Source organism: Hyperolius riggenbachi, chromosome 8 (genome assembly GCF_040937935.1).
Source record: "Hyperolius riggenbachi isolate aHypRig1 chromosome 8, aHypRig1.pri, whole genome shotgun sequence".
NCBI lineage: Eukaryota > Metazoa > Chordata > Amphibia > Anura > Hyperoliidae > Hyperolius > Hyperolius riggenbachi.
The window spans coordinates 31,677,942-31,750,030 of NC_090653.1; the positions used below are offsets into that span (position 1 = coordinate 31,677,942).

The following is a 72,089-nucleotide window of genomic DNA, read 5'->3' on the forward strand; positions in this document are numbered from 1 at the left end:
TAAGACCTGCATGATGCACACATTTCAGTTAGTTTCACAAACTTCTAAACACAACTGTGATATATAAATAAATATGTAGGTTACATAACATGATTCTAGCTTTTATGAGTCCGTCAGTTTGGAAAAGCGAGTCAACAGCGCCCCCTATTGATCTGTTCTGTTATTATGTGGGATAACAGGCAAGCTTAGAATTTTTAGCAGGCCATCATTTGGTTCTCTTGTTTTATTGGCTTTTGCGTGGCTTTATTAAAAGACCTGATGTAATACTGACTTTATGGCATGTCTGTGAGGCCTCATTCACACCTAAAGACGAAAACGCAAGTGTTTTTGTGCGCTGTTTTTCCCCCCTCCCGGCGTTCCACTGCACGCTGTGTTTTTTGAAAAGGCGCTTTTCTAAGCGCTTTGCCAGAGCGGTTTTGAGATTCACTCCCTGACGCAAGTCAGGAAGTGAACTCTTTGACCCGGAAAAGAATAAATACAATGTATTGTATCGCCGCATAAAGCGGTTTTGTGAGCGTTTAGCGCTCTTCCTATACCTTCCATTGTAGCAAAATCGCCTCAAAAATGGTCCAGGCACTGCTTTGCTGAACGCACAGTGCACAAATCGCGCTGATATGGACCTTCTCATAGAGATTCATTGCACAAGCGTTTGGGGGCAATTTTAAAAATCGCCTGTGCTTGAAAAAATGCCGAAAACGCCCCTAGTGGGAACGAGCCCCAATTGTGTTCATACTGGTACATAGAACCAAACCCACAGGCCCGATCATCCAGACTGATGAAGGAAATCTGATACGGGAAGGACTTTACTTTTATAAACACTAATTCCTAGCTGTTATGCAGATCCTCTGCTTTTTAAAGTAACAGGGACAGCCATACTATCCCAGGAGCCTTATCAATCCCTGCCATGTACTGATGAGGACCAAAAGTCCGAAACAGGCTGTGTACATGTGGGTTTGATATGACTGTGTAAAACATAAAGCTATAGGCTTTGCTATACACCAGCGGTTCTGGATGCTTGCTTGGCTTAACAAGGGCGAAAAGGGATAATTTGCATATTCAGAAGTGGTGTATTGTGGGTAACCACAAATGTTTACTTATAGCTGAATTATTGCAGATCTCCTTCTGTTTTAAGAATTATATAGGAGAGAACCGAGGCGCCAAAAGGATAAAAGGGGTTTTAAAGGAGCTTAGAAAGCCAAAAATTTGGTAATTAGAGGAGGCAGTGGTGGACTTACCTCCTCCAAGCAGACACAACACGACTGTACATTCAGTCTATTTATTAACGAACTCCAAATAAAACAAAGCAACGCGTTTCACGGGTCAGCGCCCGCTTCCTCAGGCAATAGAAAAAGGAGTTACAGCATCTAGCCGAGTGTTGTTTGTTTTGCTAGATGCTGTAACTCCTTTTTCTATTGCCTGAGGAAGCGGGCACTGACCCGTGAAACGCGTTGCTTTGTTTTATCTGGAGTTCGTTAATAAATAGACTGAATGTACAGTCATGTTGTGTCTGCTTGGAGGAGGTAAGTCCACCACTGCCTCCACTAATTACCAAATTTTTGGCTTTTAAGCTCCTTTAAAACCCCTTTTATCCTTTTGGCGCCTCTGTCCTCTCCTATATAATATTGTATCCACCCTGGGGGGAGGGTTGCGACCCTTTTCTACTATCTACAGAGAGCGACTTCTTATTCCTGAGTGGGGTCAGGATAATCTCGCCCACCTGCCTTTACAGTGGTTGCCTATTGGTGACCCATGTTTGTGAGTATAAAAACTATTACTCTTTGTCATTACCCCCTTTGTCAATACATACTACACTATTGGGGCTTTTGGTGTTCCTCTGTTTATCTCGTTTTCTGTTTTAAGAAGGAAAATTACACCAAGCTTTGCTTTTTTTAGTAGGAGGGCTTTTTGGTCCCTTTTATCCTCCTATAAATTCCTAGTAGTTTGGGTCACCCTGAGCTGCTTGGTTACTCTGATATATAAGTAGATAAATACTTGTTATACTTACATAACATATGTATTGCACTGTCCACGTTTTGATTTCAGTGAATGCTAAATAGTAATTAAAGAGCAAGTTCCTGGCATTTTCCATTTTTTCTTCTTCTGACTGAAGCCAATCCTGATATAATTTCCTCCCTTAGGGCTCGTTCACACTATGAAACCTTTTTATCCTATGTGAGTGTTCACACTGGAGCGATGTGATTTTGTAAACATGCCCCATAGCATTGCATTAGCAAAAGCTTTTAAAATATCTAGTGTTTAAAAAGCTATTGTAGTGTGAACAGGCACTTACTCTTTTTTTTTTCTCCTAGAAACTGCACTGTCATAGATTGTATTTCAGCAGCTTCACATTGAACTGACCTCAGCCAATCAGTGAGGAGCAGGAATGTGGGACAGATGTACCAAATACAATGTACCCAATACAGCCAGGCTGACAGAGATAAGATTTATCACAGAAGAAACATTTATGATTATATTGGAATGCTTGCAATGCAGGGTCAGGTTGCAGGCTGCATAATAAACAAAGAGCAGTGGGTAGATGGAATTTGATTTTATGGCTAACAATCTCACTTTAACATTAGCGGATTAGGGATGAACAATGCCTAAACTTATCATCAAACTGATGCAAATGTTGTTCAATTTAACACAGCTTATAAATGGACCAATCAAATGCAGAAGCTGGAGTCGATTTTCAAGCTGCGTACATTTTTATCAGTTAACCCTCCTGGCAGTCTATTAAAAACCGCCAGGGGGCAGCGCAGCCGTTTTTTTTTTTTAAATCATGTAGCAAGCCTAGGGCTCGCTACATGATAGACGCTGTGCAGCGGCATCCCCCTACCCTCTTTGATTGCCTCTGGCGATCAGGAAATCCCGTTCAAAGAACGGGATTTCCTGGAGGGCTTCCCCCGTCGACATGGCGACGGGGCGGGATGACGTCACCGACGTCATGGACGTCAGAGGGAATCCCGATCCACCCCTCAGCGCTGCCTGGCGCTGATAGGCCAGGCAGCGCACGGGGTCTAGGGGAGGGGGCTATGCGGCGTGGCAGATAGCGGCGAATCGGCGCAGGGAGGCGGCGATCGGTGTGCTCACGCAGCTAGCAAAGTGCTAGCTGCGTGCAGCAAAAAAAAAAATTACGCAAATCGGCCCAGCAGGGCCTGAGAAAACCTCCTGCGTGGCTTACCCCGAACGTTACCGCCAGGAAGGTTAAACAGCTACATGCTTATTCTAGGTGTGACTCTCTGACAAAGTATACACATGCGGTGTAGCTGCAGAATACCTACACACAGCATTCATATGAAATACACATTTAATATTCATTTCTCAGGTATATATCCAATAAGCTTTACCTCATTACCATATCTATACAAATGAGGCAGGATCTGCAGCCACGGCTCTCCTGAAGAGTAAATAAAAGCCAAAACACTTGTATCTGACTGAAAAAACACTCTTGAAAAGATAATTGTTTTTGTTGGATGCTGAATGAACCAGACTTTAGGTCACACCGATATGTCTGTTGTGCACAATTCAGTGTCAGAATTTGATCCGTAAAGATAAACTCTGCTCTGTTCAAACGTTTCCCGATGAATGAACAGCATTTGCCAACGATGTGACACATAACGCAATTCCATACTTAACACAACATAATCGCTTATGTATACACTTCATGTTCAGAAGAAATAATTAAAACTGTTAATGACATTTGAGGACTTTTTTTGTGAAATCCCTTATGCGGCCCAGCCTCATCCTGACTTTGCCTCCTGCGGCCCCCAGGTAAATTGAGTTTGAGACCCCTGCTATAGAGCCTTCCTGTTCTCCTCACAGTGTCCTCGTTCCCCCAGAGGCTCTTCCGTTCGAATCTCCCACCGTGGAAGACTTCGTCAGTCTTCGGAAGCTCTCGGGCTTCAGTAGATCCGCAGCTCTGAACTGCGCATCCGCAAGTGTGCGAGAGAGAGAGGGCGCTCACGCATGCGCAGTTCGGATCGGCCTGTCTGCGGAAGCTCAAGTGCTTCTGAAGACTGACGAAGCCCAGGGGAAGCAGAAGAGAGCAATCCACGACTGCAAGGGGAGCCTGTGGGGGAAAGTGGACACCGTGAGGAGAACAAGAAGGCTCTATAGGAGCCTTAGATAGGTGAGTATCTGTTTTTATTTTCACTTCAGACTGCCTTTAAGTAGGGAGGAAGGTTAAGGTAAAGAGTTAAGGTTAGAGGTTAAGGAGAGGGAGGTGAAGGGTTAAGGTTAGGGGTTAAGGAGGGGTGGGGGAAGGTTAATGGTTAACAATTTTACTAAATTTATAATGTAAGTAAATGTGTTCATATGTATGTTCAGTGTATTAAATAAATAAAAAAATGGACTTTCTATTTCTTCCACTAAGGCAGTGCTGTCCAACCGCCAGGCCTCCTGCTGCAGCCTGCCAGCCGCTGGCTCATTACTGTCCCTGTGCTCTGCCTCCATGGCCCCCTTTATGCAATACTCCATGGCCCCGATCTAGCGCCGAACCTCTCCGCTCTCCTGTTTAACGCCCCGTCACCATGGTTACTACCGGCCTGCACCGTCATGACGTCAGGCATTAGCCTGCAGTAAGTGGTGATCAGAGCTGAGCGGTGTGCAGGAGAGCAGAGAGGAAAGGCGCTAGATCGGGGCCACGTGAGTATTGCATAAAAGGGGGCACAGGGAGAGGTGGCATGAGGGGATAGAGGAGACATGGAGGCTTAGAGAGGGCACAGAGGGAAACATATAGGGCACAAGAGGTGACACAGGGAAGCACAGGGGCTCAAGAGGTGGCACAGGGGGAAACATAGGAGAACAAGAGGTGGCACAGGGGGAAACATAGGAGAACAAGAGGTGGCACAGGGGGAAACATAGGAGAACAAGAGGTGGCACAGGGGGAAACATAGGAGAACAAGAGGTGGCACAGGGGGAAACATAGGAGAACAAGAGGTGGCACAGGGGGGAACATAGGAGAACAAGAGGTGGCACAGGGGGGAACATAGGAGAACAAGAGGTGGCACAGGGGGAAACATAGGAGAACAAGAGGTGGCACAGGGGGAAACATAGGAGAACAAGAGGTGGCACAGGGGGAAACATAGGAGAACAAGAGGTGGCACAGGGGGAAACATAGGAGAACAAGAGGTGGCACAGGGGGGAACATATGAGAACAAGAGGTGGCACAGGGGGGAACATAGGAGAACAAGAGGTGGCACAGGGGGGAACATAGGAGAACAAGAGGTGGCACAGGGGGAAACATAGGAGAACAAGAGGTGGCACAGGGGGAAACATAGGAGAACAAGAGGTGGCACAGGGGGAACATAGGAGAACAAGAGGTGGCACAGGGGGGAACATAGGAGAACAAGAGGTGGCACAGGGGGAAACATAGGAGAACAAGAGGTGGCACAGGGGGAAACATAGGAGAACAAGAGGTGGCACAGGGGGGAACATAGGAGAACAAGAGGTGGCACAGGGGGAAACATAGGAGAACAAGAGGTGGCACAGGGGGAAACATAGGAGGACAAGAGGTGGCACAGGGGGAAACATAGGAGAACAAGAGGTGGCACAGGGGGAAACATAGGAGAACAAGAGGTGGCACAGGGGGAACATAGGAGAACAAGAGGTGGCACAGGGGGACACATAGGAGAACAAGAGGTGGCACAGGGGGAAACATAGGAGAACAAGAGGTGGCACAGGGGGGGAACATAGGAGAACAAGAGGTGGCACAGGGGGGAACATAGGAGAACAAGAGGTGGCACAGGGGGAAACATAGGAGAACAAGAGGTGGCACAGGGGGGAACATAGGAGAACAAGAGGTGGCACAGGGGGAAACATAGGAGAACAAGAGGTGGCACAGGGGGAACATAGGAGAACAAGAGGTGGCACAGGGGGAAACATAGGAGAACAAGAGGTGGCACAGGGGGAAACATAGGAGAACAAGAGGTGGCACAGGGGGAAACATAGGAGAACAAGAGGTGGCACAGGGGGGAACATAGGAGAACAAGAGGTGGCACAGGGGGGAACATAGGAGAACAAGAGGTGGCACAGGGGGGAACATAGGAGAACAAGAGGTGGCACAGGGGGAAACATAGGAGAACAAGAGGTGGCACAGGGGGAAACATAGGAGAACAAGAGGTGGCACAGGGGGAAACATAGGAGAACAAGAGGTGGCACAGGGGGGAACATAGGAGAACAAGAGGTGGCACAGGGGGAAACATAGGAGAACAAGAGGTGGCACAGGGGGAAACATAGGAGAACAAGAGGTGGCACAGGGGGAAACATAGGAGAACAAGAGGTGGCACAGGGGGGAACATAGGAGAACAAGAGGTGGCACAGGGGGGAACATAGGAGAACAAGAGGTGGCACAGGGGGGAACATAGGAGAACAAGAGGTGGCACAGGGGGGAACATAGGAGAACAAGAGGTGGCACAGGGGGAACATAGGAGAACAAGAGGTGGCACAGGGGGAAACATAGGAGAACAAGAGGTGGCACAGGGGGAACATAGGAGAACAAGAGGTGGCACAGGGGGAACATAGGAGAACAAGAGGTGGCACAGGGGGGAACATAGGAGAACAAGAGGTGGCACAGGGGGAAACATAGGAGAACAAGAGGTGGCACAGGGGGGAACATAGGAGAACAAGAGGTGGCACAGGGGGAAACATAGGAGAACAAGAGGTGGCACAGGGGGAAACATAGGAGAACAAGAGGTGGCACAGGGGGAAACATAGGAGAACAAGAGGTGGCACAGGGGGAAACATAGGAGAACAAGAGGTGGCACAGGGGGGAACATAGGAGAACAAGAGGTGGCACAGGGGGGAACATAGGAGAACAAGAGGTGGCACAGGGGGAACATAGGAGAACAAGAGGTGGCACAGGGGGAACATAGGAGAACAAGAGGTGGCACAGGGGGAACATAGGAGAACAAGAGGTGGCACAGGGGGAAACATAGGAGAACAAGAGGTGGCACAGGGGGAAACATAGGAGAACAAGAGGTGGCACAGGGGGAAACATAGGAGAACAAGAGGTGGCACAGGGGGAAACATAGGAGAACAAGAGGTGGCACAGGGGGAAACATAGGAGAACAAGAGGTGGCACAGGGGGAAACATAGGAGAACAAGAGGTGGCACAGGGGGAAACATAGGAGAACAAGAGGTGGCACAGGGGGAAACATAGGAGAACAAGAGGTGGCACAGGGGGAAACATAGGAGAACAAGAGGTGGCACAGGGGGAAACATAGGAGAACAAGAGGTGGCACAGGGGGAAACATAGGAGAACAAGAGGTGGCACAGGGGGAACATAGGAGAACAAGAGGTGGCACAGGGGAAACATAGGAGAACAAGAGGTGGCACAGGGGGGGAACATAGGAGAACAAGAGGTGGCACAGGGGGAACATAGGAGAACAAGAGGTGGCACAGGGGGAACATAGGAGAACAAGAGGTGGCACAGGGGGAAACATAGGAGAACAAGAGGTGGCACAGGGTGAAACATAGGAGAACAAGAGGTGGCACAGGGGGAAACATAGGAGAACAAGAGGTGGCACAGGGGGAAACATAGGAGAACAAGAGGTGGCACAGGGTGAAACATAGGAGAACAAGAGGTGGCACAGGGGGAAACATAGGAGAACAAGAGGTGGCACAGGGGGAACATAGGAGAACAAGAGGTGGCACAGGGGGAAACATAGGAGAACAAGAGGTGGCACAGGGGGAAACATAGGAGAACAAGAGGTGGCACAGGGGGAAATATAGTGGACACAGGAGGACATGAGGTGGCACAGGGAACAGAAGGGCACAAGATGTGGCACATGGGGAGCAGAGGGGCACAGGGGGAACACGGGCACAAGAGGATGCACAGAGGGGCACAAAACAAGAGGTGGCACAGAGGGAAACATAGGGGCACAAGAGGTGGCACAGGGGGAGCAGAGGGACACAAAAGGTGGCACAGGGAGCAGAGGGGCACAATAGGTGGCACAGGGGGAGAAGAGGGTCACAAGAGGTGGCATAGGGGAAACAGATGGGCACAAGAGGTGGCTCAGGGGGAGCAGAGAGGCACAAGAGGAGGCACAGGGGGAGTAGAGTGGCACAAGAGGAGTAAAGGAGCACAAGAGGTGGCACAGAGGGAACGGAGGAGCACAAGAGGTGGCACAGGGAAGCAGAGGGACACAAGAAGAGGCACAGGGGGAGTAAAGTGGCACAAGAGGTGGCACAAGAGATGAGGACAAGATGTGGCAATCTAAATGCATTCTGTGGGAAACTCTTGCTAATCTAATTGGGTTTTTTTGCGAGCAAACGGCTGCCAATGTAATTGCATTTTGTGGGAACTGCTTCCAGATTATATATAGTTTGTGAGAAACTGCTGCCAGGTTTTGTGTTTTTTTTTCTGTGGGGGGGGGGGGGGGGGTGTCAAGAGTGGATAGCAAGAACCTTATTCATTGAAGTCGGCCCTCCACCATGTAGTCTGAAAAAATAATTGGCCCTCCATACCCGTGAAGTTGGACAGCGCTGCACTAAGGGGTGCCACAGCACCTCTATTGAATGAGATTACTGGTTGTAAAGGAAGAGGAAACAGAGCAGCTGATTCGAGATGAATCAGCTGGTGAAGAAACATTGGATACCCTTTTCCTCCATGTGTATTGCTGGGAATACACCATAAGTTTTTTTGGCAGATAGATGGCTCAAAAGATAATTTCCAACAGATCTGATCCTTTTGCTGATTGATTTTCTCATAGAAGTGAATGGAAATCGATCAAAAAATGATCGGAAGATCGATCAGACAGTAAATCTGCTGAAAAAAAATCATTGTGTATTCCCAGCATAACACGCAAGCCGTCGCAGGTTCCGCTATGCGATCTTCCTAGTCTTGGCTTGCGGATGGTACGTCAATCATAGAAAGCTCATAATGTAGTTGACGCCTATAAAGCTGGAGCATTTTACTGAATATAAGATATATCCATAATCCTATAGGAGGTTACCACATGTTACCGCTTATTACGCTAGCTTCTTCCACTTTGCTTGCAGCTTCTTCACAATATGGGCAGCACGGTGGTGTGGCAGTTAGTGCTCTTGCCTTGCAGCGCTGGGTCTCTGGTTTAAATCCCAGTCAGGGCACAATCTGCACTGAGTTTGTATATTCTCCCCGTGTCTGCATGGGTTTCCTCTGGGCACTCCGGTTTCCTCCCACATCCCAAAAACATACGGATAGGTTAATTGGCTCCCCCCTAAATTGGCCCTAGACTGCAACACATACACTAAACAATACATACATAGACATAGGACTATGGTAGGGAATGAGATTGTGAGCTCCTGTAAGGGACAGTTAGGGCTCGATTCACAAAGCGGTGATAATCCACTTAAAGACTTTAAGGGCCTGATTCACAAAGCGGTGCAAAGTGTTTGCACGCCAGTGAAAAGCCTTTTATCACGCCTAAACTTAGTTTAGGCGTGATCTGAAGGAATTCGCGCAAACTTGCGCGCGTAGCGCGGTGCGAAGTGCTCATTAAGCCCTATGGGACTTTGCGCGCGGGAGCTTCACGCGAGTTAGAGCCCAAAGCGGTGATAACTTTGCTAGTGCAAAGGTTATCACGCCTAAAGTCTTTTAGGCGTGATAACTGAGTTATCACCGCTTTGTGAATCAGGCCCTAGGCGTGATAACCATTTTATCATGCCTAAACTCAGTTTAGGCGTGATAAGTTTAGATCGCAAAGACCCGCGGGCAAAGCAGCGCCATTAAACTTTATGCGACATTTCGCGCACCAGACTTTGCTAGCGCAAAACTTTTGATCAGCTGTGCACTGCGGAGCTAACCCAATTGGTGCTATAGTTATCATGCCTAAATTTATCGCACCTAAACTTATCATGCCTAAACTTATCGCACCTAAACTTATCACGCCTAAACTTATCACGCCTAAACTGACTTTAGGCATGATAAGGGGCATTTCACCAGTGTGCTAACAGTTTGCACCACTTTGTGAATCAGGCCCTTAGCAACAAGACAATATACTCTGTACAGCGCTGCGGAAGATGTAGGCGCTATATAAATACTAAAATAATAATAATATGCTATGATAGTCCCGATTTCCTATAACCAAGATTGCTGCTGAATGAACACTTTGTATTGCTGATGTTGCAAATAAACCTGCTAAATGCTCCGAGCGTCTGCCGGTCTGTATCTGCTGAGCGGCTGTGGGCATTCCCAACCAATAGAGATGAGGTATGATCATCGGTGCCGAAAGATATTTACAAGAAGCTTTGATCAATATTTACAGAAAACACTTGCCAGGGCTTTCATCTCCATGTCGGAAAATGTAGTAGCACTTGAAAATCACCATGAAACCTGATTTGCAAATTACGCCAAGACAGCGCACTGCCATTCCAATTTTCAGTGTGGAAGGGCCCTTGACGTTTTAACCTCCCTGGTTATTTTCAGATTTGGGGTCTTAAAGCCATACAATTTTTTCATAATCTTTTAGACCATAAAGCCTCTACACGTGTAGATGAGGCGGCGATCCGGCGGCTCGATTAGCCGCCGGATCGTCTCTTCCGCATCCCCGCCGCGTCCCCGCTCGCCGCGCGTGCGCCGGAATCAATACCCGCTCGATTCCCTGCCATTGTCCCCTTGTGGGGAGCGAGCAGGGAATCGGCGGTGGGGAGATCCGTCCTGTCGGATCTTTAGCGGCTCGATTGATAAGGAACATCGCGGCCGCATCTACACGTGTAGATGCGGCTTAAAAACAAGAAGAAAAACATACCTCAGAGAGGTCTGCAGACGCTCCTGGATGAAACTCACTCAGGCACGGGATTACCACCCTGTTCTGCGGCTTTCCGTCCCGAGCCTGACTCGGGATTACCGCTAAGGAGGACAAGTAAAAATAAAGTAATAAAATAAACGAATGTATCTATCTTCCTTCTCCTAAAAATGACTTTTTTAAGATATCTCACAGTTTTATTGTATGTTTAAATCTACTTTTTAAGTTTTAACTGTTTTATTGTTTTTTACTCAATGACACATTCATTGACGTATGCCAGAGCTAAAATCTATGAACTATTGACCTTTTTATCTCTTTCCTGCTCTCAGAAGCCATTTTCTGCTAGGAAAGTGTTTTATAGTTGGAATTTCTTATTAGTGAGGGTCACACTGTAGTCACTTCCTGTCTGAGTCAGGACTGAGTCAGCCACTTGCATACCTGATTTTTAACTCTTTCAAGCAGAGAAAGAAAAAAAGGAACACAGGATAGTTATTTGTGTACTCGGCCCTGTACATACACGTCTATCTCGTCACACGTCACTTCGGGTCTCCTTTAAAGAGAATCTGTAAAAAGGAGAAAATAAAACAGCCTCTGGGGGTACTTAGCTCATGAGGGGAATTTCTCTGAATCCTAATGAGGCTTCCCCTATTCTCTTCACCCTCCGGGATCCAAGCACTGGCCGCCTCCGAACAGCAGCGATGTAAAAATGAACCTTCCCGGCTCCAGTGTAGAAGCAGTTTCCGATGGGCTTTGGTGGAAATAGCCGAGCCTGATCGGGTCCACTCCACTGCGCTGGCAGACCATACAGGGCTTGGCTACCTACGCCGCAGCCCATTGGAAAGACGCTACTGTGCCTGCACTGGAGCGGTAAATATTGCTTGTTGGCTTTATTTTCGGGGGCTGCCAGAGGGTGAAGAGGATTAAGGTAGCCATACACTGGTCGATTTGCCATCAGATTCGACCAACAGATAGATCCCTCTCTGATCGAATCTGATCAGAGAGGGATCGTATGGCTGCCTTTACTGCAAACAGATTGTGAATCGATTTCAGCCTGAAACCGTTCACAATCTGTGGTGGTGCTGCCACCGCCCCCCCCTTTCCCCCCGCATACATTACCTGCTCCGCCGGCGCGACTCCACAGGTCTCCGCTGTCTTCTTCTCCGCTCTGGTCTGGTTTCCGGGTCCGGCAGGCTTCACTTCTTCCTGTCTGGGGGAAGTTTAAACAGTAGAGCGCCCTCTACTGTTTAAACTTCCTGCCGGGACAGGAAGAAGTGAAGCCTGCCGGACCCGGAGACCAGCGTGGAGAAGAAGACAGAGGAGACCTGTGGAGTCGCGCCGGCGGAGCAGGTAATGTATTGCAGCTGTATTGCGTCGGTCGTCGGGCACTCGAACGCCGCTAGCGTCGCGCTCCCTACCCACGGGCGATCGATGGTAATTTCCTGCACGGAGCGATTAACAGGATCGATCTATTTCCGGACGAAATAGATCGAAATTCAGCGTTAACGTTAACGATTTGACAGCAGATTCGATCCCAGTGATCGAATCTGCTGTCGATCGGCGGGGAATCGGCCTAGTGTATGGCCAGCTTTAGGATTATCCTCATTAGGATCCAGAGGCTTCCCCTTCCAAAGGATAGTTACCCCCCCAGGGGCTGTTTTTTTTGTTATAGGTTTACTGTAACTGAGAGCTGACCTGAACTGACAGAGGAAGGTCAGCATTGTGTCCCATCCCCCTGCTGACCCTTAGCAACTGTTTAATCTAATCTGTGTGGTTATAGATCGCTCTGTTACTAGTCAGGTAATCATTAACTTTCAACAAGAAAATGCTTCTAAAGTCTCAGTAAATTAGGAGGCAGCCTCATTGTCTCACAGGAGGGATGGGGAGAAAAGTTCCTGCAATCTCTCCTTCCACTTTCCAAAGATCAGCGAAGCACAACTTTTTGTAAAGTATTTGTCATCTTCAGCTTACTTTTTCCACTGAATATTGCTGGGTTCAAAGTGGTCAGCTGCATAACATGCATTGTAATGAGTGTGAACTGCAATGGAAACTGGACATACACATTTAATACAAAGCCTGCATGCAGCCAGTTAGAATAATGCAATCTGTTACAAAGCAGAGATGTGAACAGTGGAGCAGAGCTTTGCAACGCAGCCGGCGCCACCATAGACTAGAATAGGAATCACTTGTATAGTGGCTCTCAGTGAGCAACGTCGGCTTCGGAAAGAGCAAATTCCGTTCCGCCAGAAATCGCGGATTCCGTCAGCGTTAAATTCCGTCGCTGTGAAAATTCCGCCGGATTTTTACTAAATTCCGCGGAATTCCGGATTCCGCCGGAAAAATTGAAATAATTGCAAAAGTGACCTTGTTTGTCCTATATGGTAGCCTATAGACCCTATTGAGTGTTCCCTTAGTCCTCCCTTCTCCCTCAGGGAGGAGGGTCTCGTCTTCCAGGGAATTGTAGTATTTCAAAAGCCAGCTTAAATACCTTGGCTGGAAATTGAACCCAGGTCTGAGTGCGTGGTAGCTAGCTCACCAACAGTTGTCCGAAGAGAACCCCAGATAGCCAGGTAGATTCATCTCTCTTCTCTCTTTCTTTCTTTCTCTATCGTAGGGATGGCAACCGCTTTCCGCGGAATTGTATTTTCCGCAATTTTAGGCGGAAATTGGTTATTCCATTCCGTTTGGCCGGAACGGAATTGCTTTTTCAATCTGGCAGAATTCCGAAATTGCCTGTGAAATTCTGCCGGTATCCGTTGATGGTTTTAAGCTGAAAATTGAGAGAGAGAGAGAGATATCATTTTTCTCTTGGGTATCACAATGGTACATGCTAGGCTGGCTTCAGCATGTAGCATTGTAGTGTGTTGTGTTGGTGGTATAATGGTTAGGATAGCAGCCTACAGAGCGGTAGGCATGGGTTCTATTCCCAGCCAATGTGAGTTGGCTTTTGACAAGCTACAAATCCTTAAGCAAGCTAATTTTTCTCATGGATATATCATAATGGTACATGCTAGGCTGGCTTCAGCATGTAGCATTGTAGTGTGGTGTTGGTGGTATAATGGTTAGGATAGCAGCCTACAGAACAGTAGGCCTGGGTTCTATTCTCTGCCAATGTGAGTTGGCTTTTGACATGCTACAAATCCTTAAGCAACCTCATTTTTCTCTTGGATATATCATAATGGTACATTCTAGGCTGGCTTCAGCATGTAGTGTTGGTGGTGGTATAGTGGTGAATAGAGCTCCCTACCATGCACTCAGACCTAAGTTCAATTCCCGGCCAAGGTATGTAAGCTGGCTTTTGAAATACTACAATTCCCTGGAAGATGAGACCCTCCGGGAGGAAGGAAGGGAGGAGGAAAGGTAGGTTATCAGGTAGAAATTAATTAGCTGGGGAAATAAATTTGAATTCCGTAAAATTCCACAGAATTTAAAGATTTTCTGCGGAATTCCGTTTTAGATCTATAGCAATTCTGTTCCGTCATATCGGAACCGGAATCACCAAATTCCGGCCGGAATCCAGCGACCATCCCTAGCCGTGAGAAGACGGAGCCGAAGTTGCATTTAAAACACAATAATTCGGCCTCCAGCAATCGCTGGAAGACGAATTAGATCATTCCCCCACTATCCATGGCGGCCTGGAGGGGGAATAGTAATTAACACGGCCGGGACTTGTGCAGAAGCAGGATCAGCCATATACCAGCTGGCCCTAGACTACTCTCTCCTGCCCCTCCCCTCTCCATGAGACGGTACATATAGCTCAGCCTAGCCCAGTATGCGGAGGTGTCACTGACTAATGGCAGACTGTGTAATCAGTAAAGCTGCGTGCTTGTACATAACTTTAACCACTTCACCACTGAGGGGTTTTACCCCCTGACCACCAGAGCAATTTTCACCTTTCAGCGCTCCGTCCATTCATTCGTCTATAACTTTATTATTACTTATCGCAATGAAATGAACTATATCTTGTTTTTTCCGCCACCAATTAGGCTTTCTTTAGGTGGGACATTATGCCAAGAATTATTTTATTCTAAATGGGTTTTAATGGGGAAAATAGGAAAAAATGTGGGAAAAAATTATTATTTTCAGTTTTCGGCCATTATAGTTTTTAAATAATGCATGCTACTGTAATTAAAACCCATGAAATTTATTTGCCCATTATTCCCGATTATAAAACCGTTTAAATTATGTCCCTATCACAATGTTTGGCCCCAATATTTTATTTGGAAATAAAGGTGCATTTTTTTCAGTTTTGCGTCCATCCCTAATTACAAGCCCGTAGTTTATAAAGTAACAGTGTTATACCCTCTTGACATAAATATTTAAAAAGTTCAGCCCCTAAGGTAACTATTTATGTTTTTTTTTATTGTATACATATATTTTTTTTTTTAAATTACAAAAAAAAATAATAATTGGGGAGTGTGGGAGGTAATGAGTTAATTTATTATGTAAAACAATTTATTTGTATGTGTAAAATGCATTAGGGTGTAGTTTACTATTTGGACACAAGATGGCCACAGTGAGTATGTTTACATGCGACCTGTAAGCGACCGGAAGGACGCTTACAGGAAGCAGTAGGAGGCTGGAAGACTCACAATGATCGCGCTGTTTCTGAAAGAAGCAGCAGATCATTGCGGGGCTTAGAAAAACGAACGGGAATGGATTTTCCCGTACATTGATATCCGGGCAAGCGGGCGGCGGCGTGCACGAGCGGCGGGTGCGTGCGCACGAGTGGCGGTAGCGCGGACAGCGGCGGGAGCGCAGAAGGTACGGATTTCTCCGTCCCTGTTTTTTTAGGAGGGAAAAAAGGGACGGAGAAATTCGTAACGCCGGGGGTAAAGTGGTTAAATATAAATGCACTGCACACTTATCCTTACGTTTGTACTGTAAATACAGCAGGGGCAGCACGGTGGTGTGGCAGTTAGCGCTCTTGCCTTGCAGCGCTGGGTCCTTGGTTTGAATCCCAGCCAGGGCACAATCTGCACTGAGTTTCTATGTTCTCCCCGTGTCTGCACAGGTTTTCTCTGAGCACTCTGGTTTCCTCCCACATCCCAAGAACATACAGATAAGTTAAAGAGACACTGAAGTCTTTTTTTTTTAAGTCCTCTTGAGTATCAAATTCTAAGCGGATGTGCCGCATTCCTGCGGCAGAACGAGTGATTTATAGCAAAGAAATATCCCAGCAAAGTTCCTGGGCTCACAGATCCTCCTTCCGAGTAGAGGCAGAGCTGTGCACAGTAGCTCTGCCTCCTCTTCAGTCAATCTCCGCCTCTCCCCGCCCCTCTGTCTTCTTTCACTGAGAGGGGCGGGGAGAGGCAGAGATTGACTGGCTAGGAGGCAGAGCTACTGCGCACAGCTCTCCCTCCCAGGGCAACAAAATCTACAACCTGCAAAGTTGTGGAACTTTGCAAGTCTATTTCTAGGCAATAATAACTCGTTCTCCCGTGCAGCGAATCCGCTTAGAATTTAATGCTGAAGAGGACTTCAGAAGAAAATAAGGTAAAAAAAAAAAGAAAAGAAGAGGAGACTTCAGTGGTTCCCCATAAATTGGCCCTAGACTATGATAAATACACTACACAGTACATACATAGACATATGACTATGGTAGGGATTAGATTGTGAGCCCCTTTGAGGGACAGTTAAGTGACAAGGCAATATATGCGGAAGATGTTGGCCCAATATAAATACTAAATATAATAATAAATAATAATAATAGGATTGTATGAGCAGTGAGCTGACAAGCAGAACTATTCTGCGACACGTATGAGCACTGTGAACCAGCTCTCAGCAAATCCATTTCCTTTTTCTTCATGCGGACATTTTTACGAAGTTATTGTACAATACCAACGTTTCCACTGTGCAATAGCGTAGGGTGACTCATTTCTGCTTCGGGTGTCCGGACAGATCTGGCGATGAATTGCGCACAGAACAGCGGTTTCCCTTTCTTTCTACTATTTTATTATTACTCACTAGCTGATGACCCGGCGTTCCTGTATTGGGCTGGTGTCGGCTCTGCCCACTTTTTCCAACCCTAAAGGTCCCAATACACGGTACAATAAAAACGTTCAATTTTCCCGTTTATTCGACCAAAACGATCGAATGAAAAAGCTTAAAAGAATCTTTTTCGATCAAGAAAAAAGAATCGATTATCCAGTTTTTTCAATAAAAATCCAATCGGACGTGTTGGAAAAATCTTTATATTCGATCTAACGGAATAATGGAACAAAATTATCTAATTGAAAAAAATTGTACCATGTATGGGCACCCTAACACACAACCACTCAATGACCAAGTTTGTGAGCTTTGGCATCAATAATTTGTATATGCCCATAGAAATTAAACAAATCAGATTGGCGGTTTGTGACTCCGCCCCTCTCCAGCATGTGAACCCAAGTCACCCAGTGACCAACTGTAGCAGGTTTGAAGTCTCTGCCATTAACAGTGTAAGGATGGCAGCAGTTTCAATATTCACCTTGAAAATCAATAGGTGAATTTTGACTGGCTATTATAGGCTCCACCCACTTCCCTAAGGACCAGGGGTGTTTTGCCTGATCTGTGCTGTGTGGACTCTCCAGCCCGCAGCACAGATCAGGATTATGCCAGGGCGATCAGACTTACCCCCTTTTTTCCCCACTAGGGGGATGTCCTGCTGGGGGGGGGGGGTCTGATCGCCACCGGCTTGCTGCGCTTTGCGGGGGGGGGGGGCTCTTCAGAGCTCCCCTCCGTGTTTTCGGCGCTCCCTTCCTCTCCGTCCCTCCCTCTCCCTCCATGGGCTGCTTATCCGTCCTGCGCATTTTAGGATAGGCTTAAGCCCGTCATCTGCCTTACGGCGCCGTATGATGTAAACAGCGGGGATTTCTTCCCCGTGTTTACATTTTGCCGGCGAGCCGCGATCGGCGGCTCTCCGGCTGTTCACGGAGACACCCTCCGTCGACGGACATGGAAAGGCCGATCGAGCGGCCGTTTCTATGGAAAACCACTTAAGACCTGCCGACGCCTATCGGCGTTAGGCGGTCGTTAAGTGGTTAATCTCAGTTACCCAGTGACCATCTGGGCAAAGTTTGAGAACCGTGCCATTAACAGTGTAAGAATGGCTGCAGTTTATATTTTCCCAGGGAAATTTGTTTTTGACTTTGCTCACTTTTTGTAACCTGGACACACAATCACTCAATGACCAAGTTTGTGAGTTTTCGGGTCCTTGGCATGAATAAAAACAAATCTGATTGGCTGTTTGTGGTTCCGCCTCTTTTTAGAATTTGAACCCTAATGACCAACTCTAGCAGGTTTGAGGCTTGTGCCATTAACATTGTAAGAATGGCAGCAATTTTAATATTCCCCTTGAAAATCAATAGGTGAATATTGATTGTCTTTTTAGGCTCCACCCACATTTCTAAATATTAATCCCAGTAACCAATTGCGCAAAGTTTGAGAACCCTGCCATTAACAGTGAAGAAAGGCTGCAGTTTACATTTTCCCAGCAAATCTTTTTTTTTACTCCACCCAGTTTTTGTAACCTTGACATACAGTCAAGGTCATGACCAAGTTTGTGAGCTTTCGGGTTCCTGGCATCAAAATTGTGTGACTGGAAGAAGTTTATCCAGCAAATAAATCTGATTGGCTGTTTGTGTCTCCACCCCATTAGTGAATTTGAACCTGTCACTTAATGACCGACTGTAGCAGGTTTGAGGCCTCTGCCATTAACAGTGTAACAATGGCAGCAGTTTCAATATTATCCTTGATAATCAATAGGTGAATTTTGATTGGCTGTTGTAGGCTCCACCTACTTTTCTGAATATTAATCCCAGTCACCAACTGTGTCAAGTTTGAGAACCCTGCCATTAACAGTGTAAGAATGACTGCTGTAGTTTATATTTTCCCATGTAAAAAGTTAGATTTGGCTCCGCCCACTGTTTCTAACCATGACATACAGTCACTCAGTGACCAAGTTCATGAGCTTTGGGGTCCTTGGCATAAATAAATTGCATTTTTCCATTGAAATTAAACAAATCTGATTGGCTGTTTGTAGCCCGCTCCCTTTTCAGAATTTAAACCCCAGTCTCCCAGTCACTGACAGTACCAGATTTGAGGCCTCTGCCATTAAAGTGGACCCAAACTAAAAATACAAGATTTCAGAAATAAAATCTATTTTCTAAATTATAATAATAAATAGCAGCCTTTTTTCAGCTGCATGATGACAAATATAAAATATTTTACATTTATTGGAGAAACCCCTCCCTTCCTTTCATATTGCCGGCAAATAATCCGGCAAACTGGTGGAGTAGATGGTGTCCGGCAAAGGAGGAATGCTAATAGCTGCCACCTGTATAACTCTAGTTATGCAAAGAGAAGGGTGAAAAGCATGCACTGAAATGCTCGTAGGCTTGAAGGAGTGTTTATTTATCTTTGTATGTGTCAGTGTGCTGCAACTAAATATTTTGAATTAAAAAAATGTTTGGTTTGGGTCCGCTTTAAGAGTGTAAGAATGGTGGCAATGTAAATATTCTCCTATATAGGTCAATAGGTGAATTTTGATTGGCTGTTGTAGGCTCCACCCACGTTCCTGAATATTAATCCCAGTCATCCAGTGACCAACTGTGTCAAGTTTGAGAACCGTGCCAATAACAGAATGACTGAAATCAAACTAACAAATCTGATTGGCTCTTTGTGGCCCCACCCCCTTTAGTGAATTTGGACCCCAGTTAATGACCGACTTATCAGGTTTGAGGCCTCTGCCATTAACAGTGTAAGAATGGTAGCAATGTAAATGTTCCCCTTGAAAAATCAATAGGTGAATTTTGATTGGCTGTTGTAGGGTCCACCCACTTTATAAATTAATCCCAGTCACCCACTGTGTCAAGTTTGGGAACCCTGCCATTAACAGTGTAAGAATGGTTGCACTTTATATTTTCCCATGTACAAAATGTAGTTGTGAGCGCCGCCCACTTTTTCTAACCTTGACATACAGTCACTTACTTACCACGTTTATGAGCTTTGGGATATATTAATAATTTGTATATTCCCATTGAAATTAAACAAATTTGATTGGCGGTTTGTGGCTCCGCCCCCTTTCTGAATACGAACCTCCAGTCACCCAGTGACCAACTGTGTCAAGTTTGAGAACCCTGCCAATAACAGAATGGCTGAAATCAATCTAACAAATCTGATTGGCTGTTTGTAGCTCCACCCGCTTTAGTGAATTTGGACCCGTCAATGACTGACTATCAGGTTTGAGGCCTCTGCCATTAACAGTGTAAGAATGGTAGCACTGTAGATATTCACCTTGAAAATCAACAGGTGAATTTTGATTGGCTGTTGTAGGCTCCACCCATTTTCTAAATCCCAGTCATCCAGTGGCCCACTGTGTCAAGTTTGAGAACCCAGCCTTTAACAGTGTAAGAATGGCTGCAGTTTATATTTGACCTGTGAAATTTGTTTTTGGCTCTGCCCACTTTTTTGTAACCTTGACGCACAGTCACTCATGGGCAAGTTTGTGAGCTTTCAGGTTCCTGGCATCAAAAATGTGTGAATAGAAGCAGTTTATCCACCAAGGAAATCTGATTGGCTGTTTGTGGCCCCTCCCCTTTAGTGAATTTAGACCCCAGTCACCCAATGACCAACTGTAGCAAGTTTGAAGCCTCTGCCATTAACAGTGTAAGAATGGCAGCAGTTTAAATATTCCCCTTGAAAATCAATAGGTGAATTTTGATTGGCTGTTGTAGGCTCCACCCACTTTCTTGAATCTTAATCACATTTACCCAGTGACCAACTGTGCCAAGTTTGAGAACCCTGCGATTAACAGTGTCAGAATGGCGTCAGTTTACAATTTCCCAATAAAAATTAATCGCTTACATTTGATTGGCCCCGCCCACTTTTTCTGGATTTGTAACCTCAGTCACCAAGTGACCAACTGTGCCAAGTGTGGGGACTTTGGCTTGATTACTGTAAGAATGGCAGCCTTTTAGATTTTTTCCATTGACATGAATGGATAAAATCTGATTGGTTGTTTGTAGCTCCGCCCAGGTGTGCAAAGGGGGGGGGGGGCACGAGACCCCCAGAACATATCCCAGGTAGTAAGGGATCTGTATACCAAGTTTCGTTCAAAATGGTCAAGTCATTTGAGTGATCGCGGCACACGCGCACGCACACACTCACACGATTTTATATATATAGATTTTCAGGTTTATTTCTGAGCATGTGAATGGCTAACAATCTTTCATACCATAGTGTTCAATGCAAAGTATGACATCACTTTCCATACAAAAATGACAACATATCTCAGTGCTGTACAAACAATTTTGTAATTTAAACTCTTATTAAAAATGATCTTTCCATTGCAACCCGCAGCCAGCTATGACTTACTAAAAATGACCAGAAGTTCAAATGTCACCTTATCGCAACCATGGCAACAGTATAGTGTTTGCAGTACTGATCCCTCCCCTTTGGTGCACAGAGCATCCCCAAATACCAATCTTCCTGCATGGGTGATTTGCTGCACAGGTGAGAGATGGCCAATGAGATGTTATAATCAGCTTTCATACAAATATAGTGCAAATTGTGTGCAGCGTGGGACACGGCCAATCAAATGCATTCCTGCTTTTCACTGGCCTAATTCCTATCTGCATACAATTTGCATGCAAAATGGAACCCACTGACAATTTCCACTTAGGATTATAGAGATGACCTCAGAGATCTGACAGATTAAGGTAGATAAAGAGATGGCTATTTTCTCTGTGTGCAATCATGGAGTGCTCGAATCATTGAAGCAAACTGACACCCTCATGTAGCATCTCTTGTTGGGAAGACACTGCAGTTGCTTCTGCCAGTTTATGTAAATAAAATCTATATACAAATCTGGAATACAGTTGGATAGAATCCTTGGGATGCATAGTGCTGACCTGGACAGAATCGGGTCTTTTCTCAGGAAGAACAGAAGAGCTATGCACAATTCAACTGGGATCCTCGTGGGAGTGTCATTTACATTCAACAGGGTTCCTCGGGGGCGTGTCATTTACATTGATTTCAGAATAACAACCTGTCAATAGCCATTTGGATTAGTTTTTCTCGTGGTGACCAAAATGTAATAGGTGTAACATTACAGCTATAGTTAGAATTTCCCAGAGTTCTGCTGTAAAGGAACCAGTCACAATAGCTGTCACATTCCACCCAATTCTTAGACAAAGTGATGGGCATTCCAGGCTTGTGAGCGATGGGCTCTGATAGTTGGGCAGTGGCAGCTCAATATAAACCTTGGCTAGGTCACATGACAGAAGGCAGACAGGTCACCTTCAAAGAGTTAATGTACTTAAAGAGAATCTGTACTCTACCATTCTATTCATTATGTTCTCCTGGGCCCCTCTGTGCTGTTTCTGCCACTCCCTGCTGCAATCCTGGCTTGTAATTGCCAGTTTTAGGCAGTGTTTACAAACAAAACACATAGCATATGATAGGCTGAGATAAGTTCAGTCTGTGACTCACATAGAGCCTGCAGGGGGCGTGGAGAGGGTGTGTATAGGTTCTATCCTATCACAAGCAGCGTTGCACATTCCAGCCCGAGTGCCTGAGCCCTACAAAGCCATCAGAGGAAAGAAGATTATATAACAGAGATAATACAGCCACTCTGCAACTAGGAAAGGCTGCAGTAAGACAGATCACATTAGAACAGATATAGGAACTTATAGGATAGAAGAAATAAGGCTGAATAATAAATAAGGCTGAGTCTCTTTAAAAGGTCTCAAACCATGCCCTGACCGATAATTCAACAAACTTGCCTAATGTTTTGCAGCTCCATTTCAAGTTGCTGACCTGTCACGCAGGTAAGATACCAGCGGTTGCTTTATGCCTGTATTGATAGTAACATAAATACAGTGTGTGCAGATCTCGGTTTAAAAAAAAACAAAAACATGCTCCTAAAATGTTTCCTCTCCCCTCCCTTGTAATAAGTTGTCCCACTGCACTCCTTATCCCTTACGCAGAACATTATCAGTTATGCCGAGTACGGGAGAGATTCCGCTATCAAGAGGCACTTTTGTTTCCACTGTAAAGAATGAAAACAAGAGGTTTGTATCATAAAACAAGGCAGATAATAATTACTGATGTAGGTCTATTCCATTATCGATCAGAGCCTCATTTTAAGACATTTTGTCTACATTTGAAGCCTAACTTACTCTCAGAATTCAGAGAATCGTAGGCAAATTCTCAAAGCAATCTAGCTGGTTTGTGCAATTTATGACTACGGTAATTTTATCAAATCCTTTGTGTAGCTCTTATGACCCTTTCAGCCTTACTGGTTTCTTATTCATAGACTAAGGTCTAACTCTACGCCTACTTTCTGACAATTACAAACCCAGTCTCCTCACAAAGAGCACAAGGTTGCTGCTTATGCTGGGACGCTGGGAAATAAAGCCCAACTTCTACTGTTCTTCCTACTCTTGGGTGTCACATGATCCCGTCTGACTGACCCGCCCACCAGCTGACTGGTGGGGAAAGGATGAGATCTGTACTGCAGTAACAAGTGCATGAAACAAGTATACTGTCCAGCACATCACTTCTATACGGTTTTCATATCACACTTCATCATGATTGCAGTCAGAATTTGCCTTGAGTACATTTCGGTTAGGCTTAAAGTAGAATTACACGGAAAATGTACATACAACTTTTTACAGCTTCAGCATTAACATATTTAACCATTTATAGACGAATGACAATGGTGAGACCACAAACAGTAAAAACATGCTTTAAAAAAAAAGTTTTGAAAGGGGTAGACACAGCGAACGCAGGCAGCACCCCAACATTAACACACACCGATAAATGTGACAAAATAACCGGCAGAAACATTATAGGAGGAGCCTGCCATCTCACGTCAGAATAAGAGATTTTAGCTTGGATTTCCTAAAAGCCGCCCAGAACTGCATCTGAGCAGCGACAGATTTAAAACTTGTGCAGAGACATTAGGTACACGCCCCTTTATGTGGGCGGTCACTGCAGAGCACCAATGGGATCTCTCCTAATGCAGATCTGCAGGACAAAACCACTTATTCAGTGCATTCATGATAAGCAGGGAGGGGCAAAGAGAAGCTAAAATGTTAATGACAATGGCATGCAGCTTACAAATGTACCAATTACATGCAGCTTGGCCCATTTCAAATTTGAATACATTTCCATAAAATTTGCATGAGATCAGAACTATATGCATGTTACTGACCGTGTTTCAGGCAAAGTCACATTATATACCGTATAATACACTGTATATTTATTATTATACTGTATATAGATTAAATGGCGGTGAGGGTGCTGAAATTGCAGGGAACATTAGTTTGAACAATTGTGTGAAAAAAGTATAACTTTTTTTTTTACTTAAGTTGTACTTTACATGTCCTTAAAATAACTTATTTTTTTATTATTATTTTATTAAAGGGAACCTAAAATGAGAAAGATATGGATTTGTCCTTTTAAAATACCAGTTTCCTGACTCTCCTGCTGATCCTGTGTCTCTAATACTTTTAGCCACAGCCCCTGAACAAGTATGCAGATCAGAAGCTCTGACTAAAGACTGAAGAAAACATCTATGTCCCTCTCAGTTTAGGTTCCCTTTAACCTCCTTAGTGGTAACCCCGAGTCAGGCTCGGGGTTGGAAATCCGCATCTCAGAGCAGGTAACCCTGAGCCAGACTCGTGGTAACCGATGCGAGGTCTATGCGGAGCAATGGCGTGCATCTGGCATTTTCACTCACCTCCCCTCAGGATACAGACGCCGGCAGCCATTCTTCTTCCTGTCCTCTGAAGCTCTGTATCCCTCTGGTGAGATCGCCGCCTGTCCTCATGACAACAGCTGGCAATCTCATTATAGGGTTACAGTGCCAGGTAAATCAGATCTTCAGTGATGGTGGCCTTACGGCAAACAGGCCAACTTCAGTGAGTCTGCCAACTTAAAGGAGACGTTTCCATAAAGGACAACTGTAGTGAGAAGTACATGGAGGCTGCCATATTTATGCATGGCTTCCTGCACAGGCAAGGACATACTCACACGGGCGCAGTACAGCCGTGCTCATGCAGGAAGAGGAACATGGCCATGATAAACAGACCCGGCATACTCTTCTCAGATATGTTCTGGGGGTCTGTGTGCAGCACAGTTAGGGCAAGGAGGACATGCGAACGGCTTCGCTATTAAAGTGGATCCGAGGTGAAATTTTACTCATTGCATAATTGTGTTCCTTTCCTATTGTTTATAGAGCATTCCTCAAGCCAAATACTTTTTTTGTTTTTATTTTAAAGAGGAGCTGTTAGGTATAAGGTCTCAGAGAAAAAAACAAACTCATATATCAGTAGCTAAAGATTGGCTGTACTTACATTACATATGCATTTCACTGTCCACGTTTGGATTTCACAGAATTTTTATATAATATTTGCAGAGAATGATGCTCCTGACAGTTCATGGCAGGTTCCATGTTTGTCTGTCTCCTATGAAGCCAAATGTGTCGTCATGTCCTCCCTGCTTCCTGATGATTCCACTCACAAAAAAGATCCTAATGGACAACACTACTGTGCAGTGAATATTAATTAGCCATGTGGCTAGGAACAATAGCGGACTCATGCAGTATACTCTAACGGAACATGTGCCCTGTGATTTTTCAGTGCTGTGAGTTTATGCTGCTGTTACAAGCTGCTGTAACATAAGCCTGTAACTTCCCACTGTGAAAGCAGCCTTAGGACATGATAGGGAAATGAAGGGGAGGACCTAAGGTTGTGCAGTGGGGAGAAGAAGCAGCCGCAGAATGCTTTGCAGTATCTGTTATGCGTCCTGCCGGCCTCCTTAGGAGCTTGGGAATAACAGCCTTGCTGTTCAGCACACATCAAAGTAAGAGAGATTTTTAACTTCAGTATTGCCTTTTTGGCTTCCTTCTAAACTGTTTAACACAGGAGAATAGAGGTTTAAATTAGCTTTTGCAGCCTGACAGTTACTCTTTAATACTCTAATTCCCCATAAACTAAATAAACCACGCCCTCAGGTTTTCAGAGAGCCTTGGCAGTAGCAAGGGCTCATGGGAGCTCAGTCTGGGCAGGAGGAGGAGGTGTTACTAGCCATTGATTTCAGAGGCAGAGGGGAGGAGGGGGGGATTAGGTTTTTTTTTCACAGGCTGAGTGCTCAAGATACAGATAAGCCTGCCTCTGTGTCATGTTTACAAACAACATGGCTGCTGTCATTGTATCACAGGAAGAAATAATCATTTTCTATTAAAGCGGTTTGCAGCTAGATTTGCTGTGTAAATTAGCTAAACTTTAGATAAGATATATAGACAAGTTACTTGTTATAGTTCATTTTTCATCTCGGATCCACTTTAAGTATCTATTTTTTTTTTATTTTCGGGTACACTTTAAAGTTGTGAAATGCAACCCAAATACTGAAATAATAACTCATTCCTGACTGGAAAGGAGGCCCCAAACATAGCTCCGCCCTTCCTTAATACACACCGCCTGTACACCATATATATCAGTGCTGATGCTGCAGCATGCTTCCTCTGCCCCTCCCCTCCACACTGGCTACCAATGAGAGTGTCAGCATTACTTATCAAGGCATTAAGGGGAAGGAAGTGGACTGGAATGGAGCTCTGTTCAGCAGGGCTGTGGAGTTGGAGCAATTTTTGTGTACCTGGAGGCGGAGTCAGAGAAAAAAATAATGCACCGACTGCTAATAAATGTAAACTAATTGAAAGAGAAAATATGATAAAATGTTCTATTTCTCAGATAATAGTCATCATAAATAACATATATACAGTAATAGCAGTGCTTAGTCCACAAAAATGAAATAAATCAATTATAAAACAAGTTATTTGGGTTGCTGCAATAAAGCAGTCACCGTATTTTTAAAGTCAGATATACATTTCTGATTGTGAATATATATCTGATGTGTACACAGGAATCTTTTATATTATAAATACCACGTCTACTGGAAGAATAAAGCCTGATGTATAGTTGTGTCACTAATAGGGAAGGTCAGTGAGATGCAAAAAATTCTGTGTGGATGCAGGTTTATGCAAATTGTGTATGCAAATATATGCACTCCCTTTGTTCATTTAATTTGAGACGTTGTTAAAAATGGGATTGGTGACTACAAATTAAGTTACACAGTAGAACATACACACTCCCGGCAGAGCTGTTGAGAATCCACTGAGAATGTTGTGTATGTTGGAATGCAGAGGTGTTGTCTATCACCTGTAAACCTGGTTCAGATTGTGCATGAAGAATGTGTAATAGAGAAAGAATCGCCTCATTCCCCTGAAGAGTACCTGCACATCACTCTTGCATGCACCCACAGTTACATTGCCTAGGGCCTGATCCATGTTCAGATTGTACATGAAGAATGTGTAATAGAGGAAGAATCTCCTCATTCTCCTGCAGAGTACCTGCACATCACTCTTGCATGCACCCACAGTCACATTGCCTAGGCCCTGATAGATGTTCTTTGTTCCTGTCTGTATCTTCTACAAGTACTCTTACCAAGGACTAGTTTTGATTTCTATTTAGCCGCAATATCCTAAGTTTAGTTAAAATGCATCTCCGGTGCACATAAAAACCACAAAAGGTACGCTAAAGCTTAAAAGTTAGAATGTCCCAACACATTGTCAGCTTAATAAGATTCACTGGAACCCCTTTTTAGCTGGATACTGGTGCATAGAATGTAAGCTCGCAAGGGCAGGGCTCTCTTCCACTTTTGTGTTTCATTATACATTTATCATGTTATTCTTGTCACTGTCATTACCAAATTCTTTATTTTGTATCGATTCTGTATTTTGTCACAGATTCTGTATCTTGTTTATTGGTGTACACCATTTGTCTGTATTTTGTACCCCGTGTTTGTTTCTTATTTTTACAGCGCCACGGAATATGTTGCCGCTTTATAAATTAATAATTATTATTAATAGATCTGCCCCTTTACATAAAAAATGCTATGACCTTTTCTTTATCAGATATAGGAAAGGTAGAGGCCTTTTTCTGCAAGGTGGCAGGGCTACACGCTGGATCCCAGCAGATACGGGGCTCTGAATCTTATTATACAGACAACATACTGGGACATTCACGTTGGTAATGACAGGCGAGGATGGCTGACAGGATAAAGTGTCAGCTTCCTGGCCAGGAGCTTTTCGTTCCCAAAAGCAGTTGCCATCTAAATAAAGCTTTACAATTCCTAAGCTTTGGCAGTGATGGCCTTTTATGTTACATACTGTCAACCAATAGGATTGTTATGCAAATGAGAGCAGTCTGTGGAATCCTAAGATGAGTAGTCAGATTATTTTTGTACCGACTCCTCAGCCCTGCTGCTCAGGCTGATAATGGGCAGATGTAATCACATCAATGGGAACTACGTCTCCCAGCATGCATCACGCATCCCAGGCATGTACTGCGGCCACCAGGGATGTGCTATATCATTTTCAGCCTGCCCTTCTGCAGCACCAGCTCTAAAAATTTGCTTCACCAGAGAATTACTGGCATCTCATTGGGCTTCCCTATAATCAGGTCAATCATTTCTATAGTTACTGTTTCTGTATGCACAGGATTCCTGACGATCACAGATCAACATGTTCCGCCCCTTCCTGCAGCCCAACCAATGACAGGGCCCTTAAATGAACATATCCCGCCCCTTCAAGCAGTCCACCAACCAATGACAGGGCCCTTAGCAGTAGATGTGCTCTTATTGGCTAGTGGCTGGCAGAGTACTCCAAGTCAGAAGTCAAAGCTTTGGCGCGGATCTTGTCACATAACAAACATGGCTGCAGGTATATCTCGTGTGCAGCAGGGTCAGGTCAACAATGAACAAGCCAACAGATTCATGGTAAAATGTAACTGCAATGACAAAGGACATTATGAATTGTTCTGCCCCCGAGGAGCAAAAAACCCTCCCAATAAGCTGTAGCCCCACCCATGAGGAATTAGAAAATCAATGCATTATGTAGTTGACCGACTTAACCCGCAGCGGTGTTACTTATTTAGTGGATTTGCTAGCCCCGACTTCCTTCTCCTGGGTTATGGAAATTAGCTTATTAATAAAATGATTCACTCATCCCTGGAGATGGTCAATAAGATGAGCTTGGGATTGGACCAAACAAATTCAACAACTGCTGCATGCAACTGGTCCATTTCCTCAGTTTTCACCACCACCCCTATTTTGAATATTTTCAGTGCTACTGTGCATATAAGCCACAAATTGTATACATTTTGTGTTCGATACTGTATTAAACTTTTCACCCTGTTTTGCACGCTTTTTTTCACTTTGTACTTTCTAAAGAATAAAACCATTTTAAAAAAGAGGGATGTGGTCTCAAGAATTAGACATCAGGAGGGACTCTTTCAGTTATAAGATCCCCCCAAAAATAAGGAATGCAGGCGCATGCCAGCACACACCCTGTGCTTGTTAATAGCGATGGGCTTCCGAGTAGGAAGCCACTCGAATCGGAATTAAAATGAGGCTTAATTGCCTCAGGTGTGAGCATGGGAGACAGGGGGTTACTTTCCCAGAAGTTCTTCTGCTTCTATGCGTCTGAATACACTCGCACGTGACCTATGGGACACGTTCCAAGACTCGCTACCACACTTCCATAGGCCGCGTGCGAGTGTATTCAGACGCATAGAAGCTGAAGGACTTCTGGGTAAGTAACCCCCTGTCTCCCATGCTCACACCTGAGGCAATTAGGAGTCATTTTAATTCCTAATTCAAGTGGCTTCCTACTCGGAACCCCATCGCTACTCATTAATTGCCGAGGACTTATAACTGTGAATTTGACATTCTTGATGACGTCTTAGGAGATTTGGATATACTTTCTTAAAAACAGTAAAGCAAATATGAGACACTGAAAAAGGTGAGATACTAACACCTATGGAGAGGAAAGGCTTTGAAGGCTCTGGTTCCCATAGAACCATGCTAGGCCTCTCTCCATGCCCTCTTTCCACCACTGTCCCATCCACCCACTCCCCCCATCTTTTGAAATTCCGTGCCTTCAAGACTCCTCAGAAAGACTTTAGAATCTCTTGCGTGCCCAAGGGCTTCCGAAGACGGGTGCATCTGCACTGTGCGTGCGCAGTACGGACCTGCTCATCTTTAGAAATGCTCGGAGGTGCGAGAACTTCCGAAGACTTCACGAGGACTCTCCGAAGCGGAGGAAGAACAGGACAGGCTAAGGACCGAGATGAGGTTCAGAGCCTTCCCTCTAGATCTTTTTTTTCCCCAGAATTGCTTCAGTATTGTGTTAAAGGGAACCAGAGATTAATGGGTGATCTCCCATGTGATCTCCAGTCAATGTTAACCACTTAAAGTTTTAAAGTGTACCTGAGGCATGATTAATGGGTGTATTTATGCTTGTCTGGGGCTTCCTCCAGCCCCATGAGGTGCTTGGGCTCCCTCGTTGTCCTCTCCGTTCTGCACATGCTCGCCCCCCCCCCCACCCGCTTGTGGCTGGGCCGTGCATGCGCAGAAGCACACGACTGGCAGGATTACCGGGGGGGGGGGGGATATCTAGTGAACTGAGTGGCTGGAGAGGATGGTAAGGGAGCCCATGGTGCTGGAGGAAGCCCAGGTAAGTATAACTACACCCATCAATCCAGTCTCCGGTACACTTTTAAGTGGTTAACATCGGCTAGAGATCACATGGGAAGGTGGGATGGCAGGCTGTACTAGGAGAGCACAGAGTAAATGGATACCCAAATACTCAAAGCAGTACCATCAAACACTGCAAGTTAATTTTCTGTACCACCAGCAGGGGCAGCGTGGACCGGCTCATCAGTAGTGACGCAGACAAGCAGCTATTGGAAGCCTTATCAGAGCACCTGAGAAATATCAAAAGCGCTGAAGTGTTACAGCTCATTCCAAAGGCAACATAACTGCATCATGGAGGGGAGGGCTTAGAACACGTTTGCATGAAGCTTATTGGCTGCGAGTATGCCTTGCTAGCTTATCGCGAGTCTTCTATTCAGACATGCGCCACAAGCTATGAAGGACTGTGGTCTGCTAACGTTTTCCCCTCCTGACAACATCACACGGTAACAGACAGCCACCTATCCCTTCCCAACATACAAACAAAGAGGTGACAATTGGCTGCTGGAGACATATTGCTACCCCAGTAACGGCATACAAACATAAAACAAAATCCATCCTTATATACCTATTTACATAGCACTACCGGTTCTCCTGCTAAAGTTCTCCATTCCTTGATGCAAGTAACGTTCTTCCCAACTTACTACCATTTTCTCCAAATCACAATTAAATTAGGCAAGTTTGTGGATCGGCACAAAAAGGGATGGACTGCAAAGTTTTTGTTTTTTTTCTTAACTTACCGAACTAGGCAATTACCATTTTGCCAATAACATAATAAGTATATGCCTCGCTTTCTACTATCAGGCCTAGGAAAATATCATGCCTAACGTAATATTCCAAAATAAAAACAAAACAGTGTGATAAGTGTTGGGCAGTCAATAATAAAAAAAAACCTCATCTCGACCACAATATACCACATTAAAATTATCAGTGTAAACTGATGCATTAAGTTCGGGGATGCGTCTACTGGCGTCCACCTTACTATGAACACCTTTCTTGGGTCTACAAGGCAGCTCTATCTCCAGTATTGAGGCTACAAAAGTACTGCTCTAGGTCTACAATTCCTGCAACGGAGGACACAGTCCTACTAGAAGGCTTGTGAAAATGACGAGCTAGTGTCAAGATATCCATCACAAGGCCCCATTCATTTGAGTTCCATCCACAGGACTCTGAAGTTGAATAGGGTTTACGGTCCAGCAAGCTCCTCCCCACTTCTGTCCTTTACAAACCTCCTTATGCTTTTGGTAGCAGGACTCCACTCGGAATTTGCGACCACAATCCTCGCACGAGTAGAGGTAGCTCGCATGAGTTTTCATGTGTTCTGTAAGGTGGTGCTTGAGTTTGAACTTTTTGTTGCAGACGGAACAGCCGAAAGGGCGCAAGCTGAACGTCAGCATGATGTGCCGATCGCGTTTGGGTTTCACGGCGAACCGCTTGCCACACAAACAGCCAAATTTCTTCCCATCCGGCACAGCAAAGAATTTGATGGGGGCGTGGATCATTTGGGCCTGTAAAGCGTGGGAAACAATCTCATTGCCGTGCAGGTCTAGAGGTTTAGAGATGGAGAAAGTAGGAGATTCTGGTTCTGCATATAATTTGTTTGGATAATTAAGAGAAACGTCAGAAGATGAAGGCGATGAGCCAGGAGGTACAAGAAAGGTCAACTCCGTATGGTACTCCGTCTGTACCTCCTGCTGAACATCGGATACCTCAAGCTGGAGAAGATCATCCTTATCTATTTGCTCCTCCTTAATATAGATGACTTTTGGACTTCCAGAAGAGGATGAGGAAGGGAGATCAAAGGAACAGCTCACACCACTGTTCTTTATCTCTTGGACTTCATCATCATCATCATCATCATCATCATCCTCCTCCTCCTCCTCTTCCTCAGAAACTTGTACCTTGATCACATCCTCGTCATCGAAATTTACTGTGACCTCTGTTGTTAGCTTCTCATCTGGTGGAGACTGAAAACTGCTGCTAGGTGACTGGCTTTCGCTGCCTCGGCTTGAACTGACCTGCAGGGAACATGCCTGCTTCTCTTTTAGAAGTTCAGAACATCGATCCACAACCTGCCACATCTGCAGGCCGCTGGCTACCAACAGATGTGAAGGCAAGGCTTCCATTTCCAAACAAAGCCTACCAGAGTAGATGAGCTTCAGGAGGTTCTCGAAGGCATCAGGAGGGATAAAAGTGGGAAGGACCAGACAGTTGGTGTTGTTCAAGAGCAGCTTGTCATGAAAATATGGGGAGGAGGCAGCTAAAACAGTCTTATGAGCTCGGAATATGCGGTCCTGCACCTGGACGGACAGATCACAGAACTTCCCTTCTAGACGCTGCTTGTTGAGGGTGTCCAGAAGCATGGAGCTGTAATGGGGAAAGTCCAGCTGGATGTTCTCGCTGCTGGTCATGGTGACCTCCTAATAAGAAGAACAGACAATGAGAAAAAAAGCACACAACAGATCGGACTATTAGAAACTCAATGGTCAAGGTCCAACATGCCAGTTATGCTAAAATTGAATGTCTTCAAACTTTAAAATAATTCATGTCAAAGCAGGTATGAAAATAATAGTGATCCCTACTGCAAGAGAAAATACAACTCCCCAACTGGTTCCTCAAAAGTTAGAAGCTGTCAGGTTGAAATCTCCTGTCAAATTTATAACCCTTTAATTTCCAGGGGATAGTTTTTAGACTCGGGCTCCAGAGTGCCGCAGAAAACCAAAGGCTACCTACCTGCCACTAGAATCTACCAAACCCTACCTGTCCACAAATAGAACCTACTGAGCCCTACCTGGCTACCACTAAAACCGACCGAACGCTACCTGGCTACCACTAGAACCTCCTGAACACTACCTGACCACCACTGAAACCTACAGAAAGCTACCTGGCTGCCACTAGAACCAATCGCACCACTACCTGCTCACCACTAGAACTTACTGAATGCCACCTGGTGACCACTAGAATCCATCGAACGCTACCTGGCCACCACTACAACCTTCCAAACACTACCTGACTGCCCCTACAATCTACCAAAATCTGCCTAAATCAGCAATAAGAAGAAAGTTGATCGGCACTAGATAGCAGGCAGGCTAGGAGTAGCAGTTGCAATGGCCATACCTTTGGATAACCAGCTTTAGATTGGAGAAGGAAGAGTAACAGACTGCGAGCACCGCCCACTGAAGCAATTCAAGTCACCTTTAATTTGTTCCCGACATCCCGACAGTACATACAATGTTAAGGCCCGACAGCGGTTCTGCAAGAAATAATAAGTTAATTATTTCTTGCCTCTGACGAAGCAGGCATTTAGCCTGTGAAGTGGCTATCAGGCCTTAACACTGTATGTACTATAGGGATGCTGGGAATGAATTAAAGGTGACTTGAATTGCTTCAGTGGTTGGTGCCCGCAGTCTGTTATTCTTCCTCCTACTATCTGCCTAAAACTAGAGCCTACCAAAGGCTACCTAACTGCAACTAGAATCTACCAAACGCTATCAGCCCACTACTGCAATCTACCAAAAGCGATCTCGCGTCCCCTAGAATCTACCGGTCAGTACCTGCCCACTACTAGAATGCATCAATCACAATCTGGTCTCCACTAGTATCTACCAAACGCTAACTACTTGCCACTGAAATCTATCAATCGTTATCTGACGACCACTAGAATCTATATAACTTTTCCTATCTGCTACTAAAATCTACCAAATGCTACCTGCCGTCCACTAGAATCTACGGCTGTCATGTGGAGTCAGTACAAAAATCATCCAACTCCGATTCCTCAGTTTATGAAACCACCAACTCCAGGTACCCAAAAGTGCTCTGACTCCTTATGCTGGGAATACACCATACGTTTTTTCAGCGGATAGATGGTTCGATAGATAATTTCCGACATGTCCGATCTTATCTTCAATAATTTTTCTGATCGATTTCTCATAGAAGTGAAAGGAAATTGATAAAAAAAAATATAAGAAAATCCATCTGAAAATTGATCAAAAATAAGATCGGACAGTAAATTGACTGAAAAATCTCATTGTGTATTCCCAGCATTAGTCTAATACTTACCAGAGCTGTGGCATTGGTACAAAAATCATCTGACTCAGTTTATGAAACCACCAACTCCGACTCCAGTACCCAGAATTGCTCTGACTCCTCATCTCCACAACCCTGATAGAATCTATAGATTGCTAGCTACATGCCTGCCACTAAAATCTGCCCAACACTAGAATCTACTGAACACTACATTATCTGGCACTAGAACCTACCAAACACTAACTGTCCACCACTAGAACCTACCGAACACTAACTGTCCACCACTAGAACCTACCGAACACTAACTGTCCACCACTAGAACCTACCAAACACTATCTGCCACTAGAACCTACCGAACACTAACTGTCCACCACTAGAACCTACTGAACACTACCTATCCACCACTAGAACCTACTGAACACTAACTGTCCACCACTAGAACCTACCGAACACTAACTGTCCACCACTAGAACCTACCGAACACTAACTGTCCACCACTAGAACCTACTGAACACTACCTGTCCACCACTAGAACCTACCGAACACTAACTGTCCACCACTAGAACCTACTGAACATTACCTATCCACCACTAGAACCTACTGAACACTAACTTTCCACCACTAGAACCTACTGAACACTAACTGTCCACCACTAGAACCTACTGAACACTACCTATCCACCACTAGAACCTACCGAACACTAACTGTCCACCACTAGAACCTACCGAACACTAACTATCTGCCACTAGAACCTACCGAACACTAACTGTCCACCACTAGAACCTACCAAACAGTAACTGTCCACCACTAGAACCTACCAAACACTAACTGTCCACCACTAGAACCTACCAAACACTAATTGGCCACCACTAGAACCTACCAAACACTAACTGTTCACCACTAGAACCTACCAAACACTAACTGTCCACCACTAGAACCTACCAAACACTAACTGTCCACCACTAGAACCTACCAAACACTAACTGTTCACCACTAGAACCTACTGAACACTAACTGTCCACCACTAGAACCTACTGAACACTAACTGTCCACCACTAGAACCTACTGAACACTAACTGTCCACCACTAGAACCTACTGAACACTACCTGTCCACCACTAGAACCTACTGAACACTAACTGTCCACCACTAGAACCTACCGAACACTAACTGTCCACCACTAGAACCTGCCAAACACTAACTGTCCACCACTAGAACCTACTGAACACTAACTGTCCACCACTAGAACCTACTGAACACTACCTGTCCACCACTAGAACCTACCGAACACTAACTGTCCACCACTAGAACCTACTGAACATTACCTATCCACCACTAGAACCTACTGAACACTACCTATCCACCACTAGAACCTACCGAACACTAACTGTCCACCACTAGAACCTACCGAACACTAACTATCTGCCACTAGAACCTACCAAACACTAACTGTCCACCACTAGAACCTACCAAACACTAACTGTCCACCACTAGAACCTACCAAACACTAACTGTCCACCACTAGAACCTACCAAACACTAACTGTCCACCACTAGAACCTACCAAACACTAACTGTCCACCACTAGAACCTACCAAACACTAACTGTCCACCACTAGAACCTACCAAACACTAACTGTCCACCACTAGAACCTACCAAACACTAACTGTCCACCACTAGAACCTACCAAACACTAACTGTCCACCACTAGAACCTACCAAACACTAACTGTCCACCACTAGAACCTACCAAACACTAACTGTCCACCACTAGAACCTACCAAACACTAACTGTCCACCACTAGAACCTACTGAACACTACCTATCCACCACTAGAACCTACTGAACACTAACTGTCCACCACTAGAACCTACTGAACATTACCTATCCACCACTAGAACCTACTGAACACTAACTTTCCACCACTAGAACCTACTGAACACTAATTAACCGCCAGTATAACCTACCAAACACTACTTAACCGCCAAGAGCAATGAACCAAACACTAACTGTCCACCACTAGAACCTAACAAACACTACCCACCCGCCACTACAACCTACCGAACACTACCCATCCGCCACTACAACGTACCAAACACTACCCATCCGCCACTACAACCTACCGAACACTACCCATCCACCACTACAACCTACCGAACACTACCCATCCGCCACTACAACCTACCGAACACTACCCATCCGCCACTACAACCTACCGAACACTACCCATCCGCCACTACAACCTACCGAACACTACCCATCCACCACTACAACCTACCGAACACTACCCATCCGCCACTACAACCTACCGAACACTACCCATCCACCACTACAACCTACCGAACACTACCCATCCACCACTACAACCTACCGAACACTACCCATCCACCACTACAACCTACCGAACACTACCCATCCGCCACTACAACCTACCGAACACTACCCATCCACCACTACAACCTACCGAACACTACCCATCCACCACTACAACCTACCAAACACTACCCATCCGCCACTAAAACCTACCGAACACTACCTATCCACCACTACAACCTACACAACAATGCACAAATAGAATCTACTAAATGCTGGCAGGCCAACCACTTATAACTATGGATAACCATCTTCTCCTGAAGTGAAATAAAAATTGTGCAATGAAGTCCATGGTGGGCTAGATGACCTGTTAGTGGATGTGCTGACGCTGCTTATTGTTTCCCCAACACCCCCCAAACTGGACCTGTTCTTCAAGGAAATTTCTTCCGTTCAGCCCTGCGTGATAAGACAACTGCATAGGCATGGTTGCTGATCACTCCAGCAAAGTGCAGTGTTCTCCCCAGAATTTGTTTCCAGCCGGGTGGCATGAAATAGTAGCCGGGTGGCATGAAAAAGTAGCCGGGTGGGGCGAGATGAAAATGCGGAACAACTCTGTTTACAGCATAGGAGGAGGTGAGGAGCTGAGCCAATGACAGCCGGGTGGTCACCAAATCTAGCCGGGTGGAGCACCCGGCTAAAAGAGCCTGGGGAGAACACTGCAAAGTGTTTGTGTACCAACGTTTATTTTCACAGCACATTCCCAGACTGGCTCATGCACGGTTCCCTCATTGCCCTGCACCGTTTGGAGGAAACCAGGGGCGGGACGAAGCAGGTCTTTTCGGTGCACGCTCTTCTCCCGCTGCGTCTGACCTGGGCGCTGCCATAGACAATGTTATTATGTCTATGGCTGCGCGGCAGTGCTATTCATGTGCCAGCGATCGACCACGAATGACTTCTGTATCAGAGTTGCTACAACTCAGAGGGGGAAAAGTAATTAACGGCACCCGGAAAACCCTGCGCCCAAATGACGGGCAGCGAGTAACCATGTACGCTGGGGGACCCCAAAGAGCAGAAGCACAGTAACAGGTCATCTAGCCCTTTATGGGCTTTACTGCACAGCAGGCAGGCCAGGACTGGAGTATTCCCCAGAGAGATACAATGTATCGCCTCTGCACACTGGCCTGTACTGTACAGTGTACACACTATGCACAGGCAGTAATCAGAGCAGCGGCCGCACAGCACACACACTCCTACACAGCATAACGTGTGACGTACACTCATCTCCACCGCCTCCTCCGTGCTATTCTCTCCCCGCACCGCCTGCCGATCACCCGACCCCGGCCAGCCAGGCAGCCACAGCCTAACCTCGCGAGAGCAGCACGGGGCTGACCATCAGCTGACCCGAGGATACAGGACAAGCATCACCTAACCCGGGGAAACCACCAGAGGGACAAGCAGCACCTATCCCGGGAAAACCACCAGAGGGACATGCAGCAGCTAACCCCGGGAAACCAGCAGAGGGACAAGCATCACCTAACCCGGGGAAACCACCAGAGGGACAAGCAGCAGCTAACCCCGGGAAACCAGCAGAGGGACAAGCATCACCTAACCCGGGGAAACCACCAGAGGGACAACCAGCAGCTAACCCCGGGGAAACCAGAGGGACAAGCAACAGCTAACCCGGGGAAACCACCAGAGGGACAAGCAGCAGCTAACCCGGGGAAACCACCAGGGGGACAAGCAGCAGCTAACCCCGGGAAACCAGCAGAGGGACAAGCATCACCTAACCCGGGGAAACCACCAGAGGGACAAGCAGCAGCTAACCCGGGAAACCAGCAGAGGGACAAGCATCACCTAACCCGGGGAAACCACCAGAGGGACAACCAGCAGCTAACCCCGGGGAAACCAGAGGGACAAGCAACAGCTAACCCGGGGAAACCACCAGAGGGACAAGCAGCAACTGACCCGGGGAAACCACCAGAGGGACAAGCATCAGCTAACCCGGGAAATCCATCAGAGGGACAACCAACAGCTAACCCCGGGGAAACCAGAGGGACAAGCAACAGCTAACCCGGGGAAACCACCGGAGAGACAAGCAGCAACTAATCCAGTGAAACCACCAGAGGGACAAGCATCAGCTAACCTGGGGGAAACCACCAGAGGGACAAGCATCAGCTAACCCGGGGAAACCACCAGAGGGACAAGCATCAGCTAACCTGGGGGAAACCACCAGAGGGACAAGCATCAGCTAACCCGGGGAAACCACCAGAGCGACAAGCATCAGCTAACCCAGGGAAACCACCAAAGGGACAAGCATCAGCTAACCCCAGGGAAACCCTAGGGGGAGAGCAGCCAGAGGGACAAGTATCAGCTAGCCTGAGGAAACCACCAGAGAGTCAACCAGCAACTAACCCAAGGGAAACCCTAAGGGGAGAGCAGCCAGAGGGACAAGCATCAGCTAACCCGGGAGAAACTACCAGAGGGACAAGCATCAGCTAACCCGGGGATACAGGACAAGCAAGAACTAACCCTGGAGAAACCACCAGAGGGACAAGCATCAGCTAACCCTAGGGAAACCCTAGGGGGAGAGCAGCCAGAAGGACAAGCATCAGCTTACCGGGGGAAACCACCAGAGGGACAAGCATCAGCAACCCAGGGAAACCACTAAGGGGAGAACAACCAGAGGGGCAAGCATCAGTAACCCAGGGAAAACAACCAAGAGAACAACCATCAGTAACCCTGGTTGGACCATCACAAGGACAACCATCAACTAACCCTAAGGAACCAGTACAGGGACAACCATCAGCTAGCCCCGCAGAACCAGCACAGGGGCAACTATCAATAATCCTGGGGAACGATAACAGGGACAACTATGAGATAACCTGGGGAACCAGAACAGGGACAAAGCATCAGTTAACCCTGGGAAACTTTCAGCTAAACCTGGGAAACCAGCACAGGGACAATCATCAACTGACCCGGGGCTACATCTAGGGCACAAATATAATCTAACCCCTGGAAATCACCAGAGTGATATTCGTCTGCATATATCAGCACAGGGAGAACCAGTGGTGGCTCCAGCTTCAAATTATTGGGGGGTGGGGGGCACAAAGGGGGCACGCACGATACAGTGGCGTATCTAGGTATTTATTTACAGACAACCCCCCCCCCCCCCCTCCCCAACAACCAATTTTTTTGATAGAAGGGTTGTTGGGTTGGGGTGCCAAGCTGGTTGCTGCAAATTTTGGGGGGTTTGGGGAGTCGTCAGGATGGGGATGGAGCTGTGATGAAACCATGTACTCTATACAGTGCTGCAGAAGATGTCAGTGCTATATGAATACACAATAATAATATGGTAGGAGATTAGACTATGACTGTGGTAGGATTAGATTGTGAGCTTCTCTGAGGGCAGTCCAAAAAGGGAGACATATGAAAGAGGGGGGTGCATAGGAGGAAGGGGGGGGGGGTAAAGAAGTAGAGACGCAAGACAGAGAGCCTGGTGGGATAGGAGAAATGGCAGGAAGTACTCTTATCAGGACTGCAGACATCACCAGTGCTGTTTGGCAGGGACATGCTATTGAAAGAAGCCACTGAAATCAGAAAAGAGGAAAGGGTCATAGGGGAAGACAACGGGGTGGGAGGGGAGCTGGGAAAAGAGATAAGATTACCTGCAATTAAGCTAATCTAAATTGCCTGGAGCTTGCTTCTCTGCGCAACACAGAAGTCGCCTGTCAGCACCTGTATCACTGGCTTCTGCAACAGCAGACTGCCCTGCATTATTGACTAATTTCTCTGATCAGGATACATAATCAATAGTCTAGTATACTCTGGTATTACAGCAGCCAGTGCACATGGCTACTAACTGCCTGTGGTTCTTCTGAAGCACTAAACACATCCTGACACCTCTCCCTGCTAATGTCCTAGCTGCAGCACAGCAAGCTGTTCTCTCTACTCACCCTGCTGCTCTGCACATTCACTCACTGCAGGCTGTGTGTAGAGAGCAAGGACACATTGCCCAGGGGACAGAAAGGGGGAGGGGTGCTCCATCTAGTGCAGGAAATAGTACAGTCCCATGCACTCCCTGCTGCTATTTTCCCAAATGTTGCCGAACTATGAAAAAAGTTCCCAGGTGGAAGAACACAGTGGCTGAGCATCACAGCGGCACCCCTAGCCTGGCTACACCCGGGACTGTGTACACCTGCAGCCTTATGGTAGCTACACCCGGGACTGTGAGCACCTGCAGCCTTGTGGTAGGTACGCCACTGGCACAATATCTGGCTGGTGGGGACCATTTGGGTGATCAAATAGTTCAGCAACGATAGGAACCAAATCTAACAAACAGAACTCTGGAGCTTTTGAGCAGAGAGCAGATTGTCCAGATGATGGTGCTATTATTGAAGAAAAACAACCTACATATGTACTTGGCTAGTTTGCTGGCATGCTTTAATCCTTACTTGCTAGCATGCTGCTTGCTGCTCTTGTGTGGACAGATCAAAGACAAATCATTCCAGCCCCAGCCTTTGTCTCACCACTCTACAAGCGAGGGGAGGGAGAAGAGGCAGGAGGGAGAGAAACACTGTGTGTGTAATTCCTTATCTAAGTAGCTGAGCATTAATTAGACTAGAGCGTCTATTTTACAAACAGGAAATTTTGAATAAGGATTATTATCCTGATTCAAAACTTCCAGTCTATAAAATACAAGCTCTAGATTATTAGTTAATTTAAAAAAAAAAAAAAAAACAATCTCTATTCTTCAGACGCATGTTGACTGATAATGGTAGAACTTACAATCAGCAGGAGGTAGAAAGATTTTTTTTGCAAATATACGTGTCATCCAGATACATTCATTAGAAGGGATCTTGGAAGGATTGTGAGGCATTTATGGCAAATAGATAATACCCTTGGTTTACTTAACTACTTTGGCCTCCTGGACGTACTAGCTACGCCCAGGAGGCCATGTGCGCTGCCGCACCCCCGCGGCCGATCGTGCGCATGCACGCGCACTCCCGGCCCGCGGTTCGCTAGCCAGGCAATCAGTGAATCGGGCTATGGTGCCCGATCACTGATTGCTCTCTCTCCCTCCCCCCCCCCCCCCCGAGAAAAACCGTCAGCTTTGCACGGAAGCTGAGGTTTTTCTGTTCCTATTTCCCCCAACGTCACTCTAAGCGTCTGTGTTATGCTTAGAGTGACGTCATTGTAAACAAACTCATGGCTGACATCTTGTGGCCAAAAAGCTAACTGCATGAAAATGCAAAAAAAAATTAAAAAATAGACCAATATGTACAAAAAAAATTTGATTTGCATCCCACCCTCCCAAAAATACCCACATCAAATGTTTAATAATAATAATAGAAAAACATTACAATTAAAAAAAACAAACACATAAATATTTACCTAAGGGTCTAAACTTTTTAACCATTTAACGGCAATGTATCGTATTAAAACGTCATGCTTTTGCCTGTTAATGGCAACATGACGTTTTAATACGTCGCGCGTTCCCGCCGCCGCTCCGCACGTGTGCGCGCCGCTACCGCCGCCATTACCGTCGGGATCCCGAGCTGAGTGATTGAGGAAGAGGACCGAACGGTCCTCTACCCAATCGCACTGCCTGGAGTTAATGGACGCGACCGCAAACAGCGGCCGCGTCCATTCACAAAAACAGGAACTGTTACAGTTTAATAAAGTGTGGGAAAAAAAAAGTGATCACTTCCTATACGGGAGAGTGTTCACTAGCGCCATCTTGTGGCCAAAAAGTATATTACACATACATATACAAGTACACACACACTATTAATAAAATTAATAAAATTACACTTCCAACCCTCCCCCCCCCCCCCCCCAAAAAAAAAGACCACTTGTAAATAAAAATCAGCTTAAAATAAATAAATAAATAGTTGCCTTAGGGACTAAGCTTTTTTTTAATCTATATTTTATGGGGGAAAATTAATTTTAATTTATTATATAGGGGCTTGTAATTAAGGCCAGAACAAAAAAAACAAAACAGAAAAATAACACCTATATTTCAAAATAATATATTGTCGCCATACATTGTGATAGGGACATAATTTAAACGGTTTAATAATTGGGACAGCTGGGTAAATAAAATGTGTTTGTTTTAACCACACGAGAATGTTTAATTTTAAAACTATAATGGCTGAAAACGAAGAAATAATTATTTTTTCATTTTTTTGTTTTTTTCCCATTAAAACGCATTTAGGATAAAAAAAATTCTTAGCAAAATGTACTACCCACAGAAAGCCTAATTGGTGGCGAAAAAACGAGGTAAAGATCATTTTCTTGTGATAAGTAGTAATAAAGTTATTAGGGAATAAAAGGGAGGAGCACCGGCAAGTGAAAATTGCTCTGGTCCGTTAGAGTAAAAACCCTTGGGGGTGAACTGGTTAAATATCTATGTAAACATGAAATATTTCTATTTTTTTTATTATTATTATAAGCTTGTAAATAGTGATGGATGCAAAACGGAAAAAATGCACTTTTATTTCCAAGTAAAATATTGTCGCCATACATTGTGATAGGGACATAATTTAAAAGGAGTAATAACCGGGAGAAATGGGCACATACAATACGTGAGTTTTAATTGTGGAGGCATGTATTATTTTAAAACTATAATGGCCGAAAACTGAGAAATAATGCATTTTTTCCGGTTTTTCCTTATTCTTCCTGTTAAAATGCATTTACAGTAAAGTGGCTCTTAGCAAAATGTACCCCCCAAAGAAAGCCTAATTGGTGGCGGAAAAAACGAGACATAGATCAGTTCATTGTGATAAGTAGTGATAAAGTTATAGGCTAATAAATGGGAGGTGAACATTGCTCGGATGCATAAAGTGAAAACGACTGAAGGCAGAAGTGGTTAAGCACTACATAGACTGACATGGAGAGTTTTTTCAGACCCTATCCTGTTCACTGAACCCTGCTGGAGCCTGGAAACAGATAATGGTAAGTTACAGAGCGAGAAGGGGGGGCACAGTGATTTGGGGGGGGGGACTAGTGCCTGTCTGCCTTACACCTGTAGGGCAGGAAAGAGAAAGAGACAACTGTCACTTAATCCCTGGATAGGCAATTACTCTAGCCGGATATACAGCACAGAAATGACCATTATCTAACCTCTCACAATATCACTCAGGGAAAACTATTGTTTGGCCCCAACTGAAAGGCAACCATTACACAGGGACCTGTATCATCCAAATCAAAGAAAGCTTTATTGGCAGGACTACAGATTACCCAGCAAGCTCATGGTGAACCAGCAAACTTTTGTTTTTATTGGCAGGACCAAATACATTTAGCATTGTCAATGCAAAACATTAGCATTAGGATGGGAGGGGGTGGTTGTGGGAATAATAGAAGGGTATAGGGGTTGGGGTGTACAGTTCATAAAGGTGTGGAGGATATAAGGGACAATATGGGGGGCTGGGTGAGGAGGCTATAGGGGGCAGTATAAGGGGTACACAGTCCGTATGGTCTGAGGGCATCATGTTCCTCTCAGTTGATGGCGGACAATGACCTATCAGGCCGCTAATTGCACGGTTGTTTCCTCTTCCCCAGTAGGATGTAGAGTTTTCTCTCCTCATCTGTGGAGGGGAAATCCTGGATGTGGTCGGAAAGGCTCTGGGAGTGGGCGGTCCTCACAGGTGCGTATTTGCTGCAGTGTAGCAGGAAGTGGGCGTCATCCTCCAGGTCACATTGTCTGCACAGTCTCTCCTCTCGGGGCTTCCATGTCTGTCTGTGCCGCCCTGTCTCTATCTCCAGGCTGTGGACACTCAGATGGTACAGGCTCAGGGTCTGTTTGTCTTTGGGGTGGTGTCAGTGCTGGTCGTAATGGAGAAAGCTACGCTTACGGATCATTACGCGTAATTTTACGCTATTACGCATTACGAAATTACGCTTACGGCATAGACAGTAAATTTCGGTACATGTCCGTAATTACGCATAGCACTTACGCAATTACGCGTAAGTATACCGTAGTGCAGGTTATTACGTTATAGGCTTACGCGTAAAATCCTGCTAGCAATTAATGCGTAAGGTCATGCTGCCAAGCGGAAAAGTTGACGCATGGATCAATGTTAGGTAGCCGCCGACTTTAAGGGTTAATAGCAAAGCCCCCTTAAGTGCTAAGAGCCTCAAATTTGGAGAATATATTAAGGAGATCAGAAGGAATAAGAGGAAAAAATTTTTTTTCAAAAAGACCTTATAGTTTTTGAGAAAATCGATGTTAAAGTTTCAAAGGAAAAATATATACATTTAAAAACCCGCCGACTTTAACGGTTAATAGCAAAGCCTGCTTAAAATTTAGGAACACCAAATTCACAGGGGATATTAAGGGGATCAGTGGGAATAAGAGGAAAAAAATTTTTTTCAAAAAGACCTTATAGTTTTTGAGAAAATCGATTTTTAAGTTTCAAGGGCAAAAATGTCTTTTAAATGCGGAAAATGTCAGTTTTTTTTGCACAGGTAACAATAGTGTTTTATTTTCATAGATTCCCCCAAGTGGGAAGAGTTTTACTTACTTCGTTCTGAGTGTGGGAAATATAAAAAAAAAACGACGTGGGGTCCCCCCTCCCAGACCTCTTTAACCCCTTGTCCCCCATGCAGACTGGGATAGCCAGAATGCGGAGCACCGGCCGCGTGGGGCTCCGCACCCTGACTATACCAGCCCGCATGGTCCATGGATTGGGGGGTCTCGGAAGGGGAGGGGCAGCCAAGCTTTCCCCTCCCCCTCCGAGCCCTTGTCCAATCCAAGGACAAGGGGCTCTTCTCCACCTCCGATGGGCGGTGGAGGTGGAGGCCGCGATTTCCTGGGGAGGGGTTCATGGTGGCATCTGGGAGTCCCCTTTAAAAAGGGGTCCCCCAGATGCCCACCCCCCTCCCAGGAGAAATGAGTATAGAGGTACTTGTAGTACCCCTTACCCATTTCCTTTAAGAGTTAAAAGTAAATAAACACACAAACACATAGAAAAAGTATTTTAATTGAACAAAAAACATAACCACGAAAAAAGTCCTTTAATATTCTTAATTAACCATTAATACTTACCTGTCCCTTTAAAAGCCAGTTCCCACGCAATATCCTCGGAAATATACTAATCAGTTACAATGTAACAAAGTTATTCAATGTAACAACTTTGTTACATTGTAACACCACCGCACCCGACGTCACTCACCGCCGCCGCCGCCACCACGTCTGCGCTGCAGGACCCGACAGAGCTCTGAGCTATAGCTCAGAGCTCTCTAAGCATCTTTGTATTTGGGCTCCAAGGAGCCCCATTGGTCCTTAGCAGACCAATGGGGTTCCTTCTGATTTGAAGGAACCCCATTGGTCTGCTAAGGACCAATGGGGCTCCTTGGAGCCCAAATACAAAGATGCTTTGGAGAGCTCTGAGCTAATATAGCTCAGAGCTCTGTCGGGTGAAGGGACGCTAAGTCCCCGCCGGCTCCGCTGCCCTCCCCGCCTCTCCCACATGTCACCTATATACATGCTGGCACCCATGGGTGCCATCATGTATATGGGTGACAGGTGTGGGCGGAGTGGACGGCGAGAGCCGGCGGGGACTTAGTGTGTATGCGGCGGCCGGCGGGTGAGAGGCGAGTGACGTCGGGTGCGGTGGTGTTACAAAGTAACAAAGTTGTTACATTGAATAACTTTGTTACATTGTAACTGATTAGTATATTTCCGAGGATATTGCGTGGGAACTGGCTTTTAAAGGGACAGGTAAGTATTAATGGTTAATTAAGAATATTAAAGGACTTTTTTCGTGGTTATGTTTTTTGTTCAATTAAAATACTTTTTCTATGTGTTTGTGTGTTTATTTACTTTTAACTCTTAAAGGAAATGGGTAAGGGGTACTACAAGTACCTCTATACTCATTTCTCCTGGGAGGGGGGTGGGCATCTGGGGGACCCCTTTTTAAAGGGGACTCCCAGATGCCACCATGAACCCCTCCCCAGGAAATCGCGGCCTCCACCGCCCATCGGAGGTGGAGAAGAGCCCCTTGTCCTTGGATTGGACAAGGGCTCGGAGGGGGAGGGGAAAGCTTGGCTGCCCCTCCCCTTCCGAGACCCCCCAATCCATGGACCATGCGGGCTGGTATAGTCAGGGTGCGGAGCCCCACGCGGCCGGTGCTCCGCATTCTGGCTATCCCAGTCTGCATGGGGGACAAGGGGTTAAAGAGGTCTGGGAGGGGGGACCCCACGTCGTTTTTTTTTATATTTCCCACACTCAGAACGAAGTAAGTAAAACTCTTCCCACTTCGGGGAATCTATGAAAATAAAACACTATTGTTACCTGTGCAAAAAAAACTGACATTTTCCGCATTTAAAAGACATTTTCGCCCTTGAAACTTAAAAATCGATTTTCTCAAAAACTATAAGGTCTTTTTGAAAAAAATTTTTTTCCTCTTATTCCCACTGATCCCCTTAATATACCCTGTGAATTTGGTGTTCCTAAATTTTAAGCAGGCTTTGCTATTAACCGTTAAAGTCGGCGGGTTTTTAAATGTATATATTTTTCCTTTGAAACTTTAACATCGATTTTCTCAAAAACTATAAGGTCTTTTTGAAAAAAAAATTTTTCCTCTTATTCCTTCTGATCTCCTTAATATATTCTCCAAATTTGAGGCTCTTAGCACTTAAGGGGGCTTTGCTATTAACCCTTAAAGTCGGCGGCTTTTTTATATTATACGGGAGCGTAATATTACGCGATTACGGCAGACTGTGTAATTTCAATGGGAGTTTACTGTCTTACGCGTAATTTGTTACGCGTAAAACGTAACCCTGCGATCTACGCGTAATTAATTACGCGTAATACCGTAACCTTACACGTAACGCTTACGGTGCATTTGTAGTGAATTACGATGCGTAATTACGCTAATGCGTAATTTCGGCCCAGCATTGGGTGGTGTAGCCTTTCCAGACACCGGGCCATTGTGTACTCCCTCTGTAGGGATCGGTAGATGGTGAGTTTCTGGAAGTTCTTCATGCCACTCTTCCATTCCTCTAGGTATCACTTCCTATAGTACTTTTTATTTAGGCTCTTGTCAGGCTGTGTTGGTGGTCCTGGCTGGGCGGGCTGCTGACGCTTTGCTTCAGAGCATGTGGTATGGCCTCAGGCCCATGACTCAGTGAGCCTTTATGGTGGTATGTGCCAGGGCTGCTGCTCTGTATGTGCTTTGAGTATAAGCGCTTCCTCTGCTCGATAGTCAGCCATAGTGGGAATCTGCCTAGCTCTGCCCGGCAGGCTGAGTTCAACATGCTGTGATGATGGACTTGGAGAACCAATCTCCATGTCGTGGTGTGATGGACTTAAAGAACTCATCTAGCCCTGGAACACTAGGACAGAAAACATCACAGGATATACCACAGAGATAACCACCGTCTATTCCTGGCACAGACTTTGGCCCAATTCACATTAGAAATATTGAGCCAAAGTTCCAGGGTTGCAACCTCATCACTTTAAATACTGACACATATGAATTATACATGCCTTGTGGCTAGTTAGATGCAGTTTAAGCACTGACTATGTGTGAGTAGCCCCAGAACCTGTATAACTTAGATGTGCTGGTATTAAATGGATGAGGTGGCAACCCTGAGCCAAACGGATCCGGTGAGTGGATCTGGTCTCCGCTTCACTGGATTCGGATGGCTCTGTGCACATTGGCAAACAGATTGTGAAAACTGATCTGATCAACAATGGATCGGATCGGGTTTCACTCCGTTTTCCAGCAAATACATACCTAATGGCAACGGCAGAGGCTTCCTCTTCTTGCGCTGTGATTACACAGCGCGTCATGTGACTAGTCACATGACTCGTCATTTAGTCACATGACGCGGAAGAAAACGGAAGCCTCTACTGCGGGCCTTTAGGTATGTATTTCGGCCCTGTTCACCTTCGCTCACCCACCCGCCCGGCTGCTGCACCCTCCCGCTGCTCAGGTTTGCATCCACAGTGTGAAGAAACGTTCCGTTTTCCATTGCCCCATGCAGCAGCATTTTTTGTCCGGTTCCGTTACGCTGGACGGTCCGCAAAATTAGGGCTTGCCGCATTTTTTGGTCCGGGGAACGGAACGTACGGAACGTATGCATACCAACAGATGGATGTGAATGGATCCATAGGTTAACATTGGATCCTTTCACATCCGTTCCGTTTGTACAGTATACGTTCCAGTTACATTCTGTAAAAAAATGCTAATGTGAACCAGGCCTAACATAGAACACAAACACTGGTGCACATGGCAGACGGGAGCAATTGCATAAGTTCAGCAACATTCAGGTGAGAAGGTTCGGTCAGACAACACTTATCTGATACTGCATACTGGAAACTGCTTCTCGAGTGTATTGCATTCAGCATTTATATAGAGGCAGTGTGGGTGCATCCCCTGGTAGTGCGAGAACCGGGCTCACAAGCAAGCATCGCTGTCCCTCGTCACATTGTCACACATGTCCCTAAGTAAAAGATGTAGACCGCTGAGTGTCACGTGTCATTTCTCACCTTCTTCATGAATCATAATATAGCATTTCATTGTTTAATTGGCTGGAAAAAAAATCTCTTTTGTCAATTCAAAGGATCAATAGAAAGCTACTGTAACGATTGGTGTTAGCAAGAACAAATTTCTGATTATCAGGTGATCTGCAGAATCACCAATAATACAGATATATAGAAACTGGTGTATTAGCCAGCAATGCTAATATGCCACTAAGAAGTGACGTAATCTAATCACACTTTAATGCACTAAGTGTAGTGATTGGTGTAACAGTAGTACTGGCAGTATTTGCACTACCTCACCAGAGGAGCTGGTGGGCACTGCCCGTACTGAACCTCTCACCAGAGACAGGGGGTCCCTGGTGAGAGTAGAATGGTCAGACAGATCAGATCGGCAACAGACAGACTGGTCAGGTACAGAATCGACAGACAGAGACAAAACGAGTATCAGGCAAAGTTGGAAACAGGATCAGATGGGCAGAAGTACAGAGTCAGGAGACAGAGACAGAATGATAATCAGACTAGATTTGGCAACAGGATCAGATAGGCAAAGATATAGAATCACTGAGAGTAAGATTGGTCAGAACTAGCCAGAGTCATACACAGAATAATCAACAATGATAACAGTAGTAATAATAATTCCTAGTCTTGTGTGAAATCCCTGGTTTCCTCCCAGATCAAAACACACCGGAACTATCTAAGGTCTGAGCGCTAACACGAAGTATTCACAACAGCAGACAAATTGCAAGTGAAGCCGAGAGGCTTAAGAAGCGGAGGAGACCCTCAAGGCACGCCCAGCAGCCTCAGCCAATCAGAACAGGCAAGCGTGCTCTCTGACGTCAGCCGGTCAGCTGACGCGCCTCCTCCTGGCATAAAGATCCTGGCGGTGAGAGCACGCACGCGCTAATGTACCCTGGAGAACAGTAGAGACACGCGTCCTCGCCGTACTAGACGCCCAGGACGCGGAAAACCTGGCAGGCGGGACCCAACAATACCCGTGGTGGACCCTCCGTCCACTGCAGCCGACAAGCGCTGACTGCCCACGCCTGTCCTCGGCGTGCTAGATGCCTGAGGCGCAGAGAGACTGACAGGCAGGGAACCAGAAGCAGCTGCGGTGGTACTGCTATCCACCGCAGCTGATAAGTTACTATTCATTACAGCTACACAAGAGAGTCAAAGATCTAACAGAGTTTCCTCTACATTCTTTATACTGGCAAGATTGGTGACAATAACAACTAAATGAATAACAATAAACAATAACATTTCTATAGCACTTTTCTCCCATAGGACTCAAAGCAATTAGGCTCTCTCAGATTCAGTAATTGGTAGTAGGATGAAGTATTCACATAACAAAATTATAATTCTGCAAATGCCAAAGTGAACAGGGGGGTTTTCAGTTTGGATTTAAAGGGGAACTTCAGCCTAAACAAACATACTGTCATTAAGTTACATTAGTTATGTTAATTAGAATAGATAGGTAATATAATTTTTTACCCACCCTGTTTTAAAAGATGGCAAATGTTTGTGATTCATGGGGGCAGCATTCTTTGTCATGGGGGCAGCCATCTTTTTGGTTGAAAGGAGGTGACAGGGAGCATGAGACACAGTTCCAACTATCCTGTGTCCTGAACACCCCTCCCAGCTGCACACACTAAGCTTCAAATGTCAAATTTAAAATGTAAAAAAAAAAAAATTGCACAAAAACAGCAGAACGAGAACAACAACATCAGAAATCCCATCATGCTTTGCACAGCATGAGGGGAAAAATGCCCTGGCAGTTTTCTTCTGTGCAGCTAAAAATGAGGCTTGTATAAGAGAAACAAAGTTCTGATGCTGTGAAATTGTTAAAGAAACCCCAGGCCTGTTCAGTGCTGCTGAGTTGATTTTTAGTCTGGAGGTTCACTTTAAACACGTCCAGAGATGGAGCTGTCCTGATCTGCTGAGGTAAGGAGTTCCATAACGTAGGAGCAGCATGACAGAAGGCTCTGGGACCAAAAGTTTTTAGGTAGACTCTGGGTATGACTAGATTATTAGAACCTGTGGATCTAAGATTGCAGGGATTGCTATGCAGCTGTAACACATCTTTCATGTATCCATATTATGTAGTAATGTAAATTGCAGTAGGCTGATATTGAATAGGTAGCCAGTGAAGGGAGTGCAGGACTGGCGTTATGTGGCAGTGACGGGATTGGTTGGTTAGCAGTCTGGCAGCATTATTCTGTATCAGCTGTAGGCGGTACAAGACCTTTTTTGGAAGGCCAGTGTAGAGAGCATTGCAGTAGTCCAGTCGGGATGTGATGAAGGCGTGGACTAAGGTTGGCAGATCTTCTGGGAGGATGAGGTGCTTGATTTATGTGATGTTCTTCAGGTGAAAATAGGATGATTTCACCACAGCAGAGATGTGGGTTCTGAAGTTTAAATCAATTAGAACTCCCAGGCTACGCACATGATCAGAGCTGTGTAGATCCGTGCCTCCTATCCCCAGTGGTGAAGACTGCAAGTTAAGTTGTTCTGTTGTCATGTGCTGCCCCCTGATCAGAAGGACAGCCAGTTGTCACTCTTCCATTGCAGTAGTTCGGCTAAGCAGACGTCTTTAGTTGGAGTTGGCTCTGTCACACCAGGCTTGAGGGAAAGAGACAAGAGCAACCAACGAAAAGCTTCTTTGAATTTGCTGCTGAGGCCTCTCATTGTTTCTCATTGAGAACTGGATGTCACCCCCAGTGTCTATCGCCAAATGCTTATATGTAAGTTACCCTTATTTCCTCTCTAGGGTACCGAAGAGTCCCAAGTACTTGACAAGATCAAGGGTGCTTTTCATGGAATGTATTCCTTCCATGTGAAGATCCTTGTGCTAGGAAGCTCAGCCTTGCTACCCATACTAGCATGGATGAGATAGTGGTGAAAAAGCTGGAAGTGGCGGGTTTAAAGTGACAGTGAAGCGGAAAAAAAATGATGATATAATGAATTGGTTGTGTAGTAAGGATTATTAATAGAACATAAGTAGCAAAAAAAAAAAAAAAAAAAAAAAGAGTCTTATATTTTTATTTTCAGTTATATACCTTTTTATTTTATATAACATTGCATTTTTTTTCCAATATTTGCAGTTTACACATTACACTCAGCATTCTAAATGATTCCACAAAGCATACTGTAGCTAATGACCTTTTTAAATTTCCTCTGCAGAAAAAAAATAAAAAATACAGTGACAGACACTTGAGATAATAAGCTTCAGAAGACAGAGCTCTCTGCGGCTTTGAAAGTCGTGGAGCTCAATGGCGCTTTTGCATAGATAACAACTGGAGTTTCTTAACTCTTCCTGTACTGGAAACAATATTAGACTCATATCTTTGCTGCTAATGTTTTATTTCTTAGCTGTACTGCACATGCAAATCATTATATCATCATTTTGTTTTCACTTAAGATTCCCTTTAATGGGGAAAGATTAATCTGTGCACATCCCCACTTCCTTTTTATGGGAAAAGAAGGCTACCCTCATTTCAATTTAAAGCATTTCTTACAGGCAAGGTTTTTATTGCCTTGTACTTTCTGCAGGTCAACTGATTCATACATTAGACTATTAGTTGATACTTACTTTAGTAGAGGGAAGGCTGTGGATACCAAGGAACCTTCCTGTTTCTCCGCCCAGCCAGTCGTTCCTCTGCTGGAAAACTATTCCACCTGCTCGGTCGAACGGCGCGTCGGAACTACTCACGTCCTAGAGCAGATCAGAGGGTAAGTGTATCACTGCTGCTTATGTGCATCCTCATAACTACTCAGGGCAGGGCCGGTTCTAGACTTTTTGCCGCCTGAGGCAAACTTGTGAAAAAACAACGCCCCCATCCCCCACACACACCCCCCCCTCGTTGGAGGGGGTAGCGGGCAGGAAGGGGGTATTGGGCAGAGCAGCGGGGAGGGGGGTCGGACCCCCCTCCCTCACCTAAGTCCCCAGATCTGCGCTTCCCCTGTAGCTTTTAAAGTGCAACAGCAGAGTATTAATAAGAGGCAGCGGGTGGGGATGACTCGCCTCTTCCGCATTCCAGCGTGCGTTCCATTGTCGTCACTTCCTGCAATGCCGTCCACTTACAATACAGTGGGCGGCATTGCAGGAAGTAACGACAGTGGAGCGCACGCTGGAATGCGGAAGAGGCGAGTCATCCCCACCCGCTGCCTGATATTACTAGCTGCTGCACTTAACAGCTAGAGGGGGAGCGCAGATCGGGGGATCCAGGTGAGGGAGGGGGGGTCCAACCTCCCTCCCAGCCGCTGTGCCCAATACCCTCTTCCTGCCCGCTACCCCCTCCAGCTCAGCAGCCCCACACACCCACGACCAGGAAGTCATTTCACCCCGCCTCATGGGCGAACCGGCCCTGACTCAGGGACACAATTAGTTCCCAAGAGCTATTCGGTGGAACAGCTTTACCTGTAGGTAGCTCTGGAATGAAGGGCCGGACGGAAGACAGGGAAGACTATACGCCATCCAGAGCTTTCCGGCAAAGTCCCTCTGAACATATTCAACAAGGGCTTGTTGAAGGAGCTTTCATGGCTGCGCACCCATTTGTGTATGAGCAGGACTGTATGGTGTATGGTGTATGGAGCATGTATGTGCACATTCCACTCCTACACAGTAGCACAAAGTTGTTTGTGCATGGCTTCTTACTCCATGTACGCAGCTTCATGCTACTACGCACACATGGACCATACTCTTTGTCGTGAAGAAGAAGAGCTGCAGCAACGGGCACCAGGAGGGTCTGGGAGAGCAGCTGCGAAGAAGTAGAGAGTCCCGGACAATAGAGGTGGGGTTGAGGAGCAATGTAAGAAGCCTCTAGAGCATCCAGAGGCTTACTAGTATTTTGGTAAGTAGCGTGGCCATAAAAGCGTATCTAACAAGCTGGGTTAGCGGGTTACAGCACTTGATCGGTATGCTCAAGTAGGTAAGCATCTAACTTTTACTTTTTCCCCACTTGTTCACTTTAATAAGACTTGTCTACTTAGTTCTGTAAGTCGTACATATCTGAGTAGTTAGGAGAACGTCTGTTAACGGTATCTCCTTGGAGTAATTGTAAACATAACTACACACCCAACAATCACAAATTAAGGGTCCTTATTCAAATCACCTTTTCTTCTAAGTATTCTCAGAGGTGATATTTTCACACATTATCAAAAAAAAAGCCTCTTTAAGCCACCGACAAGCAAGAAAATACTTAGCCCTGTATTCAAGTCACTTTTTCTCCCAAGTTTTCTCCTAGTTGATATTTTCACTCTTATCAATTACATGCCTTTAAAGAGAACCCGAGGCGGTTCCTTAGGGGGGCCGAAGGGAGACAGAGGCATGTTCTCTGCCTCATGACATGCCTCTGTGTCCCCACACCACCGCAGTACAGCCCCCCAAAATAAGCAACAATATTTGTCACCATCTCGGAGGGTAAATAGAGGAGAGGTATTATTTGGTCAAAACTCCCACTAGGGGCGTTCCTGCAGGCTTTAGCTCTTTCACCCTGGCTGCGCCACCTGCAGATGCCCCGCCTCCCTGCACGCTGCTGTGTGAGCGAGATCTCTCTCCTTCCAGTGTCCTGACCCCGAGGTCACAAAAGTGAAAGTGGGTTAGTGCGGCCCACAGGAGCAGTAGTTTTGACAGCTACCTGATCCACCCTGCGGCACTTGGCACTTTGCACGTGCCACCTGCCACGTGCCAAGTGACAGTCAGACAGCAGAGGAGAAGACACTAACTGTCACACTGGCACTACTCAGCAGCACAGCAGTTCTGTAGTAAGCTAACACAGTAGTACTACTACTCTAACGACTACTAGCACTGACTGCAGTACTACAGTACTAACTACACAATAACACTGTAATCCTATTCCCTAACCTAACCTAACCTGTAGCTAAGGCTAGCTGGCCAGCAGGCAGCAGCTGGCCTGGTCTGTGCACAGCACACACACAGACACATAGCAGCTGCAGCAGCCCTGCAGCACACACTCTGACTGTCACACAATGAAATCAAGCTAATTAACAATACAACAATAGTGTAGTGATAGTGAAGGGGTTAATCACTGAACAGCTTTAGGTTTATCACTGTGTACAGCACTTGCTAGGCCTTCAGCACTGGAGCATGTCTCTAAGTGAGCATTCACAAGCTAGGACGATATTTCTCATCATGGCAGCCCTCCTTATTATACAGGGGGGGGGGGGGGGGGCTGGCCAGGGTTCCTTTCTGTGATTAGGTGCCAGGGCTTAGGCTGGGAGCGCTCTGATTGGCTCAATGAGATCAGGTGGGGCTGGCCAGGGTTCCCTTCTGTGATTGGTTACTAGGGCTTCTGCTGGGAGCCCTCTGATTGGCTCAGTGACGTCATATCCTTAGTTACAGTATCTCAATAGTCGGATTTCTGCGGATATCCGGATTGCCTGCCAACTATCTGCAAATAGCTATCCGGATTTTGGCCCAGTTATCCGGAATCCGAATCTGGGCGGTTAGCTGAAAAAGTTCAGATTATTTGGGTAACCCCGGATATCCGAAATCTTGCTGAGCAGCATTGATCAGGTATGTAAGTGGCAGTTCCTGTCTAAGTCAGGACTGGGTCAGACTACAATGTGACCCTCACTGATAAGAAATTACATCTATAAAACACTTTCCTAGCAGAAAATGGCTTCTGAGCAGTGGTGCTCAGCAGAGCTCGAATATTCGAGTAGCTCGAATATTCGAGCTCTTTTCCAGCTATTCGAGCTCGGTATTCGAGCTCCGAATAGCTGTAGCTATTCGAATGGGCTATTCGCGTACACTCGAATAGCCCATTCACTATTCGAGCTATTCGAGCAAACGGCGCTATTCGAGCTCGGTACCGAGCTTGAATAGCGTCATAGCCCAGATTGATGTCCTTAGAGCCAATCAGAGGGCTCCCAGGCCCTCTGACGGCAGCCAATCACAGAGGGGGACCCTGGCCAGCCCCTACCCTATAAATAGCGGCCGCCATGTTACGTTTCTCCGTCCTTGCCTGAGACTTGCATAGAGAGAGAGTTGCTCCTTTGTGCTTTGGCTTAGCAAGAGCTTTATTGTGGTCATTTACCTAGCGTTTTTGCTCACATACACCTCCTATACACACCTATATTGTTGTTAGTTAGTTAGACATTGTATTTTAGTTAGTAGCTTTTGTGTTACATAGAGACAGGCCAGCTGCTGCAGGCTTACAGCTTTAGGCCTCAGGGCCTGCCTGTGTGGGCAGCTGTCCTCCTGTCCTCTGTTTATTTCTCTATATTCTATACCAGTATTTCTGCTGTCCTTTACTACTGATTGTATTAGTATTGTAGTTATATACTGTAACTGTACTAGGACACTCACTGTCACTGTTCATAGGCTACTAGCTGCTCCTGCGTGTGTGCACTCACTGTCTGTGTACACACTACACACACTCTATTTCCAAGTTCTGATAACTGATTGATTATTGTAATTGAATATTGTAATTAGTTGTACTCACTGTTACTACTTACTGTACTAGGAGTCTAGGACACTCAGTCACTGTTCATAGGCTACTAGCTCCTGCGTGTGTGCACTCACTGTCTGTGTACACACACTACACACACTCTATTTCCTTCTGATAACTGATTGCTTATTGTAATTAGTTAGTTGTACTTACTGTTACTACTTACTGTACTAGGAGTCTAGGACACTCAGTCACTGTTCATAGGCTACTAGCTCCTGCGTGTGTGCACTCACTGTCTGTGTACACACTACACACACTCTATTTCCTTCTGATAACTGATTGATTATTGTAATTAGTTAGTTGTACTTACTGACTGTTACTACTTACTTACTTACTGTACTAGGGACACTCACTCAGTCACTGTTCATAGGCTAGCTCCTGCGCGTGTTTGCGCGTGCGTGCACTCACTGTCTGTAGTGTACACACACTAAATTTACTTGTGATTACTACTGATTATTGTAACTGCTAGTTGTACTTCCTGACTGTTACTACTTACTTACTGTACTAGGGACACTCACTCAGTCACCTCACCCACCAACCCACTCCATTAAAGTACCCCACTTTTCACCCGCCCTTTTAAAAAACTTTTGTCTATACGCCCAAAACATCGAAGATGTCTGGAAGTGGCAGCCAGCGCGGTTTGGGCAAGGGGAAGGGCAGCAAGGGAATCAGGAGGAGAGGGAGCAGCATTGTGGCAAGCCGCGGGCGCGCCACCATGCACAGTTCCGCAGCAGCAGCAGCAGCGTCAGTGGCTAACATTCCTCCCATAGCCACTGGCCGTGGACGCCTTGGGCGCCGCCCAGCAGGAGCATCTGCAACTCACGCTGCAGAGACACAGCAGCAGCAGCGTGTAGCACCTGCTCCGATTTTCCTCCAGCCGGGTCGGAAACGTCCCATTGAGGAAAAGCATGCAGACACTGTGGTGCAACTCATGACGGAGGATGAGCAGCCCGCCATCAGCTCTGCATCTGAGGCCTCCACCCTCACCACCACCACCACCACCCCTGTTCGCAGCAGCCGCCCAGCAGGGTCTGGGGAGGAGGCCAGTTCACCGTCACTCGCCGACCTGTCATTCAGCAGTCTTTTGACCCCAGGCATCATGAGTAAATTGTCTGCTGTTGTTGGCGATCTTGAGGAGGAGATGCTGATGGGCACTTTGGGGGATGAGGGATTGGACAGCAAGACTGTGGCGACAGTCAAGCAGCCCATCCATGCATCAGGAGAGGAGTTTGGGGGGTCCTCATCCCAGCAGGACATGTTTCAGGAGGGGGAGGATGTTGATGACCCGGTGACAGACAGAGACTGGGTGCCACCACCTCCAGGGGATGTTGTCCTCAGCAGCTCTGAGGAGGAGGATGCTCTTGTGGGCCTTGCAAGGAGGCGCATCATTGCAAGCATTGGCAGCAGCAGTAGGCAGGTCCCACAGCCTGCTGGTGTCTCAGGCTCAGCAGCAGCAGCAGCAGCATCTGCCAGTACCACCACCAGCCGCACCCAAGCCCCCCAAGCCCCACCCCCAACCACCACAGGGAGACAGGCAGCAGCGCTTCCATGCCGTAGGGGGATGTTTCTGTCACCAATCTGGCGCTTTTTCACCATGCCCACAGTGTACAGCAAGTACGCCACTTGCAACCACTGTCAGCGGAAGTTGAGCAGAGGTGCAGACCCCTTAAAGTTCTGCACCAGCTCGCTCATCAACCACCTTGCTGCGAAACATTTCCACCAGCATCAGGAGTTCCAGAGGCTGAAGGCATCTGGTGCTGGCAGTGGCACCACACCCATCACTGCACAGCCTTCAGCAGCAGCAGCAGCAACAGCAGCCACCCGCCCTCCTGCTCCTCCAGCAGCACCAGCAGGAGTGCGGAAACGCACTGCTCCTCCCCCCTCTGCAACTCCTGCCGCCGACACTGAGGCCTGTTCTGGCAGCCAGTCCTCAGTGGCCTCCTCCGCTGTGTCTGCTGATTCCCGTGCCAGCAAAAGGCCACGCCAGAGCCTTTTGAGCGAGTCCTTCCAGGGGGTGGTTAGGGCTCTGCCTCCCAGCAGCCGTCGCGTGCGGCAGCTGAACGGCTTGCTGGCACGGGCCATGTGCTCCCAACTCCTGCCGTACACGCTCGTGCAGGAGGGGAGCGACATTCGTGCGCTGCTTGCTTGCGCAGCCCCAGACTGGCAGCTCCCCAGCAGACACTTTTTCTCCCGCAAGGCCATTCCTGCACTGCACCGCTTTGTGATGGCCAATGTGGAGCGAGGGCTGGAGCACGCGGTTGGTGAAAGGGTCCACGTCACCATGGACTCCTGGAGCAGCCGCTTCGGGACAGGCCGCTACCTGTCCTTCACTGTCCACTGGGTCAGCTTGGTGGAAGGGGGTGAGGATGGGAGAGCAGCAGCGGGCACAGCAGCAGCAGCAACACAGTGGGTGGTGCCACCCCGCAGGGTCAGGGGAACTGCAGCAGGTTCCTCCGATCCTCTGCCATCCTCCGGCACACCTGGCCAAACCCCCCGCCTCAGCAGCAGCGTGAAGGCCCGCCACTGCCAAGCGCTGCTGCACTTGGTCAGCCTTGGGAAGACCAAGCTGACGGCAACCCATGTGTTGGCCAAACTCCAGGAGCAGAAGAGGATTTGGCTGACCCCCAGAGGCCTCAGAGTCGGAGAGGTGGTGGCCGACAATGGGGCCAATCTGGTTGCCGCAATAGACAGGGGAAACCTGACCCACATCCCCTGTCTTGCCCACGTGCTGAACCTGGTGGTGCAGAAGTTCTTGCGCACCTACCAGGGGATGGGCGAACTGCTGGAAACGGCAAGGAACGTTGTGCGTCACTTCCGGCGCTCGGCTGCAGCCTGTGCGAGCCTGGAAGACGTGCAAAAGGAGCTGGATCTGCCACGCCATCGGCTGATCCTTGACGTTCCGACTCGCTGGAACTCCACCCTGGCGATGTTGGAGCGTCTGGTTGAACAGAAGCGCGCTGTCAACCAGTACCTTGCCCTGGCCACTGTTTCCGCCGCTCGGAGAAGGGACAAGACCAGCAACATCCCGTCCATCGTCCCCGATGATGACTGAAGGCACATGCAGCAGGTGTGCTTAGTGCTGGCTCCCTTTCTGCAGGCCACTAACATGGTGAGCAGGGACCATGCTATGGTCTGCGAGTGGGTGCCCCTGGTTTGTCTGCTGAACAGGGCCCTCGATGCTTTGCTGGAACAGGGAGCGGCAGCCTTGGACCAGCAGGAGTGGCAAGCAGCTGCACAGTCCACCTCTGAGGGGGAGGGGGAGGAGGACTTCGTGGAGGTCCCTGACCTTGCTGCTGATGAGGGGGATCAGCACAGTGCAGCTGAGTTGGTGCGGGGGTGGAGAGAGGATGAGGCTGACGAGGCAGAGGAGGAGGATGAGGACAGCAGCACTGCCGTCGATGTGCCAGCAGACGTGGCCCGCCTCTTCCCAATGGCAGCGCACATGCTGACGTGCCTGCGCAGAGACCCCAGGGTGATCCAGATGAAGCAGAGGGAGGACATCTGGATCAGCATGATGTTGGACCCACGCCTCAAGGGGAAGTTGAGCCAGTTCCTGCCGCCTGCAGGAGGAGACCCAGCGCAACAAATAAGGAGCTTGCAGCAGGCCCTTGTTGAGCGCTTGGAGGAAGCCTTCCCCCAGCCTTCCACCCCCACTGTCCAGCAGCCAGCACAGAGGCAGCAGCAGGTGCCTGCATCCAGCAGCAAGCGCCCCACAGACCTGCTGTCTCTCAGCCACGAGCTCTACAGGACTGTAGAGGCTCCGGCAGCAGTGACTAGAGAGGAGGTGCATGCAGCAGCATCCTCCACCGGTCACAGCCAGCGCCTGACCCGCATGGTGGCTGACTACATGGGGTCCTACAGCGGGCTTGACAGCGATGCCCCTGTTGATCCCATGGAGTATTGGGTCAAGCGCCTGGAGATCTGGAGCGAGCTGGCGCAGTACGCCCTGGAAGTGCTGTCCTGCCCCCCTTCCAGCGTGCTGTCCGAGCGCTGCTTCAGTGCAGCTGGTGGTGTGGTCACCGAGAAACGCTCACGTCTGTCTCACAAGTCTGTGGACAGACTGACGTTTCTCAAGATGAACCAGGCGTGGGTGGAAGGCGAGTTCCTGGCCCCTGTTGTCGGCGAGAGGGGGACATGAACTGGCTAAGAACCATCGTTAATGTGCCTTACCACCCTTTACCACCTCCTGGCTCCTGCTCACTAAGCCAGCCTGGTTCACTTTGACTATTACGTCGCCTGCAGCCACACATTTTACACCTACAGTGGGCTGCTGTGTACTGCCCTTCTGCTGTCTGTCTGTGTTTCCCACTGCCAGGGTACACAGATTTACCTTCTGCTGCCACTCTGCCACCAGCTATTACGTCAAACAATAGCTATATATCTGTGTAATTTGTTTTACAAACAAAACCAAAAAACCATAAAAAAAAAAAAAAAAGGTTTAATTTTTCTGAGGTGCCCGGGTTGAAAACTGTGTTGTCCCAGTTGTGTATTGGACACAATGTGGGCTACACGACCGCTGTCTGGGACCTCCTGCCTGCTGTGTTTATTTACAGCCCTGGTATCCCCGCTAGGTACCAGGGCTATTATGTCACGCTGCCTGCCTGCCTGCTGCCACACTCACACTACTCCTCCATTCCTCCTGCTGATGCTGCTGTCTGTCTGTGTTTCCCAACGCCAGGGTACACAGATTTACCTTCTTCTGCCACTCTGCCACCAGCTATTACGTCAAACAATAGCTGCTCACATTACTCCTCCATTCCTCCTGCTGCTGCTGTCTGTCTGTCTGTGTTTCCCAATGCCAGGGTACACAGATTTACCTTCTGCTGCCACTCTGCCACCAGCTATTACGTCAAAAAATAGCTATATCTGTCTGTGTAATTTGTTGGAAAAACAAAACTACAAAACCATAAAAAAAAAAAAAAAGGTTTAATTTTTCTGAGGTGCCCGGGTTGAAAACTGTGTTGTCCCAGTTGTGTATTGGACACAATGTGGGCTACACGACCGCTGTCTGGGACCTCCTGCCTGCTGTGTTTATTTACAGCCCTGGTATCACCGCTAGGTACCAGGGCTATTATGTCACGCTGCCTGCCTCATTGACTGCCTGCTGCCACACACTCATCCTCCTCCTCCTGCTGTGAATTTACCTCCTGCTGTCTGTGTGTTTCCACTGCCAGGGAGCACATACAATGGCGCTTCCAACATGCGTGCGCCACCAGCTATTTGTTACACTCAAAAATAGCTGCATTTCTTTAAAAAAAAAAAATTTGAAAAGAGAAATAAGTGAAGAAGAAGACGATATAGAAGAAGATGAAGAAGAAGAAGATGAAGAAGATGAAGAAGAAGAAGAAGAAGAAGAAGAAGAAGGAGAAGAAGATGAAGATGAAGAAGAAGAAGAAGAAGATGAAGAAGAAGAAGAAGAAGATGAAGAAGAAGAAGATGAAGAAGATGAAGATGAAGAAGATGAAGATGAAGAAGATGAAGAAGAAGAAGATGATGAAGATGATGAAGAAGAAGAAGATGAAGAAGAAGATGAAGAAGATGAAGATGATGAAGAAGATGAAGAAGAAGAAGAAGAAGATGAAGATGATGAAGAAGAAGAAGAAGATGAAGATGATGAAGATGATGAAGAAGAAGAAGATGAAGAAGATGAAGAAGAAGAAGATGAAGAAGAAGATGAAGATGATGAAGATGATGAAGAAGAAGAAGATGAAGAAGATGAAGATGAAGAAGAAGAAGATGATGAAGAAGATGAAGATGAAGAAGATGAAGAAGATGAAGAAGAAGATGAAGAAGATGAAGAAGTTGAAGATGAAGAAGATGAAGAAGAAGATGAAGAAGAAGAAGAAGATGAAGAAGTTGAAGATGAAGAAGTTGAAGATGAAGAAGATGAAGAAGAAGATGAAGAAGATGAAGAAGAAGATGAAGAAGATGAAGAAGAAGATGAAGAAGAAGATGAAGAAGATGAAGAAAAAGAAGATGAAGAAGAAGAAGATGATGATGAAGAAGATGAAGAAGAAGACAATATAAAAGAAGAAGAAGATATAGAAGAAGATATAGAAGAAGAAGATATAGAAGAAGAAGAAGAAGAAGAAGAAGATATAGAAGATAAAGAAGAAGAAGAAGAAGTATATACAGTACTGAACAAATTTCTGGACACAACTTCTCTTTTCAACTTTTTTTTTTTAAAGGAACATCCTCACATAATCACTTGCTGTTGTTACTTGGAAAAAAAGAGGTTTCTTGCATCATTCACCCTCAAAACAAGTGTTGGAAGCTATTTAAGGCCATTTCGAATAGTCAGCTCGAATAATGAGCTCGAATACCGACTCGAATAGTGAGCTCGAATTCCGAGGTCGAATCGAATAGTAAAAATTATTCGACTCGAATATTCGACTGATCTCGAATAATTTACTATTCGAATTCGACCTAACTCGAATTTTGAAAAGGGGTATTTGAGCACCACTACTTCTGAGAGCAGGAAAGAGATAAAAAAAAAGAGTCAATAGTACATAGATTTTAGCTCTGGCATACTTCAATGAATGTGTCATTGAACAAAACAAATAAAACAGTAAAAACTTAAAAAGTAGATTTAAATATAAAAAACTGTGGAATATAAAAAAAAGTAATTTTTAGGTGAAGTGAGATAGATACAATTGTTTATTTCATTAGTTTATTTTCACCTTGGGTGTCCTTTAAGCTTGGGGGTGTCAGTGGCAGAGTGGTGGAGCTATCTTGCAGTGGGAATTGTGTATCCATGTAGGCTTTCCCTAGAGATTTATGGACAAAGAGGTTGCGTTAGCTACACCAGGTGGCGCCCATGCCAAAGAGGTTGCAGAACTTTAGCTAGTTGTCATCTCACCACCACCCAGTTTCCTGACCTGCAGAAAGTCAGATGTGTGGGTGTGCAGAATCGGAATAAGGGGGCCGGCTCCTGTGCTGACTTGCTCAGTAGGGCAGAGGAGCACGATAGCCATAAACGCTTGCTTTTCAGCTATACACTAGGTCTATTGAATCCATAATCTCTAATGGGTATGTGGATTGATGTCCAGGATGGCCTACCAAGCACAGACAATGCAAGGAAACAGGGCCAGATTTACCATAAAGCAATGTAGGCACGTGCCTACAGGCGCCTGATGACGGAAAGGCCGCTCACTCCTTCTCTATACAGAGTCCTGATAAGTGTGTAAATGAGAGGTTACTCCCCCTGCTCTCTGCATTCCACTGATGAGATCTCCCTGCAGTCAGGAGAACCTCTAGCTACCAGTAGGTAATACTGAGGTAGTTAGGGAGAAGTGATAGCTGGGCCAGCCAGCACACTAAAGGTGGTCACACACGATACAATAAAATGATTCGATTTTACGGTAATTCGATAAAAACGATCGGATTGCCCGGAAAAATCAAAAGCTTTCTTTTTCATTCGACTGAAAAATCCGATCGGAATTTTTCCGGAATGCCAGATATTTTTCTTCAATCTTTCTAAAGATTGTATGGTGTGTGTTAGATTGCTAATTGATTAATATACACACCCTAGCAATTTTGTCAGAGTATCCAATCATTTTTATCCTAATTGGTGAAAAATTGAAAATACGTGCGTAGTACATTGGTCATATTTTTGAAATGTTACAATCAGTCAGAAAAATGTATTGCAATTCTTAAATTGAACAGATATTTAAAAAATTGTATGGTGTGTGGCCATCTTTAGGGCTTGTTCACACTGTAGGCATTTTTGTTATTTTTTTAAACGCGGGCAATTTTTCAAAATCGCCCTGAAAGCGCTTACACAATGATTCTGTATGAGATAGTTCACATATGAGCGGCTCGTTTGCATTCCACTTTGTAAAGTGGTGCTTGAGCCATTTTTGAGGTGATTGAGGTATAGAAAAAAAAACGCAAAACGTTCAAAAAACCGCTTTGTGGAGCGATTACGTTTTTAAGAATAAATACATTGTATTTACCGCATTCTTTTCCGGATCAAAGAGTTCACTTCCTGACTTGCGTCGGGGAGTGACTTACCAAAACGCTCGGGAACAACGCGTCGGAAACCGCTAACCACAAAAACGAATCGCCCACCCAAGCGCCGGGAATTGGGGAAAAAAAAGCCTCAAAAAAAGCCCACTGCGGACGGACACGCGAGCGGAACGCAATGTGAACAAGGCCTCACTGTGCGGTTTGGCAGGGGTTTGTAGGTTCATGGCGGGTGAAGTCTAGGGTGCCAGGCAGGGGCGTAACTAGAAATCACAGGGCCCCCCTGCAAAACTTTGAGTGGGGCCCCCTCCCACCTTCTCTCCGTGCCCAGACTTCTCAAGCATTACTACAGGACACAGCACTTGGGGAGGGGTAGAAAGGCTGGAGGTAGAACAGGCTGTACAGAAGACCCTGCTGCACACTGACTGTCTACAAATCTTTGTCTGCAAAACATTGTATGATTCCTTATCAGTGGCTGAGCAGATGCAGTCATTAGAACAACTGAGCAAAGAGCAGAAAGTTTTTTCTCTCCTTGTCTTTAGTTCTCAGTCTTTCAGGACAGAGCCCCCTGTTGTTTCTGGGCCCCCCTGCAGCTGCATCCCTTGCAGGGTCTATTGTTACGCCCCTTGTGCCAGGACATCCGTGCCTATAGGCTCCTGGGATGTAAATCCAGGCCTGCAAGGCAACAGGCTGTAAAGAAAACGGGCCTGACAATATTGACAGTAAATCCAGATCATTACTTTACGAGCACCATGTGTTTAGGCCACTAGGGGGCAAACTTCACTGCTTGTCTGCTTCCACACTGGGATTGTATTTAGACCAAAGAATTCCACTGATAGGAACATCAGACAGGCTGCACAGTGGCACTGAGTCTGACTAGTGGCTTTGACTAGACCTAAAGGAAATCTGAAGTGAAAGGTATATGGAGGCCGCCATATTTATTTCTTTTTAAACAATGCCAGTTGCTTAGCTGTCCTGCTGATCTCTATGGCTGCAGTATTGTCTGAATCACACACCTGAAACAAGCATGCAGAAAATCCAGTCAGACTTCAGTCAGAGACATCTGGTCTGCATGCTTGTTCCGGGGTTATGGCTAAAAGTAGTAGAGGCAGAGGATCAGCAAGACTGCCAGGCAATTTGTATTGTTTAAAAGGAAATAAATATGGCAACCTCCATGTACCTCTCACCTTCAAACTGGCCATACAGTTTGTGGTATTAGTACATCTGCCCGACTTTAGCAGAAGTCTAATATTGATTAACACAATGGAGAAATATACACGCACTCTGTATTACAACCAGGACTAAAGGATGTCTGCAGTTGGGCAGGCCTAGGAAGTAGGAGGAAGTCGGGTAATAAAGGCCTTTGCTAAACTTTTAAACATGAAAAGAAGAGGTACAATCTCAGATTTTTTTTATAATGAGCCACATTGTTGGCATGCATGTGTAATGTGCTATTGAGTACCCTGAGTGCTAAAAATGGTGCTTGGTGCATTTTCAAGCAGAATGAACCCCAGCATTTCTTCTTTGCTCTAATAGATTATTTACAGCATATTATATACAACCAGCAATTATTTTTTACAAGAACAGCATTCAAAGGGTTACACACAGAGCTTAGAAGTTCCCTGCCAGCAAAGCTGGATGCATCCGAAGTGCAGATAATGTTATCTTGTGTTTAAAGTGAACCAGAGACGAAGCACCCTTGTGTATTTTACCATAGAAATCAGTGGGAACATTAGAGAAAACATTTACCATGCTCTCTGTTCCATCCTCACTGCTAAAAGTGTCTGTTATCTAGCTGAGATAAGAATCCCGGACTGAGCATTGATTCTGGCTTTGCTATAATGACTCAGCTATAATGATTCCTGAGCAAAGCCAGCAGGGGGCAGGCTTGGACTTGAAGACAGCAAAGAACACACTCTCAGCTATAATTATTCTGTAGCAAAGCCAGACCGACTGCTTAGTCGGGATTCTTATCTTAGAGGTGATAACAGGCAAATTAAACAGAGAACAATGTAACAAAGAGCAGATTAGGTGTTTACTGTCATGTTCCCACTGATTTATAAGGTAAAATACATGAGGTTGCTTCATCTCTGGTTCTCTTTAATTGTACCAAGTGAGGAATGTACACAAACACTTCTCTGACACTGCAGGCTCTGCTGAACAAAGTCAGGCAATCAGAAAGCATTTCTGCTTACGTTAGAACATGAATAAAGCAGTTATAAATAAAATGCAGAGTCAGCTCTCGGAGCAAAAAAAATTTACTTTGGGAACGTGTAATTTCTAGATGAATAATAATACTTATGCACAAAAGCAAATATGATAACCGTATGGCATATAAAAAGTAGGAAAACATGTTTTTATTGAATATTATGTCATTTAAGGTTAGGCACTCTCCAGGGGGGTTAAGGTTAGGCACCACTGGGGGGGAGTTGTTAAGGTTAGTCACCACCAGGAAGGATTAAGGTTAATCACCACCAGGGAGGGTTAAGGTTAGGCACCACCATGGAGGGTTAAGGTTAATCACCATCTGGGAGGGTTAAGGCTAGGCACCATCTGGAAAGTTAAGGTTAGGCACCACCAGGGAGGGTTAAGGTAAGTCATTACCAGGGAGGGTTAAAGGATACCCGAGGTGACATGATGAGATAGACATGTGTATGTACAGTGCCTAGCACACAAATAACTCGGCTGTGTTCCTTTTTTTCCTTCTCTGTCTGAAAGAGTTAAATATCCGGTATGTAAGTGGCTGACTTAGTCCTGACTCTGACAGGAAGTGACTACAATGTGACCTTTACTGATAAGAAATTACAACCATAAACCACTTTCCTAGCAGAAAATGGCTTCTGAGAGCAGGAAGGAGATATAAAGGATCAATAGTTCATAGATTTGTGCTCTGGCATACTTCAATGAATGTGTCATTGAGCAAAAACAATAAAGCAGTACATATTTAAAAAGTGGATTTAACCACTGAGGGGTTTTACCCCTTGAACACCAGAGCAACTTTCACCTTTCAGCGCTCCTTCCATTCATTCGTCTATAACTTTATTATTACTTATCGCAATGAAATGAACTATGTCTTGTTTTTTCGCCACCAATTAGGCTTTCTTTAGGTGGGACATTATGCCAAGAATTATTTTATTCTAAATGTGTTTTAATGGGAAAATAGGAAAAATGTGGGAAAAAATTATTATTTTTCAGTTTTCGGCCATTATAGTTTTTAAATAATGCATGCTACTGTTATTAAAACCCATGAAATGTATTTGCCCATTTGTCCCGGTTATAAAACCGTTTAAATTATGTCCCTATCACAATGTTTGGCGCCAATATTTTATTTGGAAATAAGGGCCGGTTCACACGGACGGCAGGCGGCGTTGGGGCGGCCAGGAAGTCGCGTCGTCCTGTGACGTCCCGTTCGGTGGCGGCGGTACAGAGATCGTCGCGATCGGCGTTTCTCGTCCCCGCAGGGGGACATGAAGACGCGCCGGCTAGCCGTCCCTAGACGTTGCATGCGGCTTCTAGGGACGGCCGAAACGATGCGTTAAATCGGGATCAGAACGCCGCGTTTATGCAATCGACGGTAATCGACGGTAACCGCGCAATGCTAAACGCTCCTATTCACTTGAATGGGAGAGTTTAGCCGATGGGTCCCGAACGCTTGACGGTAGACGCCGCCAAGCGTCCGTGTGAACCGGCCCTAAAGGTGCATTTTTTTCAGTTTTGCATCCATCCCTAACTACAAGCCCATAGTTTATAAAGTAACAGTGTTATACCCTCTTGACATAAATATTTAAAAAGTTCAGTCCCTAAGATAACTATTTATGTTGTTTTTTTTATTGTATTTTTTTTTTTAATTACAAAAAAAAATTATAATTGGGGAGTGTGGGAGGTAATGAGTTAATTTTTTGTGTAAAACTAATGTATTTGTATATGTAAAATGCTTTAGGGTGTAGTTTTACTATTTACTCACACAGTGAGTTTGTTGTCATGCGACCTGTAAGCGTCCGGTAGCGCGGGAGGTACGGATTTCTCCGTCCCTTGTTTTTTTAGGGGGGGAAAAAGGGACGGAGAAATTCGTACCGCGGGGGGTAAAGTGGTTAAATATAAAATAAACCCGTGGGATATCTTATAAAGTCATTTTTAGGAGGACGATAGATACAACTGTTTATCTCATCAGTCTATTTTCACCTCGGGTGTCCTTTAAGGGTAATCACCTAGAAGGGAGGAATAAGGTTAGTCGCCACCAGGGAAACCACCAGGAAGGGTTAAGGTTAGTCACCACCAGGGAGGGGTTCGGGTTAGGCACCACCAGAGGGGGGTTATGGTTAGTCACCACCAGGGAGGGTTAAGGTTAGTCACCACAAGGGAGTGGTTAGGGTTAGGCACCACCAGGGGGTTAAGGTTAGGCACCACCAGGGAGGGTTAAGGTTAGGCCCCACCGGGGAGGGGTTAGGCACCACCAGGGGGGGGGGGGGGTTATGGTTAGTCACCACCAGGGAGGGTTATGGTTAGTCACCACCAGGGAGGGGTTAGGCACCACCAGGGTGGGTTAAGGTTAGTCACCACCAAGGAGGGGTTAGGGTTAGGCACCACCAGGGGGTTATGGTTAGTCACCACCAGGGAGAGGTTAGACTCCACCAGGGGGGAAGGGTTAAGGTTAGTCACCACCAGGGAGGGGTTAGGGTTGGGCACCACCAGGGGGGATTAAGGTTAGGCACCACCAGGGAGGATTAAGGTTAGTCACCACCAGCAAGAGTTAAGGTTAGGCAGTGGCACCACCAGGGAGAATAAAGGTTAGTCACCATCAGGGAGGGTTAAGGTTGGATGCCCTCCAGGGAAGGGGGGTTAAGTTTAGTCACCACCAGGGGAGGGTTCTGTGTGAGAATAGGGAGCGGATAGGTTATAGTAAAATATCGGTAAGTATTAAAAATATTTTACACTAAGAATGAAGTAGTACAATATAGGTAAATTAAACGATATTTTATCGCTTTTACTGGTGCTCATTTTACTAAACGTAAAAATAGGTTACAGTGGGGAAAAGTAGAATATCAGTATTATAAACAATATTTTACAGCATATCCTGGGGCCCATTTTACTAAACGATAACTTCAATATTGTTTATATCTGGCCCCCTTTTTAATCTGAGCCTTTATTACAGTATAAGCACACGTTCTCATTGGATCTAACATGTAATCTATAGACCATGTAGTGTGTGCCTGCCTTTTAACCACCCTGGCGTTCTGATTAAATCGTCAGGGTGGCTGCGGGAGGGTTTTTTTTAAATAAAAAAAAAACTATTTCATGCAGCCAACTGAAAGTTGGCTGCATGAAAGCCCACTAGAGGGCGCTCCGGAGGCGTTCTTCCGATCGCCTCCGGCGGCCAGAAGTAACACGGAAGGCCGCAATAAGCGGCCTTCCGTGTTTCGCTTACCTCGTCGCCATGGCGACGAGCGGAGTGACGCCATGGACGTCAGCCGACGTCCTGACGTCAGCCGCCTCCAATCCAGCCCTTAGCGCTGGCCGGAACTGTTTGTTCCGGCTACGCTGGGCTCGGGCGGCTGGGGGGACCCTCTTGCCGCAGAGCGGCGGCGATCAGGCAGCACACGCGGCTGGCAAAGTGCCGGCTGCGTGTGCTGCTTTTTATTTGGTGAAAATCGGCCCAGCAGGGCCTGAGCGGCAGCCTCTGGCGGTGTTGGACGAGCTGAGCTCGTCCAGACCGCTCAGCTGGTTAAATATATTTCAGTGAAGTCTGAGTATTTGTTTTTTTTTTAGCGACTCTACCATCTGCCCATAAATATGTGACAGTCCTGTCTGGATTGTGTTCACAGCACTCGGCAGAATAATTTATGAAAATCGATTGGAAATCATCCAGAAGACACCTCCACTTAGCCATTTTTGATATCACTATCGCTTTGCGGAAAGTCTATATATGACTAGTGATAAGCACAAATTCTGCATAGACGTAATTTCACATCAAAATTCGCAATTCCGATGCAAAATCGTAATGCGAAATTTTGGGAAAAATCATAATTAATTCTGTCTGTGTAATAATTTGTACTTTTGCGTAATTTTATGCCGACTTTAGAGGTTAATAGCAAAGCTATTGCCACCAAAATTGCTACATATAATAAGGAGAATACTGGATACAAGTCAAAACATTTTTCAAAAAGACCTTGTAGTTATTGAGAAAATTGACTTTATATATGCAAAGGAAACAATGTTTTCACAGTCATTTTTCTGAGTTTAAAAACTATTTTTATTATGCATTTTTAAAAACGATTTTATCAAAAACTATGTATTTTTTTTTAATTGACTTGTACCAGGGGCATAACTAGAAATCACTGGGCTCCCTGCGAAACTTTGAATGGGGCCCCTCCCCCCTCGCTTTCTGCACAGGTAAACTGGTAACCAATGTTAGTTAATCAGTTGGCTGGCTAGAGCACACTTGAATGTGTTTTCCCCATGCAGATAAAAACAGACAGCAGTGAGGCACTGGAGGCATTTTCTCTATCAGTTACATTCCCTTCCATGATATACATGGGGCTGTAAGAATTGGACTGTTTGAAAATCGATTCTTAGAGCACGTTTCTAAAACAAAAGACTTCACTTCCTGCTAACTGACCCTAGGCGGAGATAAAAGTTTAAATCTGCATCCTTTCAGCCAATCACACTGAGCCTTCTCAAAGGGAAGTGATGCATGGTGAGGGGGTGGAGTCAAGGGGTATATTGTCTTTGACCATGTGCTGTGAGGGGGTCTTTTGCTGGAATGTGCTGGTGAGGCTGTAAGCGGGAAACCATGGCTAGGTAAGCTGTATCTGCGCATTGTGGGCTGTATTTAGAAGATATATTGGGAAGCTGCACTAATGTTATGTATTAATGGATACATTGTGGGCATTGTTTCCTAAACTTTGTGTGTTTATGGTTGGATTGCTCTGTACATGTTTTCTGTAGTTCATCAGTATCTGTACCTGTATCGCAAATACCACTTGCAATATAAACTTTATTTATACTGTTGTTGATGTGTATTTCTTTGCCTAACGACCACCTAGAACTTACGAGAAATCAGTATTGGTGTCTTTATTAATATCCCATTGTTGAGGCAATATTTTCAGCAATATCGTATTTCTTACAGGGCTTGATTCACAAAGCCATGATAACACAACGGTTTTCGCGCGCAAACGCACGTTTTCGTGCAAAAACTGTTGCGTTTTGCACGAAAATTCGAGTTTGCGCACACAAATTCACGATTGTGTGCGAAAACCGTTACGCGCATTATAGCGCACGCAAAATGCTAGCGCAACCTAGATGTGTTATCACGGCTTTCTGAATGAAGCCCCCGGTGTGCAGAAAACGCACACTGAAAAGCGACAAATGAGTGCGCTCCCAGCCTCAGCTTATTACACTCACTCTGTGTCCACCTCTGATGGAGCAGAACTGGCTCTGCAGACTCCTCCAGCATCACTATAGTACAGAGCTCTTGGGGAGGGTTAGAGAGGTTGGGGGCTCTGTATGTACGCAAGTTCCAACTG

General features: G+C 46.0%; 1 protein-coding gene across 1 annotated transcript; it reads right to left on the reverse strand.

The window, feature by feature from the left end:
* Positions 1–29,410: 29,410 nt before the first annotated feature.
* On the reverse strand, positions 29,411–38,023 carry ZBTB9 (zinc finger and BTB domain containing 9). Its single transcript, XM_068249334.1, has 2 exons — positions 37,915–38,023; positions 29,411–32,722 (listed from the first exon to the last, which is right to left on the reverse strand). Exons 1-2 carry the CDS (start codon positions 37,918–37,920, stop codon positions 31,433–31,435), a joined length of 1,296 nt encoding a protein of 431 aa, XP_068105435.1. The 5' UTR covers positions 37,921–38,023; the 3' UTR covers positions 29,411–31,432.
* Between the last annotated feature and the right edge of the window lie 34,066 nt (positions 38,024–72,089).